This window comes from Lactuca virosa, chromosome 7, assembly GCF_052849685.1.
Source record: "Lactuca virosa cultivar CGN04683 chromosome 7, Lactuca_virosa_CGN04683_v6, whole genome shotgun sequence".
In the NCBI taxonomy this organism is placed as follows: Eukaryota; Viridiplantae; Streptophyta; class Magnoliopsida; order Asterales; family Asteraceae; genus Lactuca; species Lactuca virosa.
Window position 1 is genome coordinate 151,617,668 of NC_136432.1, and position 60,948 is coordinate 151,678,615.

A 60,948-nucleotide genomic window follows, 5' to 3' on the forward strand; every position below is an offset into this window, starting at 1 on the left:
AACGTCGAGGTTAGAAGCTTGTACTGATATTTAAGGGGTTAAAAAATAAAATTTTATTAGTTACCTATAGCGACACACAAGTCATAATTTGCATGTGTGAAGACTTGGAGTACTTTCTAATTGGTTCGTGTGTGAAGACTTTGAGTACTTTCTAACTGGTTCATGTGTGAAGACTTGGAGTACTTTCTAATGAAAAGTGTGCTACTGGGGAAATTTGAAACTGGTACGTAGCTTCAAAGTCAAGAATATGCGGTAGGCATGTGATGTATTAAATGCATGAGGCACATAAGTCATAATTTGCGGCAACATATACGTATATGTGTGTGAATTGAAGAAGAAGGTTACAGTTCAAAGACCATATATATTCATTTCCTCTTTATTTGTTATTAATTACTTCTCCCACTTCACTTATATAAATCATCACATTCTTACCGCAACTTTTAACTTCTCCCTCACAAATGGATCCACCTGCAGATCATCAAAACCCCATAGATGACCTCGATTGGTTTCAGTACTTTGATCATCAAGATCTTTTCAGGTATATATAAACGTCACTCATTACCCCATCTTTCGCACAGAAAAGTGATTTTGTCTATATTGATCAAAACATGGTTTGGATTTGTAGTGATCAAAAAGAGTCTTTCATCGTGTTGGATTTGATTATCTTGAGTTTTTTTTTTTTTTTTTGGATTTTTGCAGTGGTGACATGCTCGACCATCATGATTACGAGTTGTCAGAAAAATTGCATGAAGTGCTCGATGAGAACGTTTCCACAGTACTTAACAAAGATCAAAACATCATTTCTAGAAATGAGTTTCACGATTTGGATCCCCTTAAAGACATAAGCTTATGGGATTGTTGGGAGGATGGTAATTTACCATTGGTTAGTTTCAGTGAAGACTGTAAATCCGGTGGTGAGGCTACAGGTAGTTCTAGTGCTGCCACCACTGATCACGGTGGCCGGAAGGTGGCAAATAGATTGAGACCATTGGAGTTTGAAGAGATAGCGAAGTACTTTGAGATGTCGATAATCATGGCAGCAAAGGAACTAGGGATAGGGTTAACATTGTTGAAGAAAAGATGCAGAGAGCTAAACATAAACAGATGGCCTCATAGAAAACTTAAGAGCCTTCAATCCCTCATTCAAAATGCCAAGGTAAACTACGATAATAACCTTCTATACATTACTCATGCATGTATGCATGCACTTGGTAACCAAAGTTGTTTTGGTATTTTCTAAAATTTTAATTATTAGTTTCTTTATAACATAAACATAGGCCCTAGGCATATGCCACATCGAATCAATTGTTTTACTACGATTTCTGATTTATATTTACATAAACTTAACTCATTGTAAATTTTATGAACTCACACGAAAAATATATTGCATCTACCTAAAAAAACTAGGAGTTGGGATTAAAGGAGGAGGTAGAGACGTTAGCAGGGCACAAGAAGATGATGGAGAAATTGTCAGGTATGGAATTGACAGAAAGAACAAAGAAGCTTAGGCAAGCTTGCTTCAAAGCTATTTATAAGAAGAGAGGACTTAACAATCCTTAGTCCTTACCTTTTCTTTTAGCCATTTTGTAATAATTAGTGGATTTTAATCTACATTGTATGTGTTTTTCTCTTGATAGATTGATACCCTTTTTAGTTTCATTGTGTTTGTCTATTGATTTTTTTATGCAGAAAATTTTGTATAATTTGGGTATTATAGTTTGTATTATGTATTTAGCTATATTCTAGATTGCCGACACGACTACGCTGACGACTCTATACCAGAGGTCTATATAAATAGACTTATGAATTTAGTAGGAATAACTTGATTATAATCTTGTGATTTGTTCCATGTCTGATCCACTCCTAAGATTCACTCGACATGCCCCCAGTTATGTGTAATAAAAATTTTATTAGACTGTTGATCCTAATGAGTCTACCCTAAGTCCACAACCAAACAAGGAACATGTCAACTATGAGAAACACGCATATGGACTTGTGAGTTATTTGTAAATTGATTAGGGAAATAAAGTTTTTTTTTTTAGACATTGTTGGGTAAAATAATTGTAAAACACTTGTTGGGCCATGGTTAGGAGTGTTGGGCACCTTTTGGGCTTTCCATGGTTACTAAATGTGAAACATGTAGCACTTGCGTGGGCCCCCACAAAACTAAGTTTTCACATTTCTTTCCCACTTCTAGGCCCATTAGGGAACTTAATAGTCCAATGAGTTGGCCATTTTGGAGTGTATCCTTTCGGATACGTTTGATAAGGTTGGGTATTTTGATGGCTCAAAAGTAATGTGAATGACGCGCTTTGGCCTATAGGTTTGGGAACTCTCGCCTTTGGTCCCCAGATAAGCAAACTGGTCCCTCGGTTGATTGGGATGTATACGAATGCTTACCTAGTCAGGACTTTCGGGCTACCGGCACCTCCCCCTTCCAGTTACTACGCGTCCATTACTATGATCCTACCCAACTAGAGTGGATGACTTTGAATTTCCTATGAGCTCCAAGGAATACATATATGTATATACATTTTGTTAAACAACTTGAGTATGTGTGTGATTTTCAGAGAAAGTGGAGAATATTCACAAGTGTATGCACACATATAAGTGTCAGGAGTAATACGTATGCACATAAGGGAGCAATTAACACACAAAGGTATTCCTAGGATTTTCTAAGTGCGAATTGCATGCAGTTGTGTGTGCATTTTATAAACTAGCATACGAGAGGACCCTAGAGGCTATAGACTAGGTCAAGGCAATTAACCTAATTCCCTATAGTCAAGGGCTCTGATACCAATCTGTCACACCCCGATCCTTGTCGGAATCGATCGAGGCGTGATATATTGTTCAAAGTCTCATGACAACTATGTTATAATATGATTAGATTCAATTAAGTACTAAGTATGCAAACAAGATCCACAACATACAAATACAAATCCAAATATGAACAACATTTATTACATCAAATTTAAATAGTCTTGTGGATTTCTAAGGCACAACCTATTTTTCATCAACTTCATTCTTCAAATCTGCATCATGGGTAAAAACAGGTCAACTACGAGAGTTGGTGAGTAATCTAATTTTAGTAGAGAAAATTGTGAAGTTGAAACCTTTATAATTGGAAATTTGTTTTCTTTTGAAGTCGGCAAACAATTGTATTTGAGATAACGGTTTATAAATCAAAAATTGATTAACAAATGATAACAACAACAATAAGTCCTCACCCTATATATACATATGTATATATATATATATATATATATATATATATATATATATAGGATGGAGCATCTAATCATCATACACACTCAACCACGTGCGATCAATCACCTTAGCGTCCCAAGGCGGGGTGGTCAACCCAATAGCGCTATTATTGTCCATAACGTACCTCAAGAATACGGGCATAGTCATGGAGATTAGACTAAAAATGGTAATGCACTACAAGTACATGTAGCGTAAACAAACAATAGTTATACAATTAATGACTCACGTATAAATGTCCCAACAATGTCTCAATTGTGATAAAACAATAAAATGAAGTTGGAACATATTAGAACCACATGATACACCCCAAAAGTATTGAAAATTATAAAGTATGGGGTAGATTACTCACATTAGTCCCAAAACGAAATGCGTGTGTCGTACGATAGACGATTCGGGTCAAAATGGCGTAGAACCTAATATAATTAATAGTTTTGGTTTAGGAACTGCTAAACGAGAATGGAGTATTAATACAAATAATTAGACACATATTCTTATATTAGATGAATTAACAATAATTCATTTTGATTATAATATTAAGGTATTTATTTGTTAAATGAATTTTAAATTGAATTACTTACTTTGCATAATTAATTATATTTTCAATTTAGGCCAGATTTTAATAAATTCTTATTAAAATAATAACTTGCCCAATTATAATTATTTACAGATTTTAACAATTATTTATATGAAACAATCATTAAAATGCATTTTTACATGCTTAAATACTTAGGAAAATAGTTTTAAATAGTAAACAGTATTGAAAAATTATGAAATTATTAGGAAATCATTACTTCATACAATATGAATTACTGTAAAATTTGTATATTTTTCTGAACTGTTTTAGTATTTATTTAATATTTTAATGATTAAACAACACAAAATTCGGGAAAAATAGTAAATGATTCTCAAGAAATCTGTAAAATTAACCATAGTTTTATAACATGATGTAGAGCTCAGTGTATAAGTTTCAGATATTTGTGAATATGGGAAGTATTTTTTATATATTTCATTATTAATTAATCAATAAAATCATAAATAATAGTAAAAAGTAATATAAATGCATGAAACTTCATATATCATGTTTAATCAGTATACAGGTCATCCCAGAATTTTCTCAGAATTTATTGAATGCAAAAAGTATTTTATGTGAATTATTGCCCTACTTTATTGCAATAATTATAGTAATTCAATAAAAATAAATTATTTTCTGAAAATTTCCAGAACTTCTTATTTTATTGATGGGATTTTGAGAAAAATCAGGTTTATGCATAAAATGAGTTTTAGATATTTTGGTGGATTTAATTTGTTTCTTGTATGAATATGAAACTTTTAACAACATACCTTGATGAATGCTTCAAGAGGGATGAAGATTTGAGTATAATAGATTGTTCTTGGATGGAATATGAGTATTCTTGGAGGAAATTTCGAGATTGAGAGTGAGAGAAAGAATAGAGAAGGTTTAAGTGGTGAAGAGAATAATGTGTTGGGAGAAAAAGGAAAGGAAAGTGGATGGGAGGTGTGAGTGGGAGACCATGGGAATAATCTTTTTGCTTTTGGTGGTCTTCATAATTTTCCACTAACACAAGCATCTTTTACATAATTAATATAAGAGTTTTATAAAATTTAATGTAAAGTTTATAAAAATAGAGTTTTATAAAATTTAATGTAAAGTTTATAAAAATGGAGTTTTATAAAAGATGAGTTATTATTTGATTATAACAATCTACTTTGATTTGAAGTTTAATTATAGCATTCAAGTTTGATTCTTTTAAATTTAATTAGAGCATTATACTTTGATTTGATTTTAATATGGTATCATAATTTAATTTGATTATAGTTATAACGTTGTACTATACTATGTTGCTATTAACGTCAATTTATATCGTAGTGTATGAGTTTCGATCCTATTAGCGTCAAGTAATCTTGAGTAGGGTTTGAATGAGATTGCGAGAGGTTTCGTTTGTGATCTTTTTGAGTGTCCGGCTTCGCAACGCAAGGTCCATAGACCCCGTTAAGCCATGATTTAGTGTCCTACACAATCCCGATGATTGTGCAATAGTGTTTTATCGCTTTGGTTCATTGTTTAGCACTGTTAAGGCTAAGGAAAATCAAACACATGAACTTTCCAAATGATGTTTTCTCATTAAAATAGCGAATTATACAGTGATTACATAACGTAAACCCTATCATACAAGGGTTAATGGAGTTGACCGGTTTGACTAGTTGACTTTGTTTGACTTTGACTTGACCGAAATTTGATGGTTGTCACATCATCCCCCCGTTAGAGGGAATTTCGTCCCGAAATTTGCATTTTGATTGGGACTTCAAGAGTTTGGAAAAAGATGTGGAAAACTTTTCGTAGTACAAGAAATTGATTATGGTGAGGAACAACCCTCCTGATGTCACATGATGACCTTGGAAATTTCTTATTGTAACTTGAACTGAGTCAATTTAAAAGGAGTTTATTGTTTTGGGATGATAGAGTATTCTATGTGTGCTTTTATACTCCCTGTTTTATCCTTGGTATTACCATTATGAATATTTTATAACGTAGTTAGCGAGTTCCATCATTACGAATGTTTCAACAAATTTTGACGAAATTTGCATTATAAGTCCTACAAGTTCTTTTATAGTCGATTGACGTAAACTAGTCGTATATCATTAAGATTGCAAGGGCATTTTGGATGGGTGACCCCGCCTTAAGCCCACAACCAAACAAGGAACAGGGAATGAGGCGGAATCACACATTCTAAGTCCATAGAATCTTAATGATATATGACCATAATGTTTACACTAGCCCTCATAGATTCCAGGGGCGTAGTATTATTGGGCTAGAAGTAGGAATTGTAGTTCAAAATAAAATAGTTATAGGCCTGCTATCTTCAAACTTGGGCTTTGGCCCCTCCCGATTCCTAATCAGAATGGTCCAATACTCCCAATTCTCCAAGCGACCAAGCGGTATCAAGAAATCAAAATCGATTCATCCCCATTTTCCCAATTCGCTGCCTATCTCGCCTGCTGTTCGTTTGTCGCTGTCTCGCCAAGTCAGTCGCCTGGTCTCACTCTCGCCAAGTGCCCAAGTCCCCATTCTCACTTCACAGAAATCAGGTATGTAATCCCGAGACCCAAATCCTGTTCAGATGTTCTTTCTTTTCTGATTGTAAGATTGTTGGTGTTGGTGTTGGCGTATTGCACTGCTGCTGCTGTTTTCTGTCAATTTGTTGCCTATTTATGCGTTACTACTGTCTTACTGAGTTTCCTTTTAATTTGGCTGTCATTTGCGATTTGGCGATTTGCCAATTTGATTTATAAGTTATGAACTTATAGATTTGGTTATTGATTTGGTTATGCTTAACAGCTTGTCAGCTTCAAACAAAACTGAAAAGTGACAACAAAGATTGATTTGGTTATTGTTAAATGAGTTATTGGTTATTGTTCTAATTTTGAATTTGATTTTGTTTTGATTGGATCAATTGTTCCTTCATTTTGATTTTTCTAGATATAATCATGGGAAAGATGAAAACATTGAAAGAGAAATTGTTGTCTGCTTACTAATATATCATTCATAATCTGTTTTTAAAGACATTAAAGGCTGTCGGGCTGAGTTGTAATTCTTTTTCTAGGTGTTTTTGGTGTTTATTTGTAGAAAACAATCTGCTTTTTTTTTTTTTTAATTTTAATTTCAGTTTATAATATTTTCACCCCCCCCCCCAAGTTAATTGTTCAAGCTCCGCCACTGATAGATTTACTAGTAAAAACCCTGAGTTTTTTTTTTACATAGATGATAAGACTTATTTGGGTTTTGCCGTGTTCTCAAGATTCATGGTTTATATACTTGAATCGATGCTAGTTTTAGTAATAAAAAGAAATTTTGAATTTAAACGTCGAGGTTAGAAGCTTGTACTGATATTTAAGGGGTTAAAAAATAAAATTTTATTAGTTACCTATAGCGACACACAAGTCATAATTTGCATGTGTGAAGACTTGGAGTACTTTCTAATTGGTTCGTGTGTGAAGACTTTGAGTACTTTCTAACTGGTTCATGTGTGAAGACTTGGAGTACTTTCTAATGAAAAGTGTGCTACTGGGGAAATTTGAAACTGGTACGTAGCTTCAAAGTCAAGAATATGCGGTAGGCATGTGATGTATTAAATGCATGAGGCACATAAGTCATAATTTGCGGCAACATATACGTATATGTGTGTGAATTGAAGAAGAAGGTTACAGTTCAAAGACCATATATATTCATTTCCTCTTTATTTGTTATTAATTACTTCTCCCACTTCACTTATATAAATCATCACATTCTTACCGCAACTTTTAACTTCTCCCTCACAAATGGATCCACCTGCAGATCATCAAAACCCCATAGATGACCTCGATTGGTTTCAGTACTTTGATCATCAAGATCTTTTCAGGTATATATAAACGTCACTCATTACCCCATCTTTCGCACAGAAAAGTGATTTTGTCTATATTGATCAAAACATGGTTTGGATTTGTAGTGATCAAAAAGAGTCTTTCATCGTGTTGGATTTGATTATCTTGAGTTTTTTTTTTTTTTTTTGGATTTTTGCAGTGGTGACATGCTCGACCATCATGATTACGAGTTGTCAGAAAAATTGCATGAAGTGCTCGATGAGAACGTTTCCACAGTACTTAACAAAGATCAAAACATCATTTCTAGAAATGAGTTTCACGATTTGGATCCCCTTAAAGACATAAGCTTATGGGATTGTTGGGAGGATGGTAATTTACCATTGGTTAGTTTCAGTGAAGACTGTAAATCCGGTGGTGAGGCTACAGGTAGTTCTAGTGCTGCCACCACTGATCACGGTGGCCGGAAGGTGGAAAATAGATTGAGACCATTGGAGTTTGAAGAGATAGCGAAGTACTTTGAGATGTCGATAATCATGGCAGCAAAGGAACTAGGGATAGGGTTAACATTGTTGAAGAAAAGATGCAGAGAGCTAAACATAAACAGATGGCCTCATAGAAAACTTAAGAGCCTTCAATCCCTCATTCAAAATGCCAAGGTAAACTACGATAATAACCTTCTATACATTACTCATGCATGTATGCATGCACTTGGTAACCAAAGTTGTTTTGGTATTTTCTAAAATTTTAATTATTAGTTTCTTTATAACATAAACATAGGCCCTAGGCATATGCCACATCGAATCAATTGTTTTACTACGATTTCTGATTTATATTTACATAAACTTAACTCATTGTAAATTTTATGAACTCACACGAAAAATATATTGCATCTACCTAAAAAAACTAGGAGTTGGGATTAAAGGAGGAGGTAGAGACGTTAGCAGGGCACAAGAAGATGATGGAGAAATTGTCAGGTATGGAATTGACAGAAAGAACAAAGAAGCTTAGGCAAGCTTGCTTCAAAGCTATTTATAAGAAGAGAGGACTTAACAATCCTTAGTCCTTACCTTTTCTTTTAGCCATTTTGTAATAATTAGTGGATTTTAATCTACATTGTATGTGTTTTTCTCTTGATAGATTGATACCCTTTTTAGTTTCATTGTGTTTGTCTATTGATTTTTTTATGCAGAAAATTTTGTATAATTTGGGTATTATAGTTTGTATTATGTATTTAGCTATATTCTAGATTGCCGACACGACTACGCTGACGACTCTATACCAGAGGTCTATATAAATAGACTTATGAATTTAGTAGGAATAACTTGATTATAATCTTGTGATTTGTTCCATGTCTGATCCACTCCTAAGATTCACTCGACATGCCCCCAGTTATGTGTAATAAAAATTTTATTAGACTGTTGATCCTAATGAGTCTACCCTAAGTCCACAACCAAACAAGGAACATGTCAACTATGAGAAACACGCATATGGACTTGTGAGTTATTTGTAAATTGATTAGGGAAATAAAGTTTTTTTTTTAGACATTGTTGGGTAAAATAATTGTAAAACACTTGTTGGGCCATGGTTAGGAGTGTTGGGCACCTTTTGGGCTTTCCATGGTTACTAAATGTGAAACATGTAGCACTTGCGTGGGCCCCCACAAAACTAAGTTTTCACATTTCTTTCCCACTTCTAGGCCCATTAGGGAACTTAATAGTCCAATGAGTTGGCCATTTTGGAGTGTATCCTTTCGGATACGTTTGATAAGGTTGGGTATTTTGATGGCTCAAAAGTAATGTGAATGACGCGCTTTGGCCTATAGGTTTGGGAACTCTCGCCTTTGGTCCCCAGATAAGCAAACTGGTCCCTCGGTTGATTGGGATGTATACGAATGCTTACCTAGTCAGGACTTTCGGGCTACCGGCACCTCCCCCTTCCAGTTACTACGCGTCCATTACTATGATCCTACCCAACTAGAGTGGATGACTTTGAATTTCCTATGAGCTCCAAGGAATACATATATGTATATACATTTTGTTAAACAACTTGAGTATGTGTGTGATTTTCAGAGAAAGTGGAGAATATTCACAAGTGTATGCACACATATAAGTGTCAGGAGTAATACGTATGCACATAAGGGAGCAATTAACACACAAAGGTATTCCTAGGATTTTCTAAGTGCGAATTGCATGCAGTTGTGTGTGCATTTTATAAACTAGCATACGAGAGGACCCTAGAGGCTATAGACTAGGTCAAGGCAATTAACCTAATTCCCTATAGTCAAGGGCTCTGATACCAATCTGTCACACCCCGATCCTTGTCGGAATCGATCGAGGCGTGATATATTGTTCAAAGTCTCATGACAACTATGTTATAATATGATTAGATTCAATTAAGTACTAAGTATGCAAACAAGATCCACAACATACAAATACAAATCCAAATATGAACAACATTTATTACATCAAATTTAAATAGTCTTGTGGATTTCTAAGGCACAACCTATTTTTCATCAACTTCATTCTTCAAATCTGCATCATGGGTAAAAACAGGTCAACTACGAGAGTTGGTGAGTAATCTAATTTTAGTAGAGAAAATTGTGAAGTTGAAACCTTTATAATTGGAAATTTGTTTTCTTTTGAAGTCGGCAAACAATTGTATTTGAGATAACGGTTTATAAATCAAAAATTGATTAACAAATGATAACAACAACAATAAGTCCTCACCCTATATATATATATATATATATATATATATATATATATATATATATATATATATATATATATATATATATATATATATATATATATATATATATATATATATATAGGATGGAGCATCTAATCATCATACACACTCAACCACGTGCGATCAATCACCTTAGCGTCCCAAGGCGGGGTGGTCAACCCAATAGCGCTATTATTGTCCATAACGTACCTCAAGAATACGGGCATAGTCATGGAGATTAGACTAAAAATGGTAATGCACTACAAGTACATGTAGCGTAAACAAACAATAGTTATACAATTAATGACTCACGTATAAATGTCCCAACAATGTCTCAATTGTGATAAAACAATAAAATGAAGTTGGAACATATTAGAACCACATGATACACCCCAAAAGTATTGAAAATTATAAAGTATGGGGTAGATTACTCATATTAGTCCCAAAACGAAATGCGTGTGTCGTACGATAGACGATTCGGGTCAAAATGGCGTATAACCTAATATAATTAATAGTTTTGGTTTAGGAACTGCTAAACGAGAATGGAGTATTAATACAAATAATTAGACACATATTCTTATATTAGATGAATTAACAATAATTCATTTTGATTATAATATTAAGGTATTTATTTGTTAAATGAATTTTAAATTGAATTACTTACTTTGCATAATTAATTATATTTTCAATTTAGGCCAGATTTTAATAATTTCTTATTAAAATAATAACTTGCCCAATTATAATTATTTACAGATTTTAACAATTATTTACATGAAACAATCATTAAAATGCATTTTTACATGCTTAAATACTTAGGAAAATAGTTTTAAATAGTAAACAGTATTGAAAAATTATGAAATTATTAGGAAATCATTACTTCATACAATATGAATTACTGTAAAATTTGTATATTTTTCTGAACTGTTTTAGTATTTATTTAATATTTTAATGATTAAACAACACAAAATTCGGGAAAAATAGTAAATGATTCTCAAGAAATCTGTAAAATTAACCATAGTTTTATAACATGATGTAGAGCTCAGTGTATAAGTTTCAGATATTTGTGAATATGGGAAGTATTTTTTATATATTTCATTATTAATTAATCAATAAAATCATAAATAATAGTAAAAAGTAATATAAATGCATGAAACTTCATATATCATGTTTAATCAGTATACAGGTCATCCCAGAATTTTCTCAGAATTTATTGAATGCAAAAAGTATTTTATGTGAATTATTGCCCTACTTTATTGCAATAATTATAGTAATTCAATAAAAATAAATTATTTTCTGAAAATTTCCAGAACTTCTTATTTTATTGATGGGATTTTGAGAAAAATCAGGTTTATGCATAAAATGAGTTTTAGATATTTTGGTGGATTTAATTTGTTTCTTGTATGAATATGAAACTTTTAACAACATACCTTGATGAATGCTTCAAGAGGGATGAAGATTTGAGTATAATAGATTGTTCTTGGATGGAATATGAGTATTCTTGGAGGAAATTTCGAGATTGAGAGTGAGAGAAAGAATAGAGAAGGTTTAAGTGGTGAAGAGAATAATGTGTTGGGAGAAAAAGGAAAGGAAAGTGGATGGGAGGTGTGAGTGGGAGACCATGGGAATAATCTTTTTGCTTTTGGTGGTCTTCATAATTTCCCACTAACACAAGCATCTTTTACATAATTAATATAAGAGTTTTATAAAATTTAATGTAAAGTTTATAAAAATAGAGTTTTATAAAATTTAATGTAAAGTTTATAAAAATGGAGTTTTATAAAAGATGAGTTATTATTTGATTATAACAATCTACTTTGATTTGAAGTTTAATTATAGCATTCAAGTTTGATTCTTTTAAATTTAATTAGAGCATTATACTTTGATTTGATTTTAATATGGTATCATAATTTAATTTGATTATAGTTATAACGTTGTACTATACTATGTTGCTATTAACGTCAATTTATATCGTAGTGTATGAGTTTCGATCCTATTAGCGTCAAGTAATCTTGAGTAGGGTTTGAATGAGATTGCGAGAGGTTTCGTTTGTGATCTTTTTGAGTGTCCGGCTTCGCAACGCAAGGTCCATAGACCCCGTTAAGCCATGATTTAGTGTCCTACACAATCCCGATGATTGTGCAATAGTGTTTTATCGCTTTGGTTCATTGTTTAGCACTGTTAAGGCTAAGGAAAATCAAACACATGAACTTTCCAAATGATGTTTTCTCATTAAAATAGCGAAGTATACAGTGATTACATAACGTAAACCCTATCATACAAGGGTTAATGGAGTTGACCGGTTTGACTAGTTGACTTTGTTTGACTTTGACTTGACCGAAATTTGATGGTTGTCACACCTGACTCCACTCTAACCAGTCCTCAGCTGCTGAAGGCCTCTTTGTAACGCCACTTAGCCATTATCTGAATACAATCACATGCAACGAGGCCTGGATAATCCTTCGAGTAAGCGACTCATCCCTACAACGGTTAGGACTCAAACAAGAGTTGCGAAATAGGGTCAAACCCAGTCCTCTGAGATTATCCAACCCTGATCACATGTGACCTTAACGTATTCACCTAATAGCTAACTCCCATCACTCAGAGTCCCACAAAGCACAAAGCAAACAGCATTCAGACAAAAGGGAACGATCTCAAGCAATCCTATCCTCATAACAGGAAACTGTACTAGCATACAATGTTAAGCTCATACTATCAGGCATAACCCATACGGCTATCCTACTGCTGTCTACTCAATACTAGCATGTAATTCTCATAAGCCGAACACATAAAGCAGGTACATAAGGCATCATTCCTAGATCCTTAGTCCTATGCTAGCATGTTGTTCTACTGAAACTGATAAACATAACATAACTTGTATGGGTACTTTGGGGAATACTTACTTGAGCTCGGCCGGTCGCGCACATCACACACTTTGTTCTTTTTCCAAAACTCTTTTAACTTATCTTTTAGAAAACCATTTCCTTGTAAAAATCCTTTAATCCCTCGGTTTGAGTCCAGACACCCCCGAGGGTGTGTCCGAATCCCTCAAACCAGGGCTCTGATACCAACTTGTAACACCCCAAATTTCGAGTCCAAAAATTTCATTTTTAATTAACTGATTATAGGAACATTCATAAGAAAACTTCTTAAAAATATATCATTTCGTAAATTAATATATCATGTCTGAAAACCCAATTCATAATATAGTAACATGTCAGAGTACAATCCCAGAATATCTCAAGTGCGGAAAACCAATACGTGTGTGTGTATGATGTGCCGCTACCGCGCCGGCTCCTTTCCCCTTGCTGAAGAGGTACCTGAAACCAAACTGTAAACTGTAAGCACGAAGCTTAGTGAGTTCCCCCATCGTACCGCATACCATACCATCACATAACATACATATACTGTCAGGCATATCTGGGTGCTCGACCTACCCCTTCGGTCCTGTCGACCGGATACTGCCTAGCATATCTGGGTGCTGGCCTACCCCTTCGGTCCTGTCGACCGGATACTGCCTAGCATATCTGGGTGCTGGCCTACCCCTTCGGTCCTGTCGACCGGATAACGGGGACTATTTCACCCCTACCACTACCACATAAGTACTAGCATATAAAAACATATACATATTCGGCCCTATCGACCGGATGAGGGACTATTCCCTACTGTCACAATCACATAACATCATATCATGCTAGCACATAAAAATATCAGGTAGTATAGCAACCTAGATGATTATCACAAAGACAATCATCTATCATACAACTCCTACTAGTGGGCCGACATTGTGGCCTTAGACCCACTTCTACTGGAAGGTAACTCACCTCGAACGAGTAACTGCTGATAGCCTGCGCGGGAAATCTCTGTCTGCGGCTGCTCCGGAAATCCTCCGGCTATAATCCCCACAAAACACTCAGTCGGAACCTGATATCTACTCGTAGGGTAAAATGACTATTTTACCCCTAACCAAGTCCAAATCAAAGTCAAAGTCAACTTCCAGTTGACCTGACTCGCCGAGTTGGGCCGCCAACTCGTCGAGTCCCTATCCTTTTAACTGTCCTTGTCCACGACTCTACTTGTCGAGTTTAGGAGTGACTCGACGAGTTCTCCTTCCATACGAACATCGAATGAACCTTCATCCGACTCGCCGAGTTGTATGAACAACTCGTCGAGTTCATCTTCAGAGTTGGAAGATTGCCTTGGACTCGCCGAGTTCCAGGAACAACTCGTCGAGTCCTATGAATTCTAGGACTATGGCTTATCCCAATACGTTTGGGTCACTCCCCTGGACCCTCTAAAGCCTTCCTGAGACTCAACTGGGTCTCTTTGAATCATAACAGAAAAGGGAATTCAGGTCGTGGACTCGCCGAGTCCCAAGAACGACTCGCCGAGTCGAGAATGTCCAAGTCTCATTTCTTGATTTCTAATGTACAACACTTGTCCAAATGATAGATCTAGGCTTCTAGAATCGATTTAGCACGTAAAGTTACGAACTTTACGTGCATGCATGGGATTATGAGCAAAAAGCTCCTAAAGGAAGCTCTAGAGTTGCATTAAGCTTTCCATGGGTGCAAAGCCAGTTCCTTTCTGCCTTCTAGCCCTATAATGAGCCTAGATCTGAGACCTTAACCCCCACCATGCTTGCAATCATGGTTGGTCACCCAAAATGGCTTATAAAAGCCCTAAACTACACCAAAAAGGGGATCTAATGCAAGAAGGAACAAGGTGGCGACTTTATACCTCCAAAGAACTGAATATGATGCACCAACTCGAACTCTTCTAGTCTCCCCTTGGTTCCTCAAGCCTTTTCCTTCTTCCTTATGATAACAAGCCACCAAAATCCACCAAGAAAGCCTTAGACCTCACAAAACGATTAGGGTTTCTGAATGGAGCGTTCTAGGAGCATAAAGGGACGATGGGGGCTGTATAAAGAGGTTTAAATAGGGTGCAATACCCTTAGATTAGGGTTTGTCCAGACAGCGCCTACTCGTCGAGTCTGGGCACCGACTCGCCGAGTAGGTCATTAAACTCCCGGGTCCAAGTCGCTACGACTCGACGAGTTGGGCCATCAACTCGCCGAGTCCTAGTCCCAATTATGAAAAATACTTGAATGAAATACATAACAGGAACCGGGTGCTACAACTATATTTAATATAGCTTTTATTTAAATATAGTAATGTTAATAGGACCTTATAATAATTATTTGGGCTATTATTATGGGTTATATAAGTGTCGTTATAATATCTTTTTAACCAGTTGTGGTACGGGGGTTCCGATTTGGAGGGTCGCTTGGGTTGCTGGATTCAGAAGTGCTTATATGCCAAAATGATCCTGCCCTCCGGTGTTCCATGTCTGGCCTCGTATGTATATAGTGGGTGAAAAGTATTGTGTCGCGCTTATATAATAGTAATAATAGCTAGACTATTAATTAGTCGCGGTTAACGTTAGACTAAACCTAGTGGTATTGATACTAGGTTTTGTCGAGGGAAAACGATTTTTAAAGTAACGGAGCGCTGTCCGAGTGCTGAGTCACCACCTTACCAGGTGAGTGCATAGTTACTTTCATCTTACACATAGATATGAAGCATTTAATATAAACTACGTGCTATGTGTGCAAATTGTCTGAATACTTGCTGTCTATGCCGATGAAAGATTTTTATACATGTTTTAAATGATTTAAACTGTATATTTATATCTACAAATATGTTGGGATAAAACATGGGTAGATGAAATATTTGGTGCGTATGTCGAAATAAAACGATGAGAGATAGGTGATGATAGGAAGGTGATGATGAATCGGTGATGAAAGTGTAACGCCCGTAGATCCGGACTAGTCAATTTAGAGATAATAGGGGTCGAAAATGACTTTTCGACAAAAGATTATTTAGAATAAATAATCTTAACCAAGTTGTAGAATATGTCTCAAGGGTTTCGTACATATAAAGAACGCTGAAATCCGAGTTATAACGAAGAAATTATGGCCCGTCGAAGTTTCGCGACGGAACCGGCACGATACCGAGAAGCGTAAATAGTAAATTTACGATAGAAGACTTTTTGGCCTTAGTAATCTAAACGAAAGTCGTAGAATATGTTAAACCGAGAATATCCATAAAAAGAACGCCCAAATCTGACTTCGTATGAGGAAGTTATGAATTTTCTAAGATTTGGCTTAGCAGTGCACGACCCGAAACTCGAATTTTAGTGCGAGCGGTTTTTGGCCTACGCGACCTAAATGATAGTTGAAGATCTCATTAATAGGAACTCAACGGTAAAAAGACAGATGAAAACGGAGTCCGTATGAAGGAGTTATGAATTCTTCGCGGTCATTTAACTGTCTAATCTCCTCGTACTGTTAAATTTAACATCGGTCGAGAATTAGCCGACGGGGTCTAAATGAAAGTTGTACATCTTGTTTTTACCTACGCGTGGAAAAAAAGAACGTCGAAAACGGAGCTCGTATGCGAAAGTTATGAATTTTTGAAAATCGGCTGATTTCCACCCTGTGTGCGATGCCACGTGTCAGCACCAGGCTGTGGCTGGCTGTAGCCAGCCTGGCTCACGACGTGAATATCAAAAATTCACGACGTGAACCTTACTCCAGCCTCCTATAAATAGAAACGCCCCTCTCCTTCATTCCTCACACCTTAACCCTTCATTCCTCTCTCTATACTCTCTCTCTAAGCCCTAAAACCCCCCGAAAAGCCTACTGAACCCCCCCAGCACGAGGCGGAAGCCCCGGAGCACCTGACGGCTCTGAAAAGAAGAGCCTCCGGCTCAAAAACTCTGCCCGGCGGAGCCTGGTTTCCAAGGAAACCCGCTGTAAGTGAGCTATACCTACCCTATCTTTAGTATAGCCTATGTTTTAATATAATAACGTTATTAGGAACTTATAATAAGTATTTTGGCTATTATTATGAGTTATATAAGAGTGTTACTTAACGCTTATATAATAGTAATAATAGCTTGACTATTAATTAGTCGCGGTTAACGTCGGACTAAACTCTAGTGGTATTGATACTAGGTCTTGTCAAGGGAAAATTGTTTTGAGATAACGAAGTGTTGTCCGAGTACCGAGTCACCACCTTACCAGGTGAGTGCATAGTCCCTTTCATCTTACACATAGATATGAAGTATTTAATATAAATTACATGCTACGTGTGCATATTGTCTGTATACTTGCCGTCTATGCTGGGTGAAAAATTTTTATACATGTTTTAAATGATTTAAACTGTATATGTGTTTTATATCTACAAAATGTGTTGGGTAAAACATGGGTAGATGAAATAGTTGTTGTGTGACAATAACAAAATGATGAGAGGTGATATAGTCCACGAGATAAGGGTGAGAGGTGAACCATGAGAGAAGCCTTTTACCCAAGTGTTGGCCCCGTCATCCAGCAGAGTATGGATGACAACCACAGACTATTCTAGACAGTCCAGTGGAACACTATCAGGCTCGCAACCTGTAGGTGTATTTGAACTGTGTTTTCACCAGCTGTACTCTAAAAACCCATTGACACGTATTGCGAGTGGATTCTCGGAAATGATATTGTCGATAAACGAGATAACTATGGCGACTATGAGACTTAGTGCCTAAACCATGGCGACTATGCGACGTAGTGCCTGTTGTATAAACCCTGGCGACTATGCAACGTAGTGCCTGTTGTATAAACCCTGGCGACTATGAGACTTAGTGCCTATATCCTGGCGACTATGCGACTTAGTGCCTGTAGAGTAAACCCTGACAACGATGGATTTCGTGCCCATTCCTTAGGATGATCCTTAGGAATGAATGAACGAGGAATAACGAATTCTTAGGGTAGATCCTTAAGAGTAAAGAAGATAATGGGGATGGGTAATTGGATTGATTGTTTGATGTTTAAACTTAATAATTATATTATTGTGGGTTGAAAACCCTATGTACTCACCAGTTTTCCCAACCTGAACCACTCAGTTTATTTGTATCACAGGTGTCGATATGAAGTTACATTACACTGAGAGATTAAGGAGATATAAATCACTAGTGATAATGAATGTAAGTTCTGTTTATGCTTATGTTTCTGTATTGACGATGACATCCCAAATGTTTTAAAATGGATAAAAATACATTTCTTCGGAAATGCTTTGATAACGTATTTATCATGTTTTCTGGGAACAAATTCCGCAACATTTTCATTAAAAGAGGTACTCTGATTTTTATAAAGCATAAACAAAATCGGTCTTTTCTGGCCGTGAAAATGGGGATGTCACCCTTGGTATCAGAGCATTAGTTTAAGAGAACTAGGAATATGGATTTATTTCTAGACTTAAACTTAGAATGCTAAGCGATGATTGTGAGGAGTGTGTCTAATAAAATTTAGGTAATACACCTGAATAGACACACGCACTAGGTTATTTAGGGAAAATGTCTAACATGCTTTTATGTGCTAAATGATTTGTGATGCTTTATGCTATCGTTTGATCGGATCTATGGTCTGTTGCCGACCATATATGGAAATTTTATGTGCTTAGGTTTCTAAACGTTTAATTACGATATTAGATTTGGCATATAACTTTTTGGAGTAATAAGGAGGAATACGCGTCTAAATCTTCTCTATCTATATTCTCGTCTCGATACTCTGAACGCATGCTTCCGTGAACATAACGTCTTGGTAAAGACTCGTAGCGAATTGAATAAATGGAGGAAATGAGAAGGTTTACGATATTGAGTGGTACCTATCGGAAGATATCGTAAGAGTGATATCTTGCCTTTAGAACGCGTCTAAGAAATAATACGTCTAGTACGGGAGAAGTACACTTTCGATTAGCAGAAAGAAAGATTTTTGGTATAATCCATGAAGTTATCCCATCATCTGACATTTCCATCACCAACCATGTTGAACCAGAATTGATGATTGAAGATACGCATGGAAGAAGTCCTAGTAAAGTCTAGGGAAAATTATATGATTGTTTGCACACATTTGTATGTGTTAAAACTGTTTGTGTGATAATGACTTGGAGAACTGCGAGACAATACTTGGGACGAGTATGAGTAGGTTTGAATGGTAGTAGAGGCATATACTACCGGAAGCACAAGACTCGCACTTGGATCAGGGAAAGTCACAAGGTTACCAAGAAGCTAGTAATCGATACCGTTTTACTCAAATATGTCGTTACCATCGTTTCGGTAATGACTAAGAAGATGATTGTTATTCCGACCCTAGTGGTCATATAAAATTGAGTCCGACTACGATGAGTATGTTACATGGTTCAGAGAACCAAGTTTGATGTAGCATCTGACTTAAGCCGGAAGATTGAAATAGAAGATAATCAAGGCGGTCAATAGAGGTATCGCGATAGTTGCTTGTAGCTAGAAATGCCACCTTTTGAGATGTGATTATCACATTAGAACATGAAGAAAGGTATAATATGTTCTGGAAGACTCTAAGAGACCTGAGTCTAAGCGTTGCAACATACGATGATAGGTCATTAGAATATGACACATCATTCCATTGTAGTCATAAAAGAACTTATTTTAAGTTCGTATCCAGTGAGGATTGAGATTGTGACTTGAAGGTCATAATTTGAAGTCTAACGTGAGACAGGGAGCAAGTGCAAGATCGAGCACCGCCTGCAGTCAAAGAGTCCAAGAGTTAAATACTCATTCGAAGGAACAAAGAAGTTACGATTATTACCTAGGATGACGGGATAACGTGTGGAGTCATTATACTGCCCTGTTTCGTTGATGATTCCGGGACGTAATCATCCTAAGGGGGGATAATTGTAACGCCCGTAGATCCGGGCTAGTCAATTTAGAGATAATAGGGGTCGAAAATGACTTTTCGACAAAAGATTATTTAGAATAAATAATCTTAACCAAGTTGTAGAATATGTCTCAAGGGTTTCGTACATATAAAGAACGCCGAAATCCGAGTTATAACGAAGAAGTTACGGCCCGTCGAAGTTTCGCGACAGAACCGGCATGACACCGAGAAGCGTAAATAGTAAATTTACGATAGAAGACTTTTTGGCCTTAGTAATATAAACGATAGTCGAAGAATATGTTAAACCGAGAACATCCATAAAAAGAACGCCCAAATATGACTTCGTATGAGGAAGTTATGAATTTTCTAAGATTTGGCTTAGCAGTGCACGACCCGAAACTCGAATTTTAGTTCGAGCGGTTTTTGGCCTACGCGACCTAAATGATAGTTGAAGATCTCATTAATAGGAACTCAACGGTAAAAAGACAGATGAAAACGGAGTCCGTATGAAGGAGTTACGAATTCTTCGCGGTCATTTAACAGTCTAATTTCCTCGTACTGTTAAATTTAAAATCGGTCGAGAATTAGCCGACGGAGTCTAAATGAAAGTTGTACATCTTGTTTTTACCTACGCGTGAAAAAAAAAAGAACGTCGAAAACGGAGCTCGTATGCGAAAGTTATGAATTTTTGAAAATCGGCTGATTTCCACCCTGTATGCGATGCCACGTGTCAGCACCAGGCTGTGGCTAGCTGTAGCGAGCCTGGCTCACGCCGTGAATATCAAAAATTCATGACGTGAACCTTCCTCCAGCCTCCTATAAATAGAAACTCCCCTCTCCTTCATTCCTCACACCTTAACCCTTCATTCCTCTCTCTATACTCTCTCTCTAAGCCCTAAAACCCCCCGAAAAGCCTACGGAACCCCCTAGCACGAGGCGGTAGCCCCGGAGCGCCTGACGGCTCCGAAAAGAAGAGCCTCCGGCTCAGAAACTCTGCTCCGGCGGAGCCTAGTTTCCAAGGAAACCCGCTGTAAGTGAGCTATACCTACCCTATCTTTAGTATAGCCTATGTTTTAATATAGTAACGTTATTAGGAACTTATAATAAGTATTTAGGCTATTATTATGAGTTATATAAGAGTGTTACTTAACGCTTATATAATAGTAATAATAGCTTGACTATTAATTAGTCGCGGTTAACGTCGGACTAAACTCTAGTGGTATTGATACTAGGTTTTGTCAAGGGAAAATTGTTTTAAGATAACGAAGTGCTGTCCGAGTACCGAGTCACCACCTTACCAGGTGAGTGCATAGTCCCTTTCATCTTACACATAGATATGAAGTATTTAATATAAATTACATGCTACGTGTGCATATTGTCTGTATACTTGCCGTCTATGCTGGGTAAAAGATTTTTATACATGTTTTAAATGATTTAAAGTGTATATGTGTTTTATATCTACAAAATGTGTTGGGTAAAACATGGGTAGATGAAATAGTTGCTGTGTGACAATAACAAAATGATGAGAGGTGATATAGTCCACGAGATAAGGGTGAGAGGTGAACCATGAGAGAAGCCTTTTACCCAAGTGTTGGCCCCGTCATCTAGCAGAGTATGGATGACAACTACGGACTATTCTAGACAGTCCAGTGGAACACTATCAGGCTCGCAACCTGTAGGTGTATTTGAACTGTGTTTTCATCAGCTGTACTCTAAAAACCCATTGACACGTATTGCGAGTGGATTCTCGGAAACGATATTGTCGATAAACGAGATAACTATGGCGACTATGAGACTTAGTGCCTAAACCCTGGCGACTATGCGACGTAGTGCCTGTTGTATAAACCCTGGCGACTATGCGACGTAGTGCCTGTTGTATAAACCCTGGCGACTATGAGACTTAGTGCCTATGTCATGGCGACTATGCGACTTAGTGCCTGTAGAGTAAACCCTGACAACGATGGATTTCGTGCCCATTCCTTAGGATGATCCTTAGGAATGAATGAACGAGGAATAGCGAATTCTTAGGGTAGATCCTTAAGAGTAAAGAAGATAATGGGGATGGGTAATTGGATTGATTGTTTGATGTTTAAACTTAATAATTATATTATTGTGGGTTGAAAACCCTATGTACTCACCAAGTTTCCCAACCTGAACCACTCAGTTTATTTGTATCACAGGTGTCGATATGAAGTTACATTACACTGAGAGATTAAGGAGATATAAATCACTAGTGATAATGAATGTAAGTTCTGTTTATGCTTATGTTTCTGTATTGACGATGACATCCCAAATGTTTTAAAATGGATAAAAATACATTTCTTCGGAAATGCTTTGATAACGTATTTATCATGTTTTCTGGGAACAAATTCCGCAACATTTTCATTAAAAGAGGTACTCTGATTTTTATAAAGCATAAACAAAATCGGTCTTTTCTGGCCGTGAAAATGGGGATGTCACAGAAAGATACCAAAACCTTGTCCGGCAATATGGAGATGTAGTCATCTACCAGAGTATAGATGGCGACCACAGACTATTCTAGACAACCCGTGGAAACACCAGCAGACTTATAACCTGTAGGTGATGAATTACGAGTCCAGGTGATGTTGTGACTGCGTATTCATGTGATGATACTCTAACCCTTACTATGAATTACGAGTTCAGGAGATGTTGTAACTACGTATTCATGCCTTAGGAACGAGCATATAAGGAAATGTGATGTAAAGAGATGAGAGGTAAATATGATATAGGAGATGACCCTTAAGATAATTCCTTAGGGAATATTAAAGAAGATAACGGGGATGGGTAATTGGGTTGTTTGTTTGATGTTAAATATAATAATTATATTATTGTGGGTTGAAAACCCTATGTACTCACCAGGTTTCCCAACCTGACCCACTCAAGCTTATTTGTATCACAGGTATCGATACGAAGCTACTGTACACTGAGAGATTTAAAAAGAGATGTAGATCACTAGTGTAAATAAATGTAAGTTCTGTTTATGCTTATGTTTATATATTGACGATGATATCCCAAAATGTTAAATGAATAAAAAAATACATTTCTTCGGAAATGTTTTGATAACGTATTTATCATGTTTTACTGGGAACAAATTCTGCAACATTTTTTTTAAAAGGAGTACTCTGATTTTTATAAAAACATAAACAAAATCGGTCTTTTCTGGCCGTGAAAATAGGGATGTCACACAGTGCAAGTTATTTCAGCACATAGGTATACTATGCAAGCATACTTTTTTGTGCATGAAATACTACAAGATAAAAGATATACCTTCCAAGTATGTGTTGTGTCCATGGGGAAAAGAAATAATTCCAATTGATATGATGCAGAAGTGTTTCCGTTATACTGACATGGATGAGAGTACAAATCTATTAATTGGTTATTGATAATTGTGTTACATCATTAGTAGGGACAAAATAAAAATCAACTATAATAAATGAAGATTAATTTTGTCATGTATCAATCTTATGAGTTTTGAAACTTATCATTTAATTATATTTTTGAAATAAATAATATCCAAATGTAAATTTCTAGGTTTTTTCAAATTTTAAATTAAAAAGTCACATAATACTTCTATATTTATATATGTAAAATATTAAATGTAATAAATGTCATAGTAATTATAATTAATAGGTTTTTTTAATTCCTTATTTCAAAATTTTATTTAAAAAAATAGTTAATGTTACATTTTAATATTTAATATTTTGTTTAATAACCCGTGTAATACACGGGTTTTACACCTAGTGGGGGAATATTTGAATTGTCTTAGAGAATAGGAGACTTAGTTTGTTGGTGTAGATAATAATATCAAATATGATTTACGGAAAAAAAAAACTTTTGTTTTGGTTTTGAGTTTTTTCCATTAACAAATATGAGATTATTATCAAAATGATAAATTAAGATTTATTAAAAATGATAATTTAAATTTAATAAAAGAAAAAAATGAAATAAATTAGATAGTTTGTGATTAAAAATTGCATAATTCCATCTTTCTTCCCTGAAAGAGTCTCTCCCAGACTTCTCACTAACCAAATATCATCTTCAACAACGTCAAAACCCTCCCCAAATCAAGACTATTCGGATTCAGAACCCGACAACAATTCTTGCTCCAATATGTCTTCCTCCGATTCAGATACAGAAGAAATAGAGGTAATTAACGTAGCCATCACTAACCGATAACTACAAGGAAGAAAAAAAATATTCTTCATTGTTTGTCTTAATCTTAACAACAAAATCTGTCTTGCTCTTTATAAGGTGAAAAACATCAAAATAGCATCCTCAGACAAGAAACAGAAACAGCCCATCTTAATAGAGCCAAGGTACGTACAAATCTTACATTTCACATTCACAATTAAACTTCCCACTTTCGTGTTCTAAAATCTTGATTTTTAATCTTGATCATGTAAACTGATGCAGACTGTTTTCCCAAACAGTTGGCTATTTGTTCCTAATACAAACAAATTTTTTTGAACCAATTAGGGAAAATGTCTCTTATTAATCATCATGGAGTTTCCAATAGTCTTGCCTTTTAACTCTCAACTCTACCCATTTACAGCAACAAAGTTTAACGCATGTGGGAGAAGGAGAACTACAGTTTTCCAAATGTTATTATGATTAAGATGTGCCATTTTTTAAACTTGATCATTGACATCATACACATGTTGCTAGTGTACTGATTCATTCTTAATAGACTGAAATCGTGAGAAATGGAACAAATTGTCCCCAGACTTTAGACTACATAACAATCAAACCCAAAATAGAAAACAAAGATAAGATTAAGAGTGCCCACCTTAAGTAAAAAGGCGAGTGACAACCAAACTGTTTAAATAATTAGGTTGCAAAGATACACCAATAGTTGTTCTAAACATAGGAAGTCTATATATAGTCCATGATCAAAACAAAGATAAGAACTCATCACTGATCATCTATGAGATTAACATTCAAACAATCATGGGGGAAGTACCACATCCATCGTTGACTGAACCTGTTGTGTGGAGTTTTACTAGAGGCAAGAAGGTAAATATAGCTCTTGCATCGTGTCTGAGGGCAAACCCATGACTCCGGTTTAATAGCAAAAGAATAACTATACCGGCTAATAAAGAAAGCATATTCTCGTATTGTTGTCTTTTCAGCATTTCCCCAAAATCTAGTTCTAGAATCTTTTCCAGGTATACAGTATACCGATCTATCACGTAAAGCTTTTCACCCGAACTTACAAGCTTTGGTTCCCACAAATCTATCTTCTGAAAAATCTTGGTCTCAAGTAACATCGATTTGTGCTTCTGCTTCACATTGAGTCTGAGTTCACCTAAAGAATAATCAGAGTGTAGGGTATATATCTTCCCCTTGCAAACATGTAAATCAATGATGGGGAGAGTCGAGGAGACATGATTCCATCCTTGTTTACCCGATATATAAAACAATATTTTTCCATGGTCTGTCCCATATGATAATATTTTTCTACGTAACACAACAAACACCCACTCAGATATTGAAGGTGAAAAGACAAGGATACCCCTAACCCTAATACTTACTTCATCAACACCTACATATATGGGGCAATCAGGGAAATGAAGTTGATGCCTTGTGATAGGATTCACAAGCCAGAAGTCGCGGGTTTCTTTATCAGGTAACCACAAGTTAAATCAACACAGGTCCTGCCAACATAATGGGGAATTATGGTTTTGAACTTTGTTCCTTCAATGTCCTGTAGGCAGCAACAGTAGATATATAGATAGATATCTCCATGGGTGGTTTGGATGCCATAAACGTGTTCTTGTAAGAGACTGCAAGTGACCTCCATGACTTGCAAACTCTGCCGAACGCAAGAAAATCAACAAATCCCAGTTTCATCACAATTAAAAAAAGCAAATCCTGGTTAACATCCGACCAAGATGCCACGCCATTATGGTTAAAATTCTTGAACCTCTTCCTGCTTGATGATGATGCATCATCACTACTTGTCTTGACCATTCCTACATTTCAAAAAGGATTTTTTGTTTAGAAAACTACCTTCTTGAAATGGTAGATTCTTTTGTAAACCTTTAGATCATTCAATCATTCAATTACAAGTTCCTTAGTCCATTCTATTCTTGATTCCATTCCATTCCATGCTAAATTAAACCTAGACTGTTGCATATTCCTTAAGGATAACCAAAGAAGCACTTTCATAAATTTGATCAAGATACTGTCGTACGTAAAACATAATGCAAAACCATCTATGGAATCTCATAAGACTAAGAAATGATAAAAACAAGTCTATTTTAAGAGCTAAAACCCAACGTGATGCAGGTTATGATTTTTTTTGGTCTTTTGGTGCATTTGTGCTTTGTACGCTTATGTGTCAAATATCAACTACAACCATCCCAAATCTTGTACACTAATTTGTTTCCTGCACTTATTTGGTCCATATAGATACTTTAGCCATATAATTCTTTCCATAACGATTTTCTTGAAAAGCCCACTCCATTCTTAAAGCTTGAAAAATACTTTTATCAAAAGGGGATTTTATTCGGGCATTTCATCAAAGACTTCATATGCATGGATTTGGGATTTGACAAAGACGAATAAATCGGATAGAGAGAAGCCCCTACACATACCTGTTACTTAAAATTGCTTGTGGCGAAGAAGTTTTCAGTCGATTCTTCACATCGTTTCTTCAATAATGAGTCTGCTTCAAGGTTTGTAACGAGTATCACAACTTTACAATTGCTCAGTCTCTACACAAGATTTGTAAATGTAACGTGTTTCACGTCTTCACGATTGTAGAAATGGGTTTCACACGTATGGGCTTACAAAGTATATCAAGGGCTTTAGGTTAACAATTTTTTTAGAAGGAATATAAAGAGAAGAAGTTGCTCTTTTGTATTGATTTCAATCGTGTATCAGTACATGGAATTACAAGATATATATATATATATATATATATATATATATATATATATATATATATATATATATATATATATATAAAGTGAATATACCCTTATAGGTACCTAAGTTTGTGTACCCAATCGTTAAAACTATGTAGTTTTGTTAAATGATTTCATTCTTTTGTTAAATGATTTCATTCTTTTGCTTAATTATTTCCTTATTTTTCATCGTTCCCTTCCATTATTTTCTACTTCTTTGAATTCCGACTAGTTCCAGTATTGACATTTTGAAGAATGAAAAATTATCAAACATATCGAGGTGCTCCAAAGCAAACATAGGTTGCTTTTGATGGGCAGTGGTCCCAGTTTCATGTTTTTGAATTCACCCTTTTTAAAGAGAAAAATTGACACTTTTTAGATGCTTTTACTTTTTACTATCTAGCAATAGCTCAATCGCCGGCGAATGCAGCCTGTCCCTGCAATCATGCAACCGCATTGATGGGTTGAAAAGGTTGACCGAAGGAGTCAAAGAATGCGACGAAGCCATTAAGGAAATGAATTTTATGTTTATCAAACTTTTTAGCTATTTGCATGCACAGCTGAAGCCCTTTTGAAGCTTCGTCAATTAGATGATGCAGAATTGACCATTTTAAACATGCCTAAATTCGAAGCATCTAGTTGCTATGAAAAAGGCTAATATTGTCCAAAATCATGAATTCATATGCAAAATACGCATAAAAAGGAAGACTTACAGAATTGTGTGAAATTCTATTACTACAACCTCCTTTTTCAGTGAATTACATGAAATCAGATTTCTTGAATAACAAGTGTGACAAAAACCGATTTCTTGAACCTTCTTTTTCTATGAATTCTGTGAAATCCGGTTCGTAGAAGCAGGATATGAATCTGCGTTTTTTTTAACAACGATCACCGAAGCAAGAAGCAAATCGAAGATCAAGAAAGATTTTCAGTGAATTACGTGAAATCAGATTTATTGAATAAGAAGTGTGAGAAAAACCGATTTCTTGAACCTTTTTTCTTTGATTTCTGTGAAATCCAGTTCGTAGAAGCAGAACCAGGATATCAATCAATCTGCGTTTTTTAAAAAAAAACAATGATCACGGAAGCAAGAAGCAATCGAAGATCAAGGAAGATAGGGATTGCGTTTTCAGAAAATTAAGGATATAAAAAACCACCAACGTATTTTTAAGGAAATTGCATTATCTTTTTTCAGAAAATGAAATCATTAATGAAAGTATTAGGTTCCTAATCTTATATACCTTTGGGGTATATTCACTTTTCCCTCTATATATATATATATATATATATATATATATATATATATATATATATATATATATATATATATATATACACTAGAAAAGTTTGAGGCCCGTGCTAAGCACGACCCGTGAAGGGTATTTTTGGTATTTCTTGCAAAAACCATAAGATTACACTGACAACCATACTCAAACAAACACATCGTAATGTTCTTTCTTGAATATTTCTCATAAGGCTAAATGCAACAAATAGCAATGAACTTTCATTCATTGTTTTTAAAATTAATTTATCGAAAAAAATGTAAGAACAATGCTATTATGGGTAAACAAATGTAAGTGCATTGGTATTACAGTTGGCTAAAGTATATTATGATAATAACCAAAAAAGTAAAAATATAGTGCTATAAACGGATGTATTTTCAATGTACAATGCATGAATAAGAAAAAGAAAATGAAAGTACATTGTTATAATTAACATATAACTGAAAGTATTGTTATTTCCTTATATGAATTTTTCGCATTGTGGAAATCTATCAAGGCCTATTCAGATAGGCCGATTTCAATCAATCTTGGTGTCTTATTCATCATTTTAAATAAGGTCTCAGCGATGGCATCCCGCTAATTTTAGAATGAGTTAGTGTTAAATCCGACAATATGATTCATAATGGATATTTACTCATAATCAGATAGCCTAGTGGAAGATTGAAAAGCTATTTTGAAATAAAAATTCAGAACCTCTAATCTTTGTTTCATGGATCATGTTTGAATCATCTTTGCTCGTCAAGAATCATGATAAAAAGAATAAGAAAATAATAAATTTGAAAATATGTTTTGTTCGATTTAGAATTGTACAAGCTATAATACCAAGTTTATTCATCACAACTTTGGTATGCAATTTGTTACAGAAAAGCAAAGGCCAACCTTTTATTGTTGTTGCATTACAAAACTATGATATGTAAAAAACTTAAAGAGAAAATTTGGCATTAAAAAATTGTAAAACACCTTAAAGTATATAAGAGAAATAAATTAAAATAATAACAATATGGGAAATAAGATACAAATTAAAAAAATAATAATAATCTCTTTTTAATCAGTAAAAGAAAAATATATCTCAATCTTTTGGTTTATGATTACATAACCAATTTTCTCTTATGTTTTTCTAATGAGTCAATATATACTCACATGAATCATGAATTTATACTATCAAGATTGATAACACAAGGTCTAGTAGAAAGTATTATTACATGGATTCTGTTCATCTGTAGCGATGACTAATTGGCACAATTTGAAGAGGAAATGCCCTAAAAGCACGTGTTAGCCCTGAAATCATAAAATAGTGTCATTAAATAAGAGAATACCAATGTTATAAATGTAAATAATGCCTTAACTGCAATAGTGGGTCTAACTTCTTTTTCAAGCTTTTAAACAAACAGCTTATGTGCATAAAATAATTATGCTTCGAGACTACACTTCATAATGGTTTCACACAAAGAACTTTGTGAAACCAATAAACCAAATGAATTAATTGATGTCTTAAAAGCATGCACCAATTCCAATTAAGAACACTTTGATCAAATTGAACCTAAGATTGACAAAGAAAATCCAAACCTTATCATCTTCATTAGTGAGGCACTACAAGCCATGTTGAATGACATGATTATTGTTGAGATACTTGTTGCCTCATCTTGAAGATCTCAACAAGCTTCTGTACCACCAAGTTCTATTAAAACCAAACTTGTAGATGTGTTTAAGGTTAAAACATATCACTAAAAACACGAGATTCTAATGTAGCCATGAGCAATGAATTTTCAACAAAATTTGAAATCAACTCCTTTACTCCTTCAACTTTATTTAAAAAAAACTAATTAAGATTTTAAAGAAACAAAAATAGTCTTACCAGAAATCGAAAGAAGAAATTTCAACAGATTCAACAAGAAATTATTCACAATGAAACATGAAATTGACATAAAGAGGAAGAACGGTGGTGCATACCTTTATCATTTGTGACACGGTGGTGTAATGATGGTGTATTGAGAAAGCCAGGAGTGGTCAAAAAGCATCCAAACATCTTCACTTCCATCATCATCGATCAGTTGTTCTTTTATAATAATACATAAAGGGGAGGCATCGGTGGAACAAAGAAGAAAAATATTAAGAATATATAAAGATAAGTACCTTCGAAACCCCTATGAATCCCGAATTAGCCTCACATGCTTTCCTCATATTGCACTTTGTGCCTTCTTCTGTGATAGATGAAGAAACAGAGAATCATAGGGGAACAAGATAACCGACAAGGGAAAATGGGAATTAACGAGAATAATGATGAAGTCCTTAAAACCCCGAACAGAAACCTCTAAAATCAGATCGAATTCGCAAGATTGGAGAAAAAGGGACAACTTGGAATAGATTTTAACCTTTTAATAATCAAGGCAGTGATGAACGTGAAGTACTGTTTCCTTTTGATCGACAACTTCACAAAACTCGTAAGCAGGATAAGCAGGATAAGCAGGATATGGGTGTGTGTAAAAGCAAAGGATGATGGGGGATGAGGGCATAAAGCCAGTCGATTATAAAAATCTACAAGTAGGGGTATGAAAGAAGACAATTGTTCACGCAAATGATGATGAACAGGTGCGCCGATAAAATAAACCACACACCCGTTAAGTGGAATGCGATTCAGGTACGTCTTCAGCGAACACACCTTCACGTCAAATCTAACCCCTATTTGAGGAATTGAAAATGGAAAAGGATATGTGATGAAAAAAAACTGAACCTACGTCGCTTATTAATAGATACGACACGATGGAAAATGAGGCGGTCTGAATGGACGTTGGTATCCATGGAGTCGCTTCGAGAGGTAGGTATCGTGTCAATCTTTGGACAGTGTAAATGGGATTTAGGAGGCATGAGAATAAAAGGGTTATATATATATATATATATATATATATATATATATATATATATATGTACTAGAAATGTTTGAGGCCCGTGCTAAACACGGTCCAAGGAAAGTATAATGTTAAAAATGGGTGGATTTTAATATATACAATGCATGAAAAAGAAAAGAAAATGTAAGTATATTGTTATCATCAACAAATACATGAAAGTCCATTGCGATGAAAGCATTGTAGGATAAAATAAGCGAGGTGATGAAAGCATTGTAGTTTCAATATTTATATTTTACAAACTACATTTGCTTTAATAGACATATAAACAGAAGTACATGGTTATTTCTTGCGTTAACCGCATTTTGTTGGAGATGCTGAAAATGTATTTAAAATTGTTTTTACCCTAAATAGAAATGTCATATGCTCATATCAACAATTAAATATTGGTAAGTAATCTATAAAAATATAATCAAGTAGAAAAAAAGGTAAATCGTAATCAGAAATGTTGCTTTTTCTCGACTTTACCCTTTTACAATTGAGATTATAATTTCAAATTGTATTATTTTGTAAAACAATGCATGCATTAGTGCAGCCTTCAACAAGGATTATGATCAGCAAGTTATTAAACTCTTCGACATGTGGTGCTCTCAAGTGAACCTGTGACATGAAACCCAAATAATCATATAAATAATAATATAAGAGAATGGAAACAATTATATATACTTATCAAAAACCATATTGGAGCATAGTAAAATCATCATGTTAAACATTGCATTCCTCTGTTATCATTGATTAATACGCTAGTGTGATATGATTACACCATGTTTTTGGAAGGAATAAAATATATCAATGAATAAAAACAAAACGAGTTCAATTATAATAATTGAACAAAAAAATTCTGCTTATAATTAAAGTTAATATTTTCATTTATTTTGATGTAAATATAAGTTGGGGTATTTTGGTCTTTTAATAACAAAAGTAAGAATGGAGTCAAGTTACTTCGTAGGGATGGTAAAAGTCAACAAACATGGAATTTGAAAGAATATGAAGGATCTGAATTCCATCCATTTAGCAAGCCAACACCCCATGAAATCAAATCTTGAATTTCAATTCCACAAGGTTCTGCGAATTCTTTTTACCTTTCAAAATAAAAGTTGCAGCCAAGACCACAATCTTGAGAGTCACAAATAATGTAATCTGATCTGTAAGAAAAATGACTGTTGATTTCTGATTTATTCATAATCATTAAAATAAAAACCAGAAATTGAACTTTTAAGTTAACAAAAAAGAAGCAACATCTTTGATAATCCCCAAACCATATGGTGTATCGAAGGAGGGCTAGAAAAAGACAAATCAAACACCAACAAAAGTAATTAGTGATCCTAGACCTGTTTTGGACTCTGGGGAAAAATTCATCTTTTATGCTTTTAATAACTTGGTGTGAGAAATGTCGTTCAATTCCAACTCGCCACTCACTGCAAAATTAAGAATTAAAGGATAAATTATCCTTAATTATGGATCAAGAATCAATTTTAATCAGGCACGCGTATATTGCTTTGAGTTTATTATTTGCTTGCCCTATTCTTTTTCGGCTTCAACCTTTTGACCAACGGGTTGGTGCTGAAACAGGGTATTTGAAGTTGCGGGCTTCAGATTCAGATTGAAGAAGCCTGAAATGTATTTGGAAGCAATGGCTTGATTGTATTAAGGCACTACTAAAATAATGTGATTACAACAATCACGAGGATATATCCTTACTACATATCACGGTACCAAAATAATGTGATTAGTTAGGCATTTTGTCAAACAGTTGATATACATCCCATATTAATCGTAACACAAACCATTGTTCAAAGGAAAACATAAAATAAATAAATCCATATGTAATCAAAAAAACAGATCTAACGTGATTAATGAAACCAATCTCAAATTAAAGCCGTTAAACGAAAACAATATCTTTCAAAGCCTGGAAACGTATTGCATAACTGTCAAAGCCTGAAAACGTATTGTCCACATACCTCTATGTTTCCGTCGACCACTGGAATCCATATTTCATATGAATTTGGTTCTGAAATTAAATTAACAGAAGAGTAATGGAGAAATCGCAACGAATATAAGAAGGGAAGAGGGGTGACGTGATGTATAATTCACGATGAGAAGCGTTGATTGTAAGGGCGATTGGCTACAGGCTTAACAAGAGGGGAAGAGAATTAAAACAAACAAACCCTAATCAGATGGAAAATGGAACCCAAAAGCAGAAATAAACGCACAAAACAAAAACCCACCTTTATAGTAATGGACTGGTGGCAATTATTGATGACAAAAGATTAGGGTTCCGACGGATACAAATTGCTGATGCAGGAGGAGGAGATCAATGGAGATTAGGATTCCGACGGATGGCAATTATTGCGGTTAGGGAAAGGAACCAATATATGAATTCAGAGGGTATCTGTGTTTTTTGGTCGATACAAGACAGTCCGGCATAAGGCGGTGTGGTTTTATAAGACAGTGGTACCCATAGATCAAATAAATTCTTCCACGACACCTTCACGCTTTAAGAGAAATAAGAATGGTTGGATTTCTTGGTGTGGATAAAGTCGAATGTGTTGTTGGAGGAAATCAGTAGGTGTATATGTCGATGTTCAGAAACAAGGCGTTGAAGGAGAAGCGGACATAAGAAGGATTAAGTCGATTTAGTGCAAAAACACGTCCGCTAAATTGCGTCGATTGGGGGAGGTTTACGTGGCGGTGTTGGAACTGTGTGAATTTAAATTTGGCGACACCACATAAATAGGGTCTTATATATATATATATATATATATATATATATATATATATATATATATATATATATATATATATAGGAGAACAGAAAGAGAAAATTAAAGAAAACCCAAAATATACGGAGCTATGTAACTGTATACAGAAGACCAGGTAATAAGCTAATTGAATACTTCAAATTAATGTTGAACACGTGCACTTTGATATTAGAATAAAATAGGATATCAATTAAATCGATTAAACTAATAATAAATATTGTTTATTTTTATGTTAATTGACATTTGGCTATCAGAACTAGGGGTGAGCGCGGTGCGGTTCCGTGTGGTTATTAGCCAAAACCTCATCACTAACGTAAATGCGGTTAATCCATTTTCAAAACAGCTTGGTGCGGTTATTTTTACAGTGCGGTTAGGCGGTTATTTTTGCGGTGCGTTTTGTTTTTTTGTGTTTCGGTTATTAACCGCATGGATTTGGTGCAATTATTTTGTGTGATTTTTAACCGCACTTTAGAGTTCAAAAAGCTTTAAGAGTTTAAACATATTACTTGTAATAATAAAAAACCATAATGTATAAGACAATTAACTTAAAGTACAAACAATTAATATCTTAAAAATGTTAAATCACTAGTAATTAACAATAAATATCTTAAAATTGTCGAATTTCACTATTTTCCAAAGTTAAACATAAGAAAAACCAACACTTTTGTCTTCTACATTTTATCTTTCTTTCATCCATGAAACTTGTCTTATTTTTAATATTTAATAAATTAATAATGACAAAACTGCAAGATTGGTCCCTATGGTATTCAAAAAACTTTGGATAGGGTCCAAAAAGTTTCTAACTTGCATGGAAGGTTCAAAATCAAAACATTTATGTGATTTTGGTCCAAAAAAACTTGAAAAGATGATTATGCCCTTTTATTTTCTTTTTTGTATTTTTTATAATTATTCTAATAGTATTTTAATTAAAAAATAAAGAAAAAAGAAAAAAAATTATCCCCCACCCACCGTTCTCTCTCTCTCTCTCTCTCTCTTTCTCTCTCTCTAGAAATCCATACAAAAAATCATAGAAATCCATACCATAAATTCAAATCCACAATTCTCTCTTTTGCCTCCGAGCTATTTGATTTATTACAACTTTGTACAATTGGGATGGATCGATCTGTACATTCTAATCTAGCCTACCTCTCTTTACTAGTAATGCTTATAATTTTAGGTCTCTTTCTCTCACAGTTGCAGTTGCAGGTTAGAATCCAAAAGAAAAAAATGATATGCCTAGCTCCTACTCCAAATCTAACTTTTACAGGTTTGAGTATAAAGAAAACGAGAAAAGTGTTCCTTTTTCTTCTTATTCTCTGCGTGATTTATGTATTGCGGTTGCAAGTGGGTAGTGTGAAGAAAACGAGAACAATGATATACCTACCCCACCACAAATCTTCATCTTCGCCCGTCTCTGCCTCTGCTTCCTCCTTCGCCTTCGTCGATCTCTTCTTCTCCGCCTTCGCCGACCTCTGCCCTTCTTCGCCACAGATCGATAGAGTTGTATTGGTTAAGTGGATTCAACGCCTTGGTTTTTACTGGTGAACTTGAATCCCCAAATAAAATCTAGAAGTTGAAGTGAAATCATAAAATGGTTGTCGATTTAATCACTGAAGATGGAGCTAGGGAAGCTGCGATGTCATCGATTTAATGGTGGCGGTGGAGTAAATCTGATAGGGTTTACCTGGGCTACCGTAAAGATTAAGTTTTCTTTTAGTTGGACTTGACGAATTAGGGTTAGGGTTGTGATGGGGACATGAACGAAAGTTGTGAGAGAAGGAGTTATCAGATTGACGAATCACATGGAATAATGAACGAAAAATCACACGGACGAAAATCAGGTGATTCATCAAGTGTTCTTCAAAGATAATGAAACCCAACAAAAAACAACCTAGTATTTCACGAATAAGATGAAGTTCAGGAGTTATGTCACTGTAAGAGAGAGAGAGAGAGAGAGAGAGAGAGAGAGAGAGAGAGAGAACGGTGGGTGGGTGGGGTGGGGGATAATTTTTTTTTCTTTATTTTTTAATTAAAATAGTACAAGAATAGTTATAAAAAAAATACAAAAATGAAAATAAAAGGGCATAATCGTCCTTTCAAGTTTTCTTGGACCAAAATCACGGAAATGTTTTGGTTTTGGACCTTCCATGCAAGTTGAAAACTTTTTGGACCATATCAAAAGTTTTCTGAATACCACAAGGACCAATATTACAGTTTTGTCATTAATAATTAATAAAAAAATTATATATAATATATGCGGTCGGTGCGGTTTTTGAAAACTAATAATCGCACCGCACCGCAAATTTGCGGTTTTTGAAAAACATAAAACCTCACCATCGGTTTTTATTGCGGTTGCGGTTAATCAGTTGCGGTTTTTACGATCAATTTAAGTTGCGGTGCGGTTTTTGCTCACCCCTAATCAGAACCATTGAGTATATTTTGAGTAGACCCATATTTAAAGGACATTTCAAATGTTGCAGCCACCACCTCTTAGAAACGACATTTTGGACTTACTAGATAAGTAAAAAAGATGGCAATCGATCCTTAACGATATTGTGATTTTGTGGGTACATTTTTTGCTTCTTTTATTTGCTTACTAGACGTAATCGCAAGCGTTGCACATGTTCACAATTTTAACCAGATTTTTTTGTTGCTTTATATAGAATCCTAGTTTATGAAAGATTTTTTTTATTATAAATATGTAAAACACATTTAGAAAACAATAAAAAAAATTAATTGGTCTTTTTCCTAGTATTTAATATAATCCAAATTCAATTTAAAGTTGGTTTTTTTATAATAACTATTATACATTATCATTTTTTTATAACATCTAATTTGCTTGAAATATTTTAAAACGTTTATTTTAATCGAACAAATTGTAAAAATTGTCTCGGTGGTTTGTTATTTTTTTTGTTTGTCTTCTAGTGGGTTTTAAAATTGTCGTTATTTGTATTTTGGCCTATTTTGATTTTTGTATTTTAGCTTTCAAATTTTTTATTTTTATTTATTTTTTGTATTAATAGCAATTGTCATCATATAAAGAGAAATGAAGGCTTTAATATACAAAAAAATACAACCTAATTCTTTTTTTCCCTCTAAATATACAACCACATCAATATCTAATTATTTTCACATTATATAATGTTAAAATGATATCATCAATTACTCATTGATATTTGAATTTGTTAGTTATCAATTACAATTCATAGATAAGACTAACAATTTCTATTACATATAATTAATAATAACTTATGGAAATCTTGAAGAAATTATAGAACAGAATGGTTATAAAAAAAAAATATAGACTACAAATTTTTTGAACCAACATATATTACATTTGTTGAACTTAAAATCTTATTATAAAAATCTTATAATAGAAGACTATATGAACAATAATAAAAAATATTAATAAACGTGTTAGTTTGGACAAATTAACATCTTTGAAAATCATGAGTACTTATTTATCATTCTTTAAAAAACATGTATTCCAAAATGGAGGTTTGTATGTTCTTAGTCATCTTTCTCTCTATATTATTCTACAGCCTCTAGCAATATGATCTATATATGTGAACTATTATATAAGTACAATTAAATACCATAAATGAGAAAACTCTTGCTTTGTAGTGACTAATTAGTTGAAAGTTAATATAGAAATTAAAAACTCATTAGTGGTAGAGATTAATTGTTTGAAAGTTGAAATATTGTTGGAGTTTCAAATCAATATGGTGTAAGAAAAATGATTATCTTGAACCACATTGACTTGAAATGGACTATTTTATAAGATATAGTAGACGAATTCTCGCGCGTTACGCAACGTAGGTTAAAAATATATTGTTAAAATATTGAAAAAATATATTTTTAAAATGGTTATGTTTTTTACAGTAACTTTGACATAATATTTTGAACAATATTATTCATTGACATCAACTCACCTTCCTCATTAATAAAATTAAATATAATTATCTATTTAATATTATTTTTAACAATAGTTATGATTGATTAATTTAAATTTTTACTTATGCGATTATTTTCTAATTTCAATAATGATGTTAATTTAAAATACAATTTAATTGTTGCTAACGTTATGTAATTTATAAATCGATATTATTATCATTTACAATTATTGTTCTTTAGTTTTAAACCACTTATTATTATTAATAAGTTAAAGAAACACTTAATATTACTATTAAAATGTGAAACATACACTAAATAATAAACTGATAAAATAGACAATTTGCATTTCAAAAGATACTTGCATGGATAATATGACATATCCATGATTTTTATAATTTGATTTTATTATTTATAATTATTGTTCATTAATTTTAAAACCACTTATTATTATTAATAAATGAAATAAAACTTTTAAAAGACACTTATTATTATAATTAAAATGTTAAACATATACTAAAATATAAAGTGATAAAATAGACAATTTGCATTTTAAAAGAGACTTACATAGATACTATAGATAATATCGCATATCAATGATTTTTAATTAATTATTACTTTGAAACAACACAAACATACAAACATATATACAATATTTTATTAAATTTTTATCTATATCACTTTCCATAACATATGACCGATAACATGAATCTAATCTAATTTACGTTAAAGTTTCAACCACAACATACAATAATTGTCTTAAAAGAATACTTAAACCAAGAAAAATATAAAAAAAGAATTAGTATATAACAGAGGGATAACTACAGTAAAGTCCCTATATTTTTGCAAAAGTTTCAATAAAGTCCTAAATTTTTTTTTTGAATGAAAAAGCCCAATAAACCGGATAATTTAGCGCTTATCATCCGGTGACCCTCATTTTGCCGGTTACAAAAGCCTACATGGCATCTTAATGGTGACTGTAAAGCAAGGGTTTTTTAAGAAAACCCCTTTTCTCGTCTCCTTTATTCCCGACAAATCGATCGATCGATTATGCTCGTGTCCTTTGGCGATGGATGAAGTATTTGAGCCTGACACAATCGACGTTCAAGTTGATGATCTTGTAAAAACCAAATCAATTTCAAGATGCAAAGATGAATTCCTTAATGTTCTTTGTGAAGACAGTGATGACGAACCAGTAGAAGGCGAAGGAGAGAATGCTCGAGTAGAAGTAGATGATGAGAAAAACACTGAAGAATCTAGTGATGAAGATGAAATCGTATACTCCATCCATAATCCGAAGGTCAAATGGAATGTGATGAAACCGATTATTGGAGAAAGGTATGAATCTAGACATGAACTGAAATTATGTTTAACAAATTATTCCATCTATAAGGGTTATAAAATTCGTTTCAAGAAGTGTGATAGTGTTAGACTAGTGGTTGTGTGTGCTAGTGATCCAGAAAAATGCCCTTTTATGGTTCGTGCTTCATGGATGAGTACTGAAAATTCATTCCAGGTGAAAAAGATGAATGATAGGCATACATGTGTTAGGAATTTTAGTAGTTCAAGGCTTATGAATCCAACTTGGTTAGCAAAGCAGTTTGTGAAAGAACTAGTAAGGAAACCAAAGTTAAAATGAAAGGAAATGCAAGCAATAATTTAAAGTAAATTTCACTGCAAGGTGTCATGGTCAAAATGTTATAGATCAAGGTGTAGAGCACTGTCCTTAATTGATGGCAATTTGAGTGACCATTATGCAAGAGTGTGGGATTATGGACATGAACTGATGAGGTCCAATCCAGGTAGCACAGTTAGGATTTCTGTTAATATTAACCCTGATCAGACTACAACTTTTCATAGAATATATGTGTGCTTTAAAGCAATCAAAGATGGGTGGAAGATAGGATGCGTAGGGTTATAGGGTTGGATGGGTGTTTTTTGAAGGGACAATGCAAGGGTGAGCTACTAACTGCAATAGGTAGAGATGCAAATAATCAAATTTACCCTATAGCATGGGCTGTTGTGGAGGTTGAAAACAAGGTTAATTGGAAATGGTTCTTGGAACTAGTTAGTGAAGATCTTTCATTGGATGCTGGCAGGGGATTATGTGTCATTAGTGATCAACACAAGGTAATGACAGGTTCATTTAATTCATATCATCTATTATAGTTTTTAATAAGAGTTACTAATATTTTTTTTCATTTCCTAGGGTCTTGTTGAAGCAACAAAGGAAATTCTACCCAATGTAGAGCACAGACAATGTGCTAGGCATATTTATGCCAATTTTAGGAAAGTGTATAATGGGATACAATTCAGAAACATGTTTTGGGCTGCTGTAAAATCCACAACAGAAGGTGATTTCAAGATAAACATGGATAGGATCAAGACTTTAAGTGAAGGTGCATATGATCATCTTATGGCTAGAGAACCTCATACATGGTGCAGGGCATTTTTTGGTAGTGGTTTGGCATGCGAGTCTGTAGAGAATGGGATAGCTGAGTGTTTTAATGCAGTCATTGTAGATGCTAGAAAGAAGCCTCTTTTGGCAATGCTTGAAGAAATAAGACTCTACATGATGGAAAGGTTCTACAACTTAAGAGAGGAAGCACAGAAATTAGAAGATGATGTGTGTGAAGCAGCAATTTTAAAGATGGAGGAATTTGCTGAGGATATAAGGTATATTTTGTATTTCATATATAAATGTAGCTTTTTAATTGACTGCTATTACCTTTATAATAACCTAAATGTTTATATTTGCAGGACTTGGTATGGAGTGCCAAGTGGTGTTAATTCATATGAAATTAGGAATGGCTTTCAAAGTTATGGAGTTGATTTGGAACACCATTACTACAGTTGCAGACTTTGGGACATAGCAGGGATATCTTGTGTGCATGCACAAGTAGCAATCTTATACACCAACCAAGATCCAAAGAAATTCATTAGCACTTGGTTCAACAAGAGTAATTACATGGCTACATATCAGTCTAACATACTTCCAGTCAATGGAAGTAACTTGTGGGAAGAAACTGGCTATACGAAGCCCATTCCACCTACAGCTAGGAGGATGCCAGGACGACCCAGTGTCAAAAGAAGGAGACATGTCTCTGAGCATGAAGACAAGTACCCCCAAGTGTCTTCCAAGGGAAGAACTGTACAATGCAAGAATTGTCTTCAAAGGGGACATAATAAAGCTTCTTGCAAAAATCCAAAGGTTGAACCTGAGCCAAAACCTAAAAAGAAAATGGGCAGACCCAAATTGGATCCTGATTTGACTAATTGGACAGGATCTAGAAGAGGTGATAGAGGTGGGGGTAGCGGATCTAGTAGAAGAGGGAAGAGAGGTGGTGGTAGGGGATCTGGAGGAAGAGGCAACAGAGGTATAGGGAATACAAAATTTGGTGAGGGAACTTCTAATCTTGATGAAGAAAATGTGGTGACTCCTACTGTTGAGAGTGATAATGAAGAGGCAAGAGATGTGGAGAGTCCTGAAGTTGATGATGAAATAAGAATGGATGTAAATAGTGATATTGATTTCATGAGACAGTCGAAATACACTACACAAGAGATTTTGTATTGTCTTGGAATCAATGAGGAAGAATTATATGAATTTGAGGATCTAAAACATGTACCTGTGGAGCTTGATATATCACATGTATTGTTTAGAAAATAATTTTAGTTTATTGTGTTTAGTATGCCTAACCATATATTGATATGCTTGTTGCAGGGTTTTGAATTTCCTAGCCAATTAACTGTAGAAACAGTCTCTGAAAGTCAACCAGTTGTAATGGGTCAGGAGGGTGTAGATCCAGAGGGAATCACTGAAGAGGCTATGGGTATAAAGGGCATAGGTGAGGAGGGCATGGAACAAGAAGGCATGGATCAAGAGGGCATGAATCAGGATGGAATGGGTGCACAAGGGATGGATCAGGAGGGAATCATTGAGAATGGCATAGGTGAGGAGGGCATGGAACAAGAAGGTATGGATCAAGAGGGCATGAACCATGAGGGAATCAATGAGAATGGCATGAATCAGGATGGAATGGGTGTACAAGGGATGGATCGGGAAGGAATCAATGAGAATGGAATGGGTGTACAGGAGATAGAGCAGGAGGGCCTGGTTGTGGAGGACATGGGCAGGAGGCCAAAAGTAAGAAAGAGGAAGACTTCAGAGAGGATAACAAAAATACAATTGAAGAAGTTGGTGGTTGTCAAAAATAGGAAGGGGATGAGTTCATCCAACCCACTTAGTCTAGATTAGGGTGTTTCTAACCCATGCTTTTGAGAAGAACATGTAAAAACTTTTGGCTTTGGGCAACTGTTGATAGCCCCTTTTGTTAATAGCCCCTTTTGTTAAGTATAGGCTTTGGGCCCCTTGATTATGTTTTGGGCATTTACACAACTAGCCATTCAAACATTTGGCTTTGGTTAATATTACATGTTGATGGGTTTTATGCATAAGAACAATCCTATGTGCTCATATAAACCCTAATGCTTGGATCTAGGTTTCTCTATTGTACATGCAATGTATCCAAGACTTACAAACCCTAATCTAGCATACATAATTTCGAAATTAGCTAATTACATCGTATCTAGATGTTTACCTCTTCAAATAATGCTTGAATCTTCTTCTCTTGAGCTTAGAGTCACAATTGTAACCCCTCTAATGGATCACAAACACCACAAGCAAGAAGGAAACTATGAGAGAGGAGGGAGGATGCTAATTTTCGGCCCTAGGGTTTCTCTTGGAAGCAAGTGGCCGAAAATTGGAGCCTTGGGGTCTTATTTATAGTGCAGGCTGCTAGGGTTTCAGGTAAAACCCTAATGGACTGCTTAGGCCTTAAGCAGCTCAGGAAGCTTCTGGAATAGGGCTTCTTTGGCCGAAATTAGGATGGACACATCCCTAATTTCGTCCATGCCTTGTCCAAGAGGCTGTTCAGCCCAAAACTCAACTATCACACATTTGACAGTTTATGCCCCTTATTTAATTAATCTCTTTTAGTCACCAAATTAATTCCTAATTAATTTATGACTAATACTAATTAAATAAATATGATTTCTCCTTTAATATATTATTCTTATAATATATTAATAAACCATAATATCCTCTCTCTCTCTCCTTAAATTACCTTGTCTAGTTGCTTTGGTGAAGGCAACCCAAAAGGACCATGCACAACCGGGTCAAGTACATACCAAATATAGTTACGGACTTAGACACTAATCCAACAGTCTCCCACTTGGATAAGTCTAGTAACTATATCTCACGTATGACTTCAGGATCCGATTAGCAATCGTAGCTCCTATACGCTTCTGTCAACTCTGATCAAAACTAGTCCTTCAGATAAGGGATCGTATAATCCTCTGTTCTAGATATCATGCCGACAATACTTATTGTCCAACATTTGTTTCTCGATCTCTGATTTGTTTGACATAGAATTTAGTTGAACATATCAACTTCATCCTGACCGGGCCCGGCACATAAGTCAAACCAAATCATCGAGTGGCCAGATATCGCCTTTACCCTCTTAGGATAAAAGGAACAGATAAACTTCGACTTATATGCTTTTATCATTCACTAGCTAAGTCACACACAATAATGTGTTTTATAACATCAAGTTACTGATGCGTTTTCGCATTATCAATGTATAATCAACTAGCAAACAATAACCATATCTCTAGGTTTAAAGATTATATGATATTATCATCTTGCGATCACTCGTAATAAATGTAGTGATACCAGCAAGCGCGGGTTTATTCCAATACTCAAATCATATTCATAAGCACTCATGAACTTTGTAGAAAACCTTTGCTATGCCCAAAACCTTTTAGACAATCTACAAACAAATTCATGACAATCTTCTTTCATATCTACTTCCAAAATATGAGCGATTGTGGATTGTTCGAATAATCTTATTATTCAGGAAGTCAAAACATGCAAATTTGAAACAATAGATAAATAACCAACACAAGATAGTAGCTTTACTCATAAATAACACAACTTTATTTATTCATCAAATGTCAAGTACAAATTATCTATTACGCGTTTCCTATCTATCTAATCTAAACTTATATCGTCCTTCAGCCTAATGCTCCTAGCGTGCTGCAAGTGCTTGACCCTACTCAGTCCCTTCGTAAGGGGATCTGCTGGGTTATCTTCTGACGATACCCTCTTCACAACGAGCAGTCCCTCTTCTACCCGATGTCTAATAAAGTGGTATTTTCTGTCGATATGTCGAGATCTGCCATGATCCCTTGGTTCCTTGGTTAAGGCAATCGCTCCTTCATTATCACAGAAAATCTCCACGGGCTCCTTTATGGATGGCACAACTCCAAGGTCTCCAATGAAGTTCTTCAACCATATAGCCTCCTTTGACGCTTCGCTCGCCGCAATGTACTCTGATTCGCACGTTGAATCAGCTACGGTCTCCTGCTTGAAACTTTTCCAAGTCACTGCTCCTCCGTTTAGGGTAAAGACCCAGCCCGACTGTGATCGGTAATTATCCTGATCCGTCTGAAAACTAGCGTCACTGTACCCTCGTACCCTTAAGTCATCAATTGGTTCAACAGGAGCTTCCTCCTCAGGTTGAACGCCAGTGTTAGAGGTTCCTTCATCATTTGACTCTTGAAGCTCTTCAAGATCAATCTGACTTCCACTGTCTCCTTGACCTATGAATTCTCTTTCCCTGAAAACCCATCTCCTAGCAACAAAGACAACATTGTCACTTGGTCTATAGAAGAGATAGCCAAAAGACTTTTGTGGATAGCCAATGAAGTAACACTTCTCACTACGAGGTTCTAGCTTGTCGTGAGTCTCTCGTCTTACGAAAGCTTCACAACCCCAAACCTTGATATGTGCCAACGAGGGAGCTTTCCCTGTCCACATCTCGTGAGGTGTTTTCGAAACCTTCTTGGTGGGAACTCAGTTAAGGATATGGGCGGCCGTCTCTAAGGCGTACCCCCAGAAAGCTATTGGTAACGAAGCCCGACTCATCATAGAACGAACCATGTCTAACAAGGTCCGATTACGTCTCTCTGCCACACCATTCAATTGTGGTGTTCTAGGAGGCGTCAATTGTGAAACAATTCCACATTCCTTTAGATAGTCGTGAAACTCAAGACTTAGGTACTCTCCTCCTCGATCAGATCGAAGCATCTTGATTTTCCTGCCCAGCTGATTCTCCACTTCATTCTTAAACTCTTTGAACTTTTCAAAGGTTTCTGACTTTTGCTTGATAAGTAGATATATCCATATCTGCTATAATCATCTGTAAAAGTCACGTAGAAGCGACAAGCATCCCTTGTGGTGGATCTAAAGGGCCCACATACATCTGTATGTATGAGATCCAATAAACCCTCACCCCTTTCACAAGTGCCAGTAAAGGGTGACTTGGTCATCTTCCCAAGTAAACAAGACTCGCACACGTCATTGTCCCTAAGGTCGAATGACTCCAAGACTCCATCCTTTTGGAGTTGGGCTATGCGTTTCTTGTTGACATGGCCATGGCGACAATGCCACAAGCATGCTTTGTCCACACTATTGGACGAATCAATATTCAATACATCATTTCCTAAATTATCAACAACCAACACAGATTCATAAATCCCATTACAAGGTAATGCATTGAAATAAAAGACACCATTCAAATAAACATTAATAGAACCATTACTATTATCAAATGAGTATCTGAAACCTTGTCTAAACAATCCATGAAATGAAATGATGTTTCTTGCCATCTCTGGCGAACAACAACAATTATTTAAATCTAATTTTAACCCACTACTCAACATTAAGGAATAAACTCCGATCTTGGTGACTGGTGATGATCTCTTGTTTCCCATGATCAAGTTTATCCTCCCATGCTCCACTTCCCTACTTTCGCTTAGCCCTTGCAAATCAGAACAAATGTGGAAACCACATCCAGTATCAAGGACCCATGAAGTAGCAAGTGACGAGTTATTAGATTTAATTGAATACATACCTGCAAAGGTGGGCTTTATCTTCCCATCCTTTATGTCTTGCAAATACTTAGGGCAGCTTCGTTTCCAGTGGCCATTCTCGTGGCAGTAGTAGCACTCTGCTTCTTTGGGGTCAGAAGAGGGTTTGACCAAACCAACTTTGGTTCCACTAGAAGAGGAACCATCATGGGGCTTACCCTTTTGGTGGCTCTTGGAAGGAGCCTTCCTCTTCTTACCCTTTCCTTGGCCAATTGCCAACACAGGAGCAACCACAGTAGAGGATGATGTAACAGATTTGTCCTTGAGGTTGCTCTCAGCAGTCCTCAGGAGCCCTTGGAGTTTGCTCAAGGTGACCTCTTCCTTATTCATATGGTAGGTCATCCTGAATTGGTTGTAGCACGAGGGCAAGGAGTGGAGGATGATATCGATAGCCAAATCTTCTCCAAAGTTAACACTTAACTTTCGAAGACGATCAACATACCTCTGCATCTTCTGCAAATGCGAGGTTAGTGTCACACCCCCGAACCAGACGGCGGAAACGTCCGACGGCTCGCGTGACTTAAATTGAATATCATCACAATTAATATACATGAAACATAACATAAACATCACCATGAATTAATACATTACAACTGACCTTGTTCACATCAAGTACATTGTTTAAATATTACATAACCATAGCATAAATTGTTTGAGAGTTTTCAAAACATAACATCCTAACACACTTGGCATTACTCTTCAGCTTATCTGTTACCTGAGAATACAAGTTATTTTGAAAACGTCAACATATGGAATGTTGGTGAGTTCATAAGCAGGGTTGATATGAAAAAGTTTTGTGCGGTTTATAAAACCCAGTTTATCCGATATTTTCTGAAAAAACAATTGTTTATACTAAAGTGTGAAGATCCATAGGTTCATGCATGAATGATTTCAAAGTGTGTATATATATAAGAAGTTTTGCATTATAGTTATTGAAAATACAAGTGAATGGTGTTGATTTCCTCGAAAAACCCGATGTTTTCCGGTAATATAATATGATTGTTTCGAATTATTATACCGTCACCACGAATGATTTTGAATTCCTTTGATTACTCAGATAGTATTGGATTTATTATGTGAGTCGTTATAACCATACATGATAATGACTAATTCGTCTGTCTTGGCATTCTAGTGGACGCCGGAATTGATCTTAAGATTTTGTCACCCTAGACTGGCCGAGTCTAACTGTAGCGAACAGCCGAGGTGTGGGGGAGTCACCCCCGTATAGATCTATACACAAACTCTCGCTCTCTCTCCAGGAGACTTTGATTATAACTACAGACTACGACCGACACTTAAAGGTGTCGCCCGTTATACTCACTTCATCCAAACAAATTTGATTACCATTGATTAACGTCCTGAATTTGTTTACTTGAATTGAAGGTAAGCCTAACAAACGAGGAGAAGAGGATTACGAGGTCCTACTAATTACGTATGTTATTTAAGGCTGTTGGGTATACGAAGGACGCATTGGCCCATTTCGCATTTGATTTATTTGGACCTTACTAGCAATGCTAATGGGCCACTGAGGCCCAATAGCACATAAAAGCCATTGAGGGTCCCTTAAGCATGTAATTGGGTCGCAGGAGGCCCAACAGACATGTATTATTATTGTTAGGCCCAAAAGTCATGTTAATGGGTCACGAAGGCCCAATAGACATGATTAGAATCTTTCAAGCCCAACAATTTAAATATTTACTTGTTTTAGGTATAGTATAATTGTCGGAAGGTCTGATTGTTCAATTGTTAAATTGTAATGGCACGAAGTTTGTCGATTGTTTATAACGATATTTGAAAATATATGTATATTTTTCATTCTATTTTCATAAGTTATAATTTGGTATTTTTGACCCAAATATCTTTAATAATAAAATAATTGACTCAAAAATATTGGTTTGACCTATTCAGCCTTTCTTTAATAAAAATGACAATTTTAGTCACTTTTTATAAAAAAAATGACATTTTAGGTCCTTAAACTATTTTTTTCTTGACATTTTGGTCCATAGACTTATTTAAATAATGTTTTTAATCCAAAATTTACTTTTTGGCAGTTTCAGCCCCTTTAGTAAAAGATTTTCATTTAAAGTCCAAACTTTGCGCAACTTTTACAATTTTGACCCAAAATCCAAAAACTTTGCATTTTTTATCCTTTTTGGAAAAAAGGGTCATTTTAACCCCTGAAATAGATTTATTTACCTTTTTACCCACTGTTTTGAGAAGTTTACCATTTCAATCCCTTAAAACCATTTTTTCGCAATTTTGGGCCTATGGGCCGAAAAGCCCAAAAATTTGGCCCATTAGGCTACAATTTACATTTCTAGTCCTTTGAAGAGCATAATATTCATAAAAACATTTATTTTAACTGTTTTGACTCTTTTGGTCCTTAAGAAAACCGTGAATGACAACCTTTAACCCAACTTTTGTTTATTTGACAAATATAGCCCAAAAATGAGTTTTATGTTGTCATATGTTTGTTATAACTTTAGAGGGTAATTTTTCTTGACTTGTTTAATGTATTACATCTTAGATCACGTATATTTTCTTCCTTAAGCTATAGATCTCGAGATTTCTTTCCTTTTTGGCACATATTTACCACATAATACATGAAATCACACATAACATACACATACACATATATCTACACATTTTACTTGTATTCTCCCCCATAAAACTTGTGAAAACCGAAAATAGAGGGGTATGAACTCACCTTGCTTTGTTGCTCCCCCTTTTGAAGAGAGAAATGAAGAAAATTTGGTCCTAGCAAGCCTTCTTGGGTGGATCTCGATCTTAGGGGTTTCTAGGATGATGATTATGAGTTTATATGAGTTAAGAAGAGAATTTTGATAAAACAAAGAATCTAGATCATGGATCCAAGCATCAAATTACCTAGTATGATGATTTTTGTGGACAATCCTACTTGTAATGCCCAAGATCTTCGAAACTTTAATGAAGAATAGGAGAAGTTGTTGTGAGTTCTTGAGAGAAAACTTAAGTGAATTGTGTGTGTGTGTGTGTGTTCTTCCTTCGGCCGAGAGTAGGAGATAAAGAGAGAGGAGGTGAGAGATGAGGTGACATGCATGGGAGTATGAGATTGGTGCATGGGTTTCCAATGGATAATTATGAGGTGTCTTGCCCTCATAATTCTACATTTCTCCCTTTTTTTTGTTTACATGGGCCGATATTTGGGTTATAGAAGAGAGAAATGAGTCATTTTGGGCCCATGCTCGAATTTATGAGGCTCAAATAATATTTTTCGGCCCATTGGGCCTCTAGGGTGTCTCACGGCCCAATTGGATGAAGGAATGGGTTTTATGGCCCATTAAAGCTAATTAGGTTAGTTATGGCCCAATAAGGCTTATTAGAAGATTTTATTTTATTTTAGGCCCATTATGGCCCAAAATGTTAAATTTTATGAAAGTGGGTCCAATTAGAGCCCATTTAAGGGTTCTAAGCCCAAAATAGTCAAATTGGAAGCTTATTGGTCCATTAGGCCCAATAAGAAAGTCCCAGTCCAAATGGACTTAATCCGGGATTTTTAGGGTTTCCAACCTTTTGTTGACTATTTGAATGTTTGTATAGAGTATTTGATGGAATTTTGTTGTCATTGAATAAGCACCATACATCTTTTCAAGTTTTAGCTACAATGTTATCTTGGTTAAGGGTTTTACAAAGCATCAGAATTCCTAGTTGTGACATCATCCCCCCGTTAGAGGGATTTTCGTCCCGAAATTCTTTTTAAAGCTAGATTTGAGAATGCGAGAATAGGTGAGGGTACTTCTGCTTCATCTGGTCTTCGCGTTCCCATGTGAATTCTGGTCCACGCTTCGCGTTCCACCGAACTTTCACAATCGGAATGTGACTTTGCTTAGTACACTTCACCTCCCTGTCCATGATTTCGACTGGTTCCTCGACGAACAGGAGATTCTCGTTGATTTCGATTTCTTCTAATGGAATGACGAGGGTTTCGTCGGATAAACACTTCTTCAAATTGGAAACATGGAACACGGGGTGTACACTGCTGAGCTCAGCGGGTAGCTGCAGTCTATAAGTCACTGGACCGATTCGGGCAAAAATCTCGAAGGGTCCAATGTATCGTGGGTTTAGTTTTCCCCGTTTCCCAAAACGAATCACCCCTTTCCAGGGAGAGACTTTTAACAACACCCGATCCCCGACTCGAAATTCTAAGGGCTTTCGCCGTTTATCAGCGTAACTCTTCTGTCGATCTCGTGATGCTTGAAGTCGAGCCGTGATTTGAACTATTTTCTCTGTCGTTTCGCGTATGATTTCTGGTCCTGTTAATGCATTGCTTGGTGTTTGTCCTCTTGCTAGCTGAGTGTCACCTATCTCAGCCCAACACAACGGTGATCTACATTTACGCCCATACAATGCCTCAAATGGAGCAACTTTGATGCTTGAGTGATAACTGTTGTTGTACGAGAACTCGATTAAAGGCAAGTGGGTATCCCACGACCTTCCAAAGTCTATCACACAGGCGCGAAGCATATCTTCAAGCGTTTGAATGGTTCGCTCGCTTTGACCATCCGTTTGTGGGTGGTAGGCAGTGCTCATGTCAAGTTGTGTTCCCATAGCTTTCTGAAGCGATTGCCAAAAGTGTGAAGTAAACCTACTATCTCTATCTGAGATGATAGATATTGGCATTCCATGGAGTCTCACGATTTCCTTGATATAGGTTCTTGTCAATCGTTCCATCTTGTATGACTATTTTATTGGCAGGAAATGAGCGGATTTTGTCAACCTGTCTACTATTACCCATATGGTATCCAAACCATCAGTTGTCTTGGGTATTTTGGTCACAAAGTCCATAGTAATCCTTTCCCATTTCCACTCGGGTATTACCGGCTGTTGTAATAGTCCCGAGGGCTTTTGATACTCTACCTTCACTTTAGCATAAGTGAGGCATTTGCTAACGTAAGTGGCAATCTCTGCCTTCATGTTAGGCCACCAATAACATTGCTTGACATCCAGGTACATTTTATCTGACCCTGGATGGATGGAGTATCGTGTCTTATGAGCTTCATTCATGACTACTTCTCTGAATCCCCCAAGTTTAGGGATCCAAATTCGGTTCATGAAATAATATGCTCCGTCTTCCTTCACTTCGAAATTCTTTTCCATTCCACGTAACGCTTCGCTTGTTCTGTTTTCTATCTTCATAGCACCGAACTGAGCTGCTTTGATTTGCGTGGACAGATGGGATTGAATGGTTATTGAAAGAGTTTTTACCCGACGATTTGAGTATTCTTTCCGACTCAAGGCATCAGCTACCACGTTAGCCTTACCTGGGTGGTACTTGATTTCGCACTCATAATCGTTTAGCAGTTCAACCCATCTTCGCTGCCTCATGTTTAACTCCTTTTGATTTAAAATGTGTTGGAGACTCTTGTGGTCCGTGAAAATGGTGCACTTTGTACCATAAAGGTAGTGCCTCCAAATATTCAAGGCGAAGACCACAGCTCCCAATTCGAGATCATGGGTGGTATAATTCCCTCATGTATCTTTAGTTGTCGGGACGCATAAGCTATCACCTTCCCACGCTGCATGAGTACACAGCCTAAACCCTGATTCGATGCATCACAGTAAACTACGAAGTCCTCTGTTCCCTCTGGTAGTGATAGTACCGGTGCACTGCAGAGTGCTTGCTTCAGAGTTCGGAATGCAGCTTCTTGCTTATCCGTCCATTCAAAGGGTACACCCTTTTGCGTAAGCATGTTAAGTGGCTTGGCTGTTTTGGAGAAGTTCTGAATAAATCTCCTGTAGTAGCCTGCGAGACCTAAAAATTAGCGAATTTCTGTGGGTGTCGTTGGGATCGCCCATCCTTCAATGGCTTTGACCTTAGAAGGATCCACATGTATCCCTTCTTTACTAACAACATGACCCAAAAAGTTCACACTACGGATCCATAACTCACACTTAGAGAGTTTTGCGTATAACTTTTCGGTTGGTAGGGTTTCCAAGATTTGCCGAAGATGTCGGCCATGCTCCTCTTCGCTTCGAGAATAGACTAGGATATCGTCGATGAAAACAATGACAAAATTGTCGAGGAATGGTCGGCAGATTCGATTCATCAGGTCCATGAATGCGGCAGGGGCATTCGTTAGACCGAAGGGCATTACAACAAATTCGTAATGTCCATAACGAGTTCGGAAAGCGGTTTTGGGGATATCCTCTTCCCGGACCTTGAGTTGGTGGTATCTGGACCGTAGATCTATCTTAGAGAAGTAACTTGCTCCTTGGAGCTGGTCAAATAGATCGTCGATTCGCGGAAGTGGATAGCGATTTTTGATAGTGAGCTTATTTAGTTCCTTGTAGTCAATACACATCCTAAAGGAACCGTCCTTTTTCTTAACGAAGAGAACCGGAGCTCCCCAAGGTGAGAAACTGGGTCGGATGAATCCTTTGTCCAAAAGTTCGCTGAGTTGGCTGGACAGTTCTTGCATCTCCGCAGGAGCCAACTGATGGGTCTCTTAGGTAAAACAAATAAACTAGAAAACAATTCCTAAGTTCACATGCAACCTACTTTGGATCTATGTTTTAACTATTGAACATACAACTTTGAATTGCAAAACAAGAACCCTAGAGGAGGAGGCTATTTTCGAAAATAGTAAACTAGGGTTTAGGAGTTACATACCTTTCAATTGTTATAGAAAACAATTGACAATACCCTTATCTTGATCTTGATCTTCTTGGAAGCTTAGCACCACAAGTGTAATGCCTCTAATGGAATCACACCCAAGAACTAGCAAGAAGGAAAGTAGAAGAAGAGAGAGATAGGGAGGGAGTATGCAATTCGGCCTAGGGTTTCTTCCAAAGAACAGAGTGGCCGAAAATGTGAGCCAGAAGGCTCCTTAAATAGCTGTGGGATCTAGGGTTTAGGGTAAACCCTAATTATCCTTTGCTTAGGGCCTAAGCAAAACCCAAGGGCCTTATCTAGAACCCTTGGACGAAATATCTAGGGTTTCCCCTATGGATTTCGTCCACCTCCTTCCAAGGAGGTTCTGGATCCTTCCACTCAACTATTAGTTAATTGCAAACTAGTCCCTGCACTTTATAATTAATTCTTTTAACCCCAAAATTAATTCTGATTAATTTCTGGTTAACTATTATTTAAACATAATGATTTCTAATTAATATATTAATCCTTTAACATATTAATAAATCATTTATATATTAATTTATTAATCTTATAAATTAATATCTCTCCTTTTAATAATTTCCTTGTCCAGTTGCTAGGTTGAGGGCAACCCAAAAGGACTGTGCTGCTATCAATTCAAGTACATACCAATTATAGTTATGGGCTTAGACACCTAATCCAACAGTCTCCCACTTGGATAAGTCTGTAACTATAATTGCTAGTATGCCTTAAAAGTATAGTGAAAATTGGGTTTCACTTTCATCACGATCTCATGATGTCAGATCATAAACACAGATTTTTGATATGTCTAAGTCTCGATGGGTTTGATCAGAGACATCTCGGACATATGTCTTTGTGTGTGATCGTGTAAGAACTTTATAGGTGAAAAAGATTGATGTAAGACACGAAAAGTACCTCTGTTATTTTTGGACCAAACAGTAAACTCTTAACTCATTTTGAGAAGAGTCAGGTAGCTCAGAGACTAATATGAATATAAGCCTATTTGGGAAGAAATTTTCGTATGAATAATTTCATTAAGGCTTTCGTACACACACATTGAGTCATTGGAGGCTTTTGGACAACATGCAGCAGCATGCTTCTAGGGACAACTTAACTAGTTCAAATGATGAAAAATTTATCGATTCATACGAAAAATGTACCTGACCCTAGAACTGCAAGCATAATCCACTCTGAATCTTCATGATTATCTCCAACAAAATACTAAAAAGAAATAAGAATCAAAATATTTTTGTTGTTTTGAGTTTTCGAAAGTAAAGAGAGAACAAATGAAAATCTTTTTGGATTTTTGAATTTTTGAAAATTAAATGACAAAACAAACGAAAATCTTTTTGGATTTTTGAATTTTCGAAAATTAAATGACAAAACAAACGAAAATCTTTTTGGATTTTTGAATTTTCGAAAATTAAACAACAAAACAAACGAAAATCTTTTTGTATTTTTGAATTTTCGAAAATTAAAATATACAGTACTTGTTGCAAAAATGCGAAATTTTATCATCCCCTTATAAGTGACAAATGTATGAATTCGAAGGGGTTGAAGCGTTGACTATGAACAGTAACCTCTGAATCAACCCTTAAATTTAGTGACAAATTTACGAATTCGAAGGGGTCGAAGCGTTGACTATGAACAATAACCTCTGAATGCTGACGGATATTGCTTTGTCTTTCATTCAGCGCCTCTGAATCATTCCTGATCATTCATCATTCTCCTTTTTCGCATGGAACAGAATTTCCATCGATCATTCCAAGTCCTTCTATTATTCTCACAAGGGATTTTTCATCTAAAGGTTTCGTGAAAATATCAGCTAACTGATCAGTTGTTTTCACGAAATGTACTTCAATATTCCCATCCTCCACGTGATCCTTGATGAAATGATAACGAAGTGCAATACGTTTAGTCTTCGAATGCTGCACAGGATTATGAAAAATTCTTATTGCACTTTCAGAATCACAATATAATGGAATATTTTTCATATTAATTGCATAATCACGCAATTGACTTTGAATCCATATAATTTGTGAAGTGCAAGCAGCAGCAGCCACATATTCTGCTTCAGCTGTGGAAATGGATACACATGTTTGCTTTTTCGATTGCCAGCTCACCAATTTGCCATCTAGAAATTGACATCCACCACTTGTGCTTTTTCGATCAAGATTACACCCACCTAAGTCTGCATCCGAATATGCTTGTACAAAGAACCCAGTTTTCGAAGGATACCACAATCCTAACGAAATTGTTCCTTTAAGATAACGAAATATATTCTTCACAGTAGTGAGATGTGGTTCTCGTGGATTAGACTGATACCTTGCACAATTACACACAGAAAACATGATATCAGGTCTACTTGCTGTAAGATAAAGTAATGAACCAATCATGCTCCTATAAAGAGTTATGTCAACTGCAGGTTTATCTAACGAAGGTGTCAACTTTATGCCGGTTGCCATTGGAACTCGTAATTTTGTGCTATTCGTCAATCCAAACTTCTCTAGCAGATTCTTCGTATATTTTTCTTGATTAATAAAAATTCCTTCTCTACTTTGACGAATATTCAAACCAAGAAAACTATTGATTTTTCCCATCATGCTCATTTCGAACTTACTTTTCATCAAATCTTCGAATTCTCTAGATAAAGCAGGGTCAGTTGAGCCAAAAATAATATCATCAACATAAATTTGAACAAGCATTAGATGATCCCCAACTTTCTTTCGAAATAATGTGGGATCAACAGATCCTTGTTTAAATTTAGATTGTTTCAAAAATGAAGTAAGAGTTGCATACCATGCTCGTGGTGCTTGTTTCAAACCATAAACTGCCTTATCTAAAATATAAACATGATTTGGAAATTCTTCGTTAATAAAACCTGGGGGTTGTTCCACATAAACAGTTTCTTCAAGCTCTCCATTTAAAAATGCACACCTCACGTCCATTTGATAAACATCAAAATCTTTGTGAGCTGCATAAGCCAGAAATATACGAACCGCCTCGAGTCTTGGGACAGGGGCAAAAGTTTCTTCATAGTCGATTCCTTCTTGTTGTGAATATCCTTTAACAACAAGTCTGACTTTGTTTCGAACAATATTTCCATCTTTGTTGGTTTTATTTTTATAAATCCTTTTTAACCCGACAATCGAAACATTTTCAGGTTTAGGAATTAATCTCCAAACCTTGTTTCGTTCAAATTCAGACAATTCAGATTGCATTGCAACAACCCAATCTGAGTGTTCCATTGCAACCTTAACTGTTTTTGGTTCAATTTTAGAGATGAAAACATTGAACATGCAAAATTCTTGATGAGTATTCAATACCTCATTCTTTGCACGAATTTGAGCTCTTGTTAAAACACCCTCTTGTGGATTCCCAATCACTTGATTCTTCGGATGATCTCTTGTCCATTTTTCCATTGGCGGATATGCTGGATCAAATTCCAAAGGTGCATCTTCGTATATATCATCATTCTCTGAACCTGCAATCGAACAAACATCATCAAAATCATTATTATTCTCAATGTTTTCTAAATGCTCCCCCTCAACATTATACTCCCTCTCAACATCATGCTCCCCCTCAACATTAGCATTCACTTTTCCATTCTCCCCCTCGAAAGAATGCTCTTCCTCAACTGGAGTATTCGAATCCAATTGCTCCCCCTCCACTGGATTGCTTTGCATGCTTTCGCCTTTCTCTGGAGAAGTTGATGTTGAATCATCAGTAAGTTTTGTTAGTTCAGATAGATGATTATCATTTGCTTTTATTTCAGCATCAACTCCATGATCTGAAATTCCAAAAATTAAATCATAATCAATATCTAAGGTTTGTGAGAATTCAGATTCATCTTGTATGTTTTTCAGAATAGGATGATTTTCAAACTGCAATGTAGTTTGTTTAATGTAATAATCATCAAATGTAAGATTAAAAGTTTCTTCAACTTTTCGTGTTCTTTTGTTCAACACTCGATATGCGACTGAATTATGCGAATATCCCAAGAAAATCTCTTCATCTGCTTTAGCTTGAAATTTCGTAAGATTATCCTTGAGATTCATAATAAAGCACCTGCATCCGAAAACATGAAAAAATTTGACATTAGGTTTTCTATTGTTCAGAATTTCATATGGAGTAATGTTAAAACGACGATGAATGAAAGATCTGTTTTGTGTGAAACATGCAGTAGATACTGCTTCAGCCCAAAGGTATTGTGGAAGATTTGCATATGCCAACATTGTCCTTGCCGCTTCGCATAGAGACCTATTTCTTCGTTCAACAACACCATTTTGTTGTGATGTGTATGGAGATGAAAAGTTATGCGAAATTCCTTTGTCCACCAAAAATGAATCAAGAACCTTGTTCTTAAATTCCGTTCCATGATCACTCTTAATTTTTCAAACAGTCTTCTTCAATGTTGTTTCCATCTTTTTGATAAAGTCAATCATGATTTGTGCAACTTCGGATTTAAGCCTGAGAAAATAAACCCACGTAAATCTGGAAAAGTCATCAACAATAACTAAAATGTACCTTTTCTTGTTGAGAGTTGAAACGATTGAAGGACCACACAAATCAATATGTAAAAGCTCCAAAGGTGCAACAATTTTCGAATCAATCGTAATTGGATGACCTTGTTTATGTTGCTTTCTAACTTCACAAGCTGCACATAAAGAATCATTGTCAAATTTAAGTACAGGTAAACCTCTTACCAAATCTTGTACCACTAGTTTATTGATGTTTCGAAAATTGAGATGAGAGAGTCTTCGATGCCAAAGCCAACTTAAGTCTGATGTTGCGTTCGAAAGAAGACATATAGCAGGTTTCCCTACTATCGGATTGATGTCCAAAGTGAACATGTCACCTTTCCTTTTGGATTTCAGTAACACTTCTTTTGTGTTGACATTCAAAATAACACTTCCTTATTCGTTAAAAAGAACTTGATTGCGAGTGCCCACAACAAGTTGGGAAACACTTATCAAGTTATGTTGAAGACCTTCAACATACGCCACACGATTCACTGTGAATTGTCCGTTCATGATCTTCCCATATCCTTTGACTTGACATTTTTTATTGTTCCCAAACTTCACAACTCCAACATTTTTTAGACTTCGAAAATCACGTAAATTCTCCTTCTTCCCAGTCATGTGACAAGAGCAACCACTATCGATGTACCATTTATTATCATATTGCTCGTCACATAGTACCTACAATCAATGGAAAAATTTAGGTACCCAAGGCTTTTTGGGTCCTTAGAAATTAGATTTCAATTTCGAATGAAATGAAGAACTTTTAACCCAATCACAAACTTTGGTTTTGAGACTATCAATTAAGTTTACATCTTCATTTAAAGGAACCGAAACATAAGTTTTTGATGTTTCGATTGTTCACTGACATTACCCTTCGAATTCTGAGTTTGTAAATGAACATTCTTTGCTTTTATTACTGGTTTCCAAGCTTTGACTGAAATGTTTGAATCCTTAGAAGATGAACTGCCGTTTGATGAAGTATTCACATACTTCTCATAAGCTTCGTGAATTTGCTCCTTTGAAAATGTATTCGACTGATACATCTTTCCTTTGCCTTCAAGCCAATGATCAATGTTTTTCCTTGAAGTCATTCCTTTTTCTCGTGAAATTTTCATAGTTTCTTTCTTCGTTTGATTTGGAAAATTTGGCTTTTGAGGAACAAAATCAACTTTTGATTTTGTTATAAAAGATTGAGCATATGATTTATCAACTGTTGAATTAAAATGTAAGGGTCGAATTGTTGTAATTAGTCGAAATGTATTTTGAACTCTTCGAATGTTTTGTAATGTATTTTACTAGGGCGCTTTTATTCGAAGCTTAAATGTCTAGACCTTAGTATATTTTTTGTACGCTTTCTGTTCCCTATAAATAGGGATATTTACTAGAGTTAGATAAGAGTTTTTACAGACCTGTCTATTGTACTCTGTAAACATTCGAAAGCGTAATAGAGCTGAAACAAGATCATATTTACATCCGGTGTTCAATCTCGCATTCTTACCTGAATTCATACTCTGATTAATTCAATACTCGATTCTTTGATTCATCAATTGGTATCAGAGCAGGAATCATATCTCTGATCTGATTTTCACGTTGTTCAAAAGGTTTTTGAATCAACTTTTTGATTCAAAGGTTTCCGCACTTTTTGAAAGTGAAAAATTTGTCTAGATCTTAGTCTGTGATTTGATTCTGCATTTGGATTGTTGAATCGAGTGTTTTTCTTTCAATTCTGATTTGAATCAACTAGTTTGTTTTCAAATTTCCATTTCTTCTTAAAAAGTTTCAAATTCAGCTTCCGTACAACAATGGTGAGTTTCAATCTCAATTCGATGACCTCGTTTTCTCATCTGTTAGGTTCATCAACCAAAATTCCAATGCTAATTCCTGAAAATTATGATCAGTGAGCTGATCGTATGCAGGATTGTCTGAATGGTCTTGATGAAGAATTATGGTCATGTATCACTGGAAATGTCAATGTTACAATGAATGTTCAACCAATCGGATCTTCTTCCACAAGTTCTGATGTTGATAATCAATCTGATCGTCTGAAGAAACTAAAGAAGAGGTGTATGAGGGAACTGCGAGGTGCTTTACCTCCAGTTGTGTACAATTACGTTAGGAGTTGTACAACTGCAAAGGAGGTCTGGAACAATCTGAAAGATAAGTTTCAAGGAAGTGAGAAGACGAAAATCAATTCAGTCAAACAGTGTTTGGTTGAGCTGAAAGATTTCAGACAAAGGGAAGGTGAAACAATCGAAGTCTACTATGATCGACTAAACGAGTTAATCTATCGTTGTAATCGCTATGGAATTATCAGGACTTCAATGGAATTCAATCTCATCTTTGTGATGGGTCTTCGAAAAGAATGGAGAAGCGTAAGTATGATGGTGAAGAATCAACAAAGTTTTGATACATCAACTCTCAATGATTTGTACAATCAGTTGAAGACACACGAAACTGAGGTAAATGAAATTGCTGAGGAGATGAAGTTGAATTTGGGAGGTCCAATGGCACTTGTATCAAAGATATCTGAGAAAGAAGCAGAAAATGGTGATTCTGAGGAAGAAGAAGGATTCATCATGAATTCGGCCCAAAAGTCATGTTAATGGGTCACGAAGGCCCAATAGACATGATTAGAATCTTTCAAGCCCAACAATTTAAATATTTACTTGTTTTAGGTATAGTATAATTGTCGGAAGGTCTGATTGTTCAATTGTTAAATTGTAATGGCACGAAGTTTGTCGATTGTTTATAACGATATTTGAAAATATATGTATATTTTTCATTCTATTTTCATAAGTTATAATTTGGTATTTTTGACCCAAATATCTTTAATAATAAAATAATTGACTCAAAAATATTGGTTTGACCTATTCAGCCTTTCTTTAATAAAAATGACAATTTTAGTCCCTTTTTATAAAAAAAATGACATTTTAGGTCCTTAAACTATTTTTTTCTTGACATTTTGGTCCATAGACTTATTTAAATAATGTTTTTAATCCAAAATTTACTTTTTGGCAGTTTCAGCCCCTTTAGTAAAAGATTTTCATTTAAAGTCCAAACTTTGCGCAACTTTTACAATTTTGACCCAAAATCCAAAAACTTTGCATTTTTTATCCTTTTTGGAAAAAAGGGTCATTTTAACCCCTGAAATAGATTTATTTACCTTTTTACCCACTGTTTTGAGAAATTTACCATTTCAATCCCTTAAAACCATTTTTTCGCAATTTTGGGCCTATGGGCCGAAAAGCCCAAAAATTTGGCCCATTAGGCTACAATTTACATTTCTAGTCCTTTGAAGAGCATAATATTCATAAAAACATTTATTTTAACTGTTTTGACTCTTTTGGTCCTTAAGAAAACCGTGAATGACAACCTTTAACCCAACTTTTGTTTATTTGACAAATATAGCCCAAAAATGAGTTTTATGTTGTCATATGTTTGTTATAACTTTAGAGGGTAATTTTTCTTGACTTGTTTAATGTATTACATCTTAGATCACGTATATTTTCTTCCTTAAGCTATAGATCTCGATATTTCTTTCCTTTTTGGCACATATTTACCACATAATACATGAAATCACACATAACATACACATACACATAGATCTACACATTTTACTTGTATTCTCCCCCATAAAACTTGTGAAAACCGAAAATAGAGGGGTATGAACTCACCTTGCTTTGTTGCTCACGGTTTTGAAGAAAGAAATGAAGAAAATTTGGTCCTAGCAAGCCTTTTTGGGTGGATCTCGATCTTAGGGGTTTCTAGGATGATGATCATGAGTTTATATGAGTTAAGAAGAGAATTACAAAGAATCTAGATCATGGATCCAAGCATCAACTTACCTAGTATGATGATTTTTGTGGACAATCCTACTTGTAATGCCCAAGATCTTCG

The 60,948-nt window shown here is 35.4% G+C and overlaps 2 protein-coding genes and 4 long non-coding RNA genes across 10 annotated transcripts; 3 read left to right on the top strand and 3 right to left on the bottom strand.

The window, feature by feature from the left end:
* Window positions 1–2,897: 2,897 nt before the first annotated feature.
* On the bottom strand, window positions 2,898–4,736 carry LOC145124296 (uncharacterized). The gene is made up of 3 exons (XR_013715586.1): window positions 4,609–4,736; window positions 3,617–3,680; window positions 2,898–3,032 (listed from the first exon to the last, which is right to left on the bottom strand). It is a non-coding gene; the product is annotated as an uncharacterized LOC145124296 (long non-coding RNA).
* Window positions 4,737–24,136: 19,400 nt separating this feature from the next.
* Window positions 24,137–26,629, top strand: LOC145126280 (uncharacterized). 2 transcript variants are annotated; one of them, XR_013716382.1, is made up of 4 exons: window positions 24,137–24,283; window positions 24,389–24,453; window positions 24,690–25,763; window positions 25,848–25,862. It is a non-coding gene; the product is annotated as an uncharacterized LOC145126280 (long non-coding RNA). The 2 variants fall into 2 exon arrangements; XR_013716381.1 differs by having other exon boundaries at window positions 24,690–26,629.
* Window positions 26,630–29,355: 2,726 nt separating this feature from the next.
* Window positions 29,356–31,198, bottom strand: LOC145123759 (uncharacterized). The gene is made up of 3 exons (XR_013715287.1): window positions 30,701–31,198; window positions 29,895–30,529; window positions 29,356–29,606 (listed from the first exon to the last, which is right to left on the bottom strand). It is a non-coding gene; the product is annotated as an uncharacterized LOC145123759 (long non-coding RNA).
* Window positions 31,199–31,617: 419 nt separating this feature from the next.
* LOC145126281 (uncharacterized) lies at window positions 31,618–33,963 on the bottom strand. 4 transcript variants are annotated; one of them, XR_013716384.1, is made up of 3 exons: window positions 33,193–33,963; window positions 32,314–32,844; window positions 31,618–31,831 (listed from the first exon to the last, which is right to left on the bottom strand). It is a non-coding gene; the product is annotated as an uncharacterized LOC145126281 (long non-coding RNA). The 4 variants fall into 4 exon arrangements; XR_013716386.1 differs by having other exon boundaries at window positions 32,314–32,649; window positions 32,774–33,963; XR_013716385.1 differs by having other exon boundaries at window positions 32,314–32,376; window positions 32,563–33,963.
* A 4,724-nt stretch (window positions 33,964–38,687) lies between these two features.
* On the top strand, window positions 38,688–42,324 carry LOC145125631 (uncharacterized). The gene is made up of 2 exons (XM_079061066.1): window positions 38,688–39,222; window positions 41,609–42,324. Exons 1-2 carry the CDS (start codon window positions 39,190–39,192, stop codon window positions 42,140–42,142), a joined length of 567 nt encoding a protein of 188 aa, XP_078917192.1. The 5' UTR covers window positions 38,688–39,189; the 3' UTR covers window positions 42,143–42,324.
* LOC145124552 (uncharacterized) lies at window positions 39,775–41,554 on the top strand. Its single transcript, XM_079059955.1, has 3 exons — window positions 39,775–40,014; window positions 40,094–40,560; window positions 40,645–41,554. Exons 1-3 carry the CDS (start codon window positions 39,790–39,792, stop codon window positions 41,552–41,554), a joined length of 1,602 nt encoding a protein of 533 aa, XP_078916081.1. The 5' UTR covers window positions 39,775–39,789.
* Window positions 42,325–60,948: the final 18,624 nt, after the last annotated feature.

What these genes read in the sequence shown, in the direction of transcription:
- LOC145124552 (XM_079059955.1), top strand. Translation starts at nt 39,790, where the DNA reads ATGCGTAGGGTTATAGGGTTGGATGGGTGTTTTTTGAAGGGACAATGC. An exon ending in TCATTAGTGATCAACACAAG is followed by an intron (nt 40,015 to 40,093) that starts GTAATGACAGGT and finishes TTCATTTCCTAG; the next exon opens with GGTCTTGTTGAAGCAACAAA. An exon ending in GAATTTGCTGAGGATATAAG is followed by an intron (nt 40,561 to 40,644) that starts GTATATTTTGTA and finishes TTATATTTGCAG; the next exon opens with GACTTGGTATGGAGTGCCAA.
- LOC145125631 (XM_079061066.1), top strand. Translation starts at nt 39,190, where the DNA reads ATGGAATGTGATGAAACCGATTATTGGAGAAAG. An exon ending in AAACCGATTATTGGAGAAAG is followed by an intron (nt 39,223 to 41,608) that starts GTATGAATCTAG and finishes TGCTTGTTGCAG; the next exon opens with GGTTTTGAATTTCCTAGCCA.